Source organism: Ursus maritimus, unplaced genomic scaffold (genome assembly GCF_017311325.1).
Source record: "Ursus maritimus isolate PB19 unplaced genomic scaffold, ASM1731132v1 scaffold_7, whole genome shotgun sequence".
Classification (NCBI taxonomy): domain Eukaryota; kingdom Metazoa; phylum Chordata; class Mammalia; order Carnivora; family Ursidae; genus Ursus; species Ursus maritimus.
The window spans coordinates 32,963,813-33,019,605 of record NW_024426885.1 but is presented as its reverse complement, the minus strand read 5'-3'; the positions used below and the strand labels follow the sequence as shown (position 1 = coordinate 33,019,605).

At 42.3% G+C, this 55,793-nt stretch overlaps 1 protein-coding gene across 1 annotated transcript; it reads left to right on the top strand.

Moving 5' to 3' along the window:
• Nucleotides 1–6,282: 6,282 nt before the first annotated feature.
• Nucleotides 6,283–54,695, top strand: PDE6C (phosphodiesterase 6C). The gene is made up of 22 exons (XM_008696253.2): nt 6,283–6,717; nt 12,968–13,120; nt 13,225–13,314; nt 14,176–14,316; nt 15,529–15,603; nt 16,600–16,664; nt 16,765–16,831; nt 21,250–21,297; nt 25,529–25,678; nt 26,259–26,402; nt 27,696–27,764; nt 32,498–32,644; nt 32,884–32,991; nt 33,381–33,490; nt 38,599–38,686; nt 45,030–45,130; nt 47,101–47,208; nt 47,297–47,360; nt 49,758–49,832; nt 49,945–50,028; nt 50,399–50,555; nt 52,418–54,695. The coding sequence occupies exons 1-22, from the start codon at nt 6,283–6,285 to the stop codon at nt 52,477–52,479; spliced, it is 2,541 nt and encodes an 846-aa protein (XP_008694475.2). The 3' UTR covers nt 52,480–54,695.
• The last annotated feature ends 1,098 nt before the right edge of the window (nt 54,696–55,793 follow it).

The following is a 55,793-nucleotide window of genomic DNA, read 5'->3' as shown; positions in this document are numbered from 1 at the left end:
TTTATTTAAAAAGATTTGGCCACAGGTCATTGTTTCTAAAATATAATTTCTCGGGGGGCGCCTGAGTGACTCAATTGGTTAAGCATTTGCCTTCAGCTCAGGTCATGATCCTAGAGTACTGGGATCGAACCCCACGTTTGGCTCCCTGCTTCTCCCTCTCCCTCTGCCTCTTCTCCCGATCATGCTCTCTCTCTCGCTCACTCACTCTCTCTCAAATAAATAAATAAATAATCTTAAAAATATATAATTTCTCAGAATTTAACACTTGTAGTAGAGGTGGCTAACTAGTCTTCCACCAAAAAATTCGCACTCCTCTTTCGTGGTGTAGAGTTTTGGGAAGAGAATTTTCTGCCAGAGGGCACCTCCCCACTCCCTGTAGCTCTATAAAGCCACAGGCCTAAGGCCGGTGGATGGAATGTGGACAAAAGTGCTGTGTGTCTCTCCCAGACAGGACTTGTAAAAGCTGCCCGTCCAATTAGCCTTGCTGTCCCTCTTCTCTCATCTGCCAGCTGGTGGAGCCTCCATCCACCTGGGACCCCACCAGCAACTAACTTTCTGTGAATGAAAAGTAAACTTCCACTGGATGAAGCTGCTGTGATTTTGAGGGGGCTACCTGTAACAGAAGCCAGTGCAGCCTTAACAAATACGGCAGCAAGCGAGTCCGCGGCTCCTGGGAAAGAGGGAAAGATGTGTTAATAATTGAGAGAAGAGCTATGGCAAGAACTTTATGTCCTTGCCCTCATAAAAATGAAACGTTTCAAACCAGCTCCATTTTGTGCAAGCTGACATCGACATCCACACCCTGACAGAGAGGCCAAAGAAAATGGAAAACAAGGAAATGGGTAGCATTTATCTTCTGACTACATTTAAAAGATGCCAAAATAATTGGTGGGAAAATGAAAAGATTATTCAGCCAACTTTTTCAGGTACAAAGAGTCAAACTAATATTTTCAGTAAGGTTTCTTTCAGTGGCTACAAAGCCATCAGTCAGGGTCTTCAATTTAGGGGAAAATCCCGTGGATCCCACCAAGGGAGTTATTTCTGAGACATTGGGTCACACCCAACAATTAGGTGTGCGCAGAGGTTCCTGTGAGCAGATATGAAGGTGAAAGAGCCCACTTGCACTTGGCTGCCGGGATGTGCCTGAAACCCCTACCTTTAGGGGGTGCCTTTGGGTGATGAGTAATGGTAGGAACAGAGAATCTGGCGAAGATGGAGCCGAAGAGTAAATTCAGCATAATGATCTGGCGTGCCCGCGGCTAATGCAAGACCTTGTTGGATTTGCGTTGGTGCCTCAACCTCAGGCGCTGTGGTTTGGCCATTATATAAGCATTGCCTCCTGCAGAAACGGTTAACTGCAGTGGAAAATGTTAGCAATGATAGAGCTAGGTGTTACACGTGTTTATTAGTAGGGTAGACTATTGAAAAATGTAAACTTGCTAAGCAGAAAGTGTAAGGAAGAGAAACCATTCTTTGGTACATCTGTGGTACATCTGGCTTTTTTAAAAAGATTTATTTCTTTGAGAGACAGAGAGTGCACAAGGGGAGGGGGAGAGGGAGAGAGAAACCCAGGCAGACTCTGTGCTGAGCCCAGAGCCCAGAGCCTGGAGCGTGACATGGGGCACAATCTCACAACCCTGAGACTGTGACCTGAGCCGAAACTAGGAGTGGGACACTCAACTGATTGTACCACCCAGGTGCCCCTCTGTAGGCTTTTAAGAAAAGTTCCTGGAATTTTTATTTAACTTTTTAAAAAATTGGTGTTTAATAACATTTTCTGATATGTATGTATTTTTTCTGATATATATATGTATATATATATATAGACATATATATATATATATGTATGTATTTTTTCTGATATATATATTTAATTCCTTAAAGGAAATGTCTTTGTATATTCCCCTAGAGCAGCTAGTATGATGTTTTGTGTACCTCATATGTACCCTTTTTCATATAATCCTATTTAAACTGGCAGTTTTGGGGTAGGTCACTATTACTAGCTGTGTGACCTTGAGCTAGTTACTTAATTTCTCTGTGCTTTGCTTTCTTGCCTGTAAAGTAAAGACAATAATAGTACCCACACCTCATTGGGTTATTGCAAGAATTAAATGAGATAATATGTGTAAGTGTCTTAGAAGAGTACCTGGCACAGATTATACATTATAATGTTAGCTATTCTTATGATCACTAATTTTATTATCAATACCTTGTGGCTTATATTTCTAAAAATATTCTGAGTAAATGGAATGGAGTTTTCACATTGACCTGGTTATTGTTTCAGAGTTGTTTTATCTAAATAAATGATAATCAATGTCTGCAATATTTTAGAAATGCTGACATAAAAATTAAACAGCGAAGTTCAATAAAGTCAATACATGTAGTATTAGAAATTCATTCTAAGTGGTCTGTTGGGGTAATTTTAAAAAATATATTATTCTTTTCTTACATTTGTTTTTTTTCAGTGCCTCGGACTGACCAGCCAGTAAGAGACACAAAGGTCTTGTGAGCACAGGCCAGAGATTCTGCAAGGACTCCTCCCAGGAGGAAGGGCAGTGGAGACAAAGGGACTCAGTCAAAGACAAAAGAGAAGGAGAGAGAGATTTGTATCCATGCTCCAAGGCAGACTTCCAATATTTCTCTTTAAAAAAAACTCTGTCTTTATAAAATGTCATGCAGTAGGCAAAGTAGTCACCAGTGATCCCTCTGTCTTGCTTGCTTTCTCTAACAAATCAATTGCCTACTCCTGTCAATTTTGCCTAGAATTAGGTCTCACATTTGCCCCTTCTTTTTTCATTCCCAAGCGACTTCACCTGTAGCCTATGAAAATAACCTAAAAAACTTTATGAATGCATGAATTTATTACATAAATGATGTATGTTCATTGTAGATACTTGAGAAAAATCAGATAAGCAAAAAAGAAGAAAAAAATTAATGCATTGAATCCCATCACTTTGGAATAATCACTGTTACCATGTTGGTACACACACCTCCATGTATGTGTATATACGCGGAATTGTATTGCAAAACTATCTTACCATTTACTGCATATCATAAATATTTCTTCATATTAATAAAAGGACCTTTACAGTAGGATTATTAATAAATATAGTTCGCTATTCTGTGGATAAAACGCTACTTATTTACTCAACCTCCTATTGTTGAAAATCTAGGCTATTTCTGCTCTTTTACTTTAATAATTGTACTTTTGATGAACACCCTGGTAACTGCATTAATCACCTACAGTCTTAATTATTTCTGCAAGATAAATTCATAAAAGCAGAATTGCAGGGTCAAAGCCTATACACAGTTTTAGGGTATTTGATATTGAACCAAATGCAATATAGCCTCTTAATCTGTACCCCTATGTCCAGTATTTATTTTCTCCAATTCATCTTTCTAAGCACTACCAGGTAAATTTTGTAGAAAAGGACCCTTATAATGTTTTTTCCTTCCCCCAAAATTTTCCAGGGTTCAAAATCCTCAGCCTAGCTTCTGATGCTCCTGTAATCTGAGCCCAACCCACCTTTTCAGAGTCATCGCTCACTCTTCCTCCTGTTACTCTACACCCCATGCTATTGCTTCTACTGTTACTACCACCTGGAACGCACTGGATTCCCCCCCACCACCATCTCTACCCATTCTAGATATGATCACTTTTCTGAACTCTCATAGCTCTGTGTATGTAGCTCCCTTTCGGCATTTATCATATTCTGTTCCACGCTTCATGGCTCTTCATGTACTGCTCTCATCTCCCTTCTCCACAAGTGCTTGTGAAACTGGAACCAAGACTTATGCCTCCCTGGCATCCCCGGAGGACAAGTGTCATAGTCAGGACTGACTGGGCTGTGCTGTAGTAACAGACCACCCTCATCTCTGAGAGGCTAAAAACAAGAAAGGTTTCTTTCTCACTCATGCTACATGTCCATCTCAGGTCAGCAGGAGGCTCTGTTCCAGGACATCCTCACTTGAAATCAGGAGACCCCTCTATCTGGAACAGGTGTGGCAGAGGGGAGAATGGAGAGCCCAGGGTCTTATGCTGGCAATTAATCGTTCTTACCTGGAAGAGCCATTTATGACCACAACCCAGAGGCGAAGTCCATCACGTGACCTTACCAGAGGAGGACGGCAGAAAAGAAGAATCTTCCCCTGTAAGTAGGAAGAGAAGAGAATCAGATGAGGGGGAACATGAAGTCTTTACCACAGAAGCTAATATGGCAGCTTGTTTATAATGGACAATCAATAGGCATGTGTTGAAAAATGAGCAAATCACGAATCTAGAAGTAGTTATAAAAACAAAAGAATGGCGACAATAATAGAGCATGCTTCATTTTTAAATTAATTTTCATTTTGATAAGTAGAGGAATGATAATATCTATGGATATTTTGTCTTTCCTATTAAGTATATACCTGCATATGGAATACAGATACGTGTTTTTTTTCTCTCTCTGTGTAGGAGGGAAGCGTGGATTTGGGGAACGGTGAGCACACAACATACTTTTTGTAGAGGCTGGAGCTGTGCCATGGTCACACAAAATAGCTGGGTAGGAAGTGTCCCAAACTGTGTTGGAATGTGATGGTCCCATGGGAGGGGTGACTGGGCTGACTCAACTCCTTTCTCTCAAGAGATAAGTCTCTGCATTATTCTAATTATAACGAGATGCTAATAGGATGTTATGCAGTTAATAGTACTCTGAGGAGGAGCCTCCTGAGACTACACTGAGCGAGAGAGGAAGGCACAAGAAAGGGTATGTACGTGGCAGGGCTCTTGAGGTGGCAAGTGGACTCAACCACATAAGCAGCTCAGCAGACGCTGATTTGAGTTCAGTTCCCCTGGGAAAACCGTGTTCCGACCAAGAACCTCTTGTTTGCTGACCTAGAACCTGCAACCGCCTCGGATCTCTTTTTCTTTTCTGGTAAGACTATCATCACTCTATCAAGGTACGCTTTACGCTTAGCAAAGCAAATGAAACCCACAGGATTGCTGTCTCTGAGGTGGACTTAAATGTGGGTCTAACAGGAACTTTTAGAGGCCCTGTAACGTGTGTTCATTCGAGAGAATCTGCCACAAAGTTTCCAGTTTTATTGAAATGCTTAGAAGTCCTTCACGAAGTTTGAAATCAGCATTTAAATATTCAAGGAAATTGGTTCATGAAATGTGTTGTTTGACTTATTAGTTGTATAATAGTGTTTAAATATTTGGGAACGTGTGCTTAATTGATGTAAAAGCTTAATAAACTAAACATTAAACACAACTAAGTAGCAGTAAGTGTTTTTCCACGTCTAACCTCCCCCCCGAGACGTTAGAGATCCTAGCAACAAACAAGACAGGTTTTATCCACTAGATTTAACAGACTGTATCTTGGAGCAAAAATACGTGAGGCTGGCCATTACTATTCAAAACAAAATCCAAACTAAAATGCGCGGCAGGAAGGCCCAGTTAGCAGGTGCATGGGCCACCTTTTACAATCATGTCTTTTGATGAGGATTATTGTTTACGTTGTGGCTTGATTAGGCTTGGATCACAGGCAAATGTTTTGCCATGTTCACCTTTCTAGAACAAAATTAAGGTTTGTTCCTTTAAAACATTCCTGAGGTCAAGCTTTTAAATGAGGAGAATTGAGAGGCGAAGGCTTTAGAAAAAGTAGGCCAGGCAACTTGGATAAATGTAGGACTTTTAAGAGAAGGAAAGATTAATATTTCATTTTACGTTGCATTGACCTTAAACCCTTCCATCTCCCCCAAATGTTCATTAAAGTTGCCATATAAATAAGCAGACACTCCCAAGGGCTAATAGTTTCACTTCATATAGCTATCACGAAAAAACGAGTCAAAATGTCAATTGATGCTAATGTCTTGTCATTAATGGGTACACCGATGATTCTCCTTGCTGTGGATGGCAGCCCATGTTCAGTGATTTTTTCTGGAATAGTCACCTCGACTTGCCACTTGCCTGGCTGATCTAAGATGTTCTGAGGATTCTCTGAGGACTTATGAGCTAAGAATGTTTAGGGATTTCATGTCCTGAAGAACTCTTTAATCCTGTGCTCCCTGAATCCTGCTCTAAGCCAGACCTTCTGTCACAGCCCAAGAGTTACCGGCAGTTTTTTTGAAAGCTCTGTTAAGCAACCATCCTGCTCCATCGTTGAGGGATCCTGTGAGGTGCCAGGTAGGGTTTTCTCAGTGACTGCGGCCAGGATGTAGTTCCTTCTGGGCACTCCATCCCAGGTGGTGCTCTGAGGGTCTCCCTTCCTGAACCAGAGCAGCGAAGCAAGCCACACCATGGGTGAGATCAACCAAGAGGCCGTGGAGAAATACCTGGAGGACCACCCTGAGTTTGCCAAGGAGTACTTCGCCAAGAGGCTGGGGGAGGCCCCAGGGCCCAGCGGGACGCTGTCGCCAGCCGAGGAGTGGGCCGTGTGTGCCGAGCTGCTGCTGGCCGTGCAGGAGGAGGCGGCCAGTGCCGAGCCCACGGTGCACCGGGCCCTGCAGAAGCTGGCGCAGCTGCTGCAGGCCGACCGCTGCAGCCTCTTTGCCTGTCGGGCCCGCAATGGCACGCCCGAGGTGGCCTCCAGGCTGCTCGACATCACCCCCACCTCCAGGTTTGAGGACAGCCTGGTGGTCCCCGACAGAGAAGTTGTGTTTCCATTGGACATTGGGATAGTGGGTTGGGTTGCTCACACGAAGAAAGCCGCTAATGTCCCAGATGTGCGAAAGGTAGGTGGCTTTATGACAGTGGGGCTGACCGGATGTCTTGGCAGGGTCGTGGAAGAGCCAGTGAGAAAGAGAGCTGGGAGCCAGGGGCCAGGCTGCGGCATCGGTTTGGCAATAACTTGTGGAGTAGGGGGGAGAGTATCCCCTAGGCCGAGGGCTGCCAGATTTAGCAAATTAAAAATATAAGATGCTCAGTTCAAGTTGGATTTGAGCTAAACAATGAGTAAGTTTTTAGTGTGTGTCCCTTATAATGTTTGGCATTTTATCGGGCAAACTTGGTGTATCCCACACCTGCTCCCTTATGCATCCTCCCCGCTCTGGGAACTTTCCTTCTGAACAGCATGGCAAAGCGTCCCACACTGGTGAGAGCAGCAAGGTGCCTGATGCTGAGACTTGTGAGCTGCTCCCCACACCTGTCACTCACAACCCTTTGAGGTCACTCAGTTCTCTAGGATAGACTGGCTCATAAATGGATTCTTTCACTTACAGACCAAATGTGCAGAAAGAACGAATAATAAAGTTCTTTGAAAGTTCAGATGTTCACATTTGGATTGTGAAAAATGTAAATTCGGCTGATAAGTGCAATCAACCATCCCAACCCCCCATAATTCAGCTCTGTCAAGAATCAACTCCAATTGCACAGTGTGCTGCTGAGATTAACAGCGTACCGCACAAACACAAGGTGTGTTATACGCTTTTAAAAACAACAATAAAAAAAATCACTCTTCTTAGCACCACAAGGCTTGTTCATTGAAAAAAAATTATAAAATATAAATAAACAAGAAGGAGGAAATGTAAACCCCTCATAATTGCTCTGCTCATCAATAACCACAGGTACCAGCCTGGGGTTCTCCCGCTAACTTTTTTCCTACACGCATGTCCCTGACTATGGTTTGCTGTTAACCAAAAGGGGAGCAGCAGCTTACGATGGAATGGGGTTGATGGGGAGTGGTCCCTGAAATGCTTTCTGCTCTCCATGCCAAGGTTTACTGGCCACTCGTGAATGGGGGCAGCTGGCGGCAGGAGGCTAATCCCCTACATGCCTCCGGAAGCTGATTACAGGAGGAGGGCCACACAGATCCAGAAGGCACAGAAGTCATCAAACATTAGCAACACTCTGCAAACAAGCCCAGCACAACCCTCCGGTGCAAGGGTTGTTATCCGGCACCCCAGAGTCCTCAGTCCTTTCTGATCCCTGCCTTCAGGGAGCTCAAGCTAGTTTCAGGTAGCTTCTGTCACTGACTGCCGCTGCTCCCATGACTAGACTGATTTGTCCCCTTAAGGCAAAATTCCCCAGACACCAATTAGGGGGCGATGCCCACATACCCTGAGGTTTTCTCACGGGAGTACGCTTCTTGCCAGTCCCTGAGCAAGGCCATCTCTAAAATTACTAGGACTTCACACTTAAGAAAGTGACATGCAAGGTTTTTTTTGAAAAAAAAATGTTTAAAGAGATGGGTAAAATGATTTCTGTTATCCTGCATTATCAATGAGCCCAGTTCGCATTTTGAACAGAGAACGATAGCAGAGAGCTGCTGGAAAGAGCCGGTGGCCTTGATGTGTTGCTGTCCATGGTGAGCGTCACTGTGTGGACAGAGCAGTAAATGGAGAAGGGCAGGGGGCCACATTTTCCCCTTGCCTTTTTTCCTAAGGACTCCTGGCTGTTACGGGTGGGATGGAGAAGTGTTAAGTTGAAGACAGACACCGTCCTCAGCTCAGAGGAGAGACAAGGGCCTCATTTGCTTTCCATTTCTACTGCTTCAAAGCATTTTTTCTTATGGAGAGATGAGTGGTACTTTTCAACTCCAAATGCACATTGAAATCGAATCCAGAGCATTTAAAAAAATACGATCTGAGACTCAATAGACCAATACACCAGACTCTCAGGGGTTGGAATGCAGGCAATAGTATTTTGTACTGTATGGTGACTAACATAATATAATAAAAAAATATTATTAAAAAATAAATAAAATAAAAAAATAAAATAAAAAGCTCCCCAGGTGATTCTAAAATGCAGTCAATATTGAAAACCACTGGTGTGTTGGGTGAGCAGATGCAGCAGGAAAAATTGGATTTCAGAGCAACCAGGGGCTCCTCCGGGAGTCTTGAGCTGACTGTTCCCTTGGGCAGACAGGAAGCTGAGGTCACAGGGGCTGCACCTCTCCTAGAGTCCAGAGTATGGTCAGTGAGTGAGAAGGGGCGGGACTAGACAGGGTGTCCTCGCTTGGTGTCCAGCACTCTTTCCACCCTCCACCTACCTCCATATCCCTGCAATTTTGCCAGACTTGAATCACTATGGTAAAATCTGCAAAGAGGAAGAAGATGGAAACCGATATTTTAATGAAATTTCTACTAATTCTTATCTTCTCATTGTATTTGACAATTTATAAAGCATTTTCACAATCTTAATCTCATTTGATTCTGGCAAAAACCCTGTGAGGAAGGAGGGACCATATTTTTATTTCCATCCAAAATGGAAGAATCTTGTCAAGGTCAGTCAGGCAGGATGTGGTGGGTCTAGGACCATAACTTGGATCTTCTGAGGCCTCCCCCTCTTTTACCACACCACTGACCACATGTGGCTTCTCTCTGGTTGGCAATGTGGGCACAGGAGGAGTTCTCGAACCTAGACAAAGAGGTAGAGCCAGATGTCCCTGACCTTGGGGGTCCATGAAGGTGACAGCAGGGAAGCCACATGGTGTATGGTGAGACCTCTGGCAGCAGAGAGACCTCAGCGCAGATGTGGGTTTGAGACTAGGTAACTGTGTGATAGATTGCATTTCTGCACCTGAGACATGGAGGCAAATAAATATACAGATTAAATGAGCATAAAGAGCCTGACTCCTAGTAGGTGCTCAGTAAATGACAACTATGATAACATATTTATGCCAAGGGGTGTTTGGGGGCTGGGTGTAGGCGGCCAAAAAAAAGGGTCACTGATTGTCACCTGTTTTTAAAACAGGGAAACTTTTAATAACAGGAAACTGAGAGATATCCTCCTCAGGTTAATTATTTATTTCTATTGGGAAAACTGCTGATTAACTCTATGGGTGGTTCTTGTTCTAACTGTGGTTTCAAAGAAAGCCATGGGAGAAATCCTACATTTTCAATAATTAACAGAGTGCCTCTAGCTCCCGTTCCTCTCTCCTCTGTCTTCCTTCCCTTCTGTCTTTCTGACTCCTGGTGTCAAAGGACCAAGTGGTCCTTAATCAGAATCTAACAATGCTGAGACTGGATGAGGGACCCGGTCAGTCTGTTGCTGTACGCAGTGTTCTCCAGATGTCTCCAGTGGCTTCTTTGCAGGACTACCCAGGGGAGTTTGTGAATCTGAGAACTATAGGAATTGCTCAAGCAAACTTCACTAGGGATTGTTTGAGCTAGTGAACCAGAAAGCCGCACCTCACCTACCCTGTCATCTGATGGATGGTTTTATGTAGGGCTTTCAGATACAACAATAAGCAAGCATTACATTTTGAAACGTATATCATTTTCTCAAAACAGCCAAATGAACTTAGGGATATTTCCTTGTGTTTAGAATCTAGAATAAAATAGCCTTAAGATTTGAAGCTGCTGAGTGAAATGTGTTTGCAAAGAAACACACCTGCCTGACCATCCTGTGTGTGTGCATCTGATTTGGTATTTTGATTACCCATGTAGTGGCCAAGATTGCTGTATCAATGAAGGTGATCACAACCCATAATGGGTAACAGATTAGCAGGAAAATGGAATGCAAGCTGGCTTGGGCAAGCAGTGGATGAAGAGAAAGAACTTAAAGTTTGGAGACATCCTGGCCTGAGAGGGAAGATGTTACCAGAGGCAGAGAGGATGGGAGATCACGTGGTTAGGAAAGAAATGTGGCTCTTGAAGGCGGGATGGGGGGAGGGGGTGGGGAGTGGGGGAGGGGCAGACACTGGCCCTAAGGCAAACGTGTGCTTCCGGGCCTAGGAGGCCTACAACCACCAAGAGCATCTAGTTTCTTCAGTGGTTAGGATTGGTTATAAAAGCTAGGGTTAGAAGCAGAATGGTCATTGCAAAAGAGAACTACTTCTCATCCAGGAAGGCCCAATAAACTCGCAGGTGTCTCTTCCCAGGAATTTTTGAGCACCTACCATGTGTCAGATGCTCTTCTAAGTGCTCTACCCATACTACATTAATCTCTGTGTCGGGGACTCTAGACAGTCCATAATATCAGCACTCCTATTTCCACAAAGTCTAAGTAGCACCAGGATCACACAGCTGGTGAACCAGGGTCTGGTTTCAGCCGGAGAACTCTGACTCCAGAGCCTTCTTCAACATTAGGTAATGCGGCCTCCTAAGCAAATAGTTTGTGTGGGTCCACGCTGGGAAAGGTAGAAAAGAGATCTGGGATAAGGGGCTGCGTCTGACTCCCTTAGCCTCTCACCGTTCCTAAGGGATCCTCCAGAGAAGTGATTCACCCCTAGAGTACAGATTCCTGGGGAAGACAGATCCTACTCTAGGAGGTCAGGATTCGGTGGGTCTGCTGGGAGGTCTGCAAATCTGCATTGGTCTGCGGGGGTTTGTGAGGCACAGCCCAGGTCTGCCGCTCTGAGCTGAGCTGAGTTCTATTGGCCAAGGAGCCCTGCTCCCTGGGTGAGATTCTGGCCCGGAAGTCGAACACCAGAGGACTCCCACATTTTTAATTTTGGAAACTGAACAGAGTCCAGCTTTCAGGGGTTTGTGCTAATCTCAGAAGCACCATCAACACAAGGAAATGAAAATAATACAACCTATGAGAGGAAAACCCTGTTAACTTTGGCCAGTGAGTCTCAGAATCAGGCTGAAAATTTAGTTCCTACCGAAGGAGACTCAGTTCAAAGACGAGATAGCATGAACCATAGAAGGCTGCGTCTACACCCATCTGGAGTGGGCGATCCTCTAGCTTACAGCTAATAAGAACCGCTGTCCTTGACCCTCTGAAGCTCTTCCATTTAGGGACCTTGCCACACTCATCATTCTGCTCTAACCATGGAAGGTTAGGGTATTAGAATCATCTCTCACATCTACTGCAAGAGGCTTGTGTCTGGGAAGATCCACTTCCTCTCTCCTATGGAGAGAGAGAGAGAGAAACATGTATGAAAGACGTTAGCTTGGTAGAACGTTAAGAACTGATAAGCATCTTATCAGTGAGGATGCTCTCACAGTGGAAGTAAGATTTCCAATGTTTCATGAAAGTAATCTGTGTAAATAAAAACTGCATGCACATGTGGATTCAGCAAAAGAGATTCCACCTCGGGGAATCCATCATATAAAAATGAAAGCCAGCATGGTTAGCAGAGCATTGCTTTCAGTGGGGAAAACTATAAGCAGACTAAATGGAGAATGGTTGAGCTGGCCATGGGCTCCCATGCCACAGTATTGTGCAGGAATCTAGAGGCTGAGTTCACACCCATATGCACGGGTCTGGAGGGAAGTCCATAAAGTATTGTTATATGATGAAAGTATTGTGTGAATTAGAAAATAAAATTTTATAAAAAAGGAAAAACTTTCATCCAGAATTAGAGAAAGGCATATAAGGAGACATACCAGGGTGCCCAGGTGGCTCAGTCCATTAAGCGTCTCTTAGTTTTGGCTCAGGTCATGATCTCAGGGTCCTGGGATGGAGCCTTGGGTTGCTCCCTGATCAGCAGGGAGTCTGCTTGTCCCCCCCTCTCTGCCCCTCCCCCATGCTCTCTCTCTCTCAAATAAATAAATAAATAAGCAAATACATCTCTAAAAAAGAAGGGGGAGAAAGGAGACATACCAAGCTGTTAACACTGGTTCCCTCAAGTAAGCGAGATTAGAAGGAGTTTGAGGAGTCATTAATTTTTTCTTCATGTTATGATGTACCAGTTGTCTGGTTTCATGCACATTTTACTCCCATAATTAGAAAGAAGAGCTCCGTGGCCTACACCTGTAATCCCAGCTCTGTGCTCTCCCAGCACACCTTCTGTCCATTGTAACCCCGTCTCTTCTTAGCATGTCACTTTCCTCTTGGCCGTGACATCACCTCTTTTCTCCTGGCCCTACCTCAGCCTCGCCTAGATAGGCCATAGCTCAGGTGGGAGATGCTCGTCCTGAAACCGGTGAGTTCATTCTGTGCAACTGTAAGATGGGGGTGTGGGCGGGACCGCTGTCCTGGGGCCCTGGTTATCTGTCCAAACAGTTTGGACCGGAGAGAATGGTCTGTTGCCATTCCTAGACCTACAACCGTGGTTCTGTGCTGCTTTGGCAAACGTGTGAATATGTCTTTCAGAACAGCCATTTTTCTGACTTCATGGACAAACAAACTGGGTATGTCACAAAGAACCTGCTGGCAACTCCGATCGTGATGGGCAAGGAGGTTCTTGCCGTGGTTATGGCAGTTAACAAAGTAAACGCATCTGAATTTTCCAAACAGGATGAGGAGGTAATGCTGACCCTGGGCATCTAGTCGGAGCCTCAGGAAATTTATTTGTGGTTTAATGGAGAGAAAGATATCTTAGCTAATTTGTTTTTCTCTGCTTCCTATAGGTCTTTTGCAAATACCTCAACTTTGTTTCTGTCATCCTAAAGCTTCATCATACCAACTACCTGTACAGTATTGAATCCCGAAGAAGCCAGGTAATGGGAAGGTGACATTCATCACTCCATGCTTTCCTGTTCTGACAAAGGGACCCAGAGGCAACAAGCCCAGGCCCCTCCTATCACTCTCGGGGGAGTAAGCCACATGGAGCTGATTCTCAGACTTTAGTCCTTCTGTCTTCTCACGGTCTGCCCCTGCCTCCCACCCCCACATCCCTGCTCCTCCATCTGTGGGTACAACTGGCTTGCCTCGTCCTTGTCCTGGGTAGCCATGGTTTCTTCTGTGAGATAATTATAGTGCCTACCCTTCACGGTGGTTGTGACTATCAAATGATCCTTCCATGAATTCATCCACACAAAGCTCTTCGCAGCTCCTGGTACATATCGAAGCTATTAATTTGAGGAGCAAATCACTCTTCTGAAGTCTGTTGTCTCCTTGAGCCAGGGGGATAAGGAACAACATTGGTAACCAGGGTACCTCAGGCTGGGCCACTCTCTGGACGTCAGTTTCTTCATCTGTATAATGGTGGGAGAGGGGTGAGGATGGAGGGCTTCCAAAGTTCCCTCCTATCCAACTGTCCAGATAAGGTTACCTCTGAGTAGCTCAGGACGGGTGGAAGGAGGCATATGCTGTCTCCCCAGCAGGGGAGCAGCGGGAGCCAGCCCACCAATACTGGACCCTCTGCCCAGGGACTGTCTCTGCTTCCAGTGTGTGGTCACTTGCCCTTTTACATGGGGACCAGTCATGGCATACCATTTTCAGAGACCTTCACCCTTGCACAGGTCTACTCTTCATCCCACTCAGAGAATCTGAGTAACTCCTACTTTCTTTTGGCTAATGCTGTACCTCTTCACCGTGTGTTTTGTTCTGAGTGTTTTCTTTTTAATCCCTCCTTTCAGATCCTCATGTGGTCAGCCAACAAAGTATTTGAAGAGCTCACAGATGTGGAGCGCCAGTTTCACAAAGCACTCTACACAGTTAGAACATACCTGAATTGTGAGCGATACTCCATCGGACTGCTGGACATGACCAAGGAGAAGGTCCTCGTCACTCCATACATTCTGTCTCCCCTCAAATCATCTATACAACACCCATCACATGAAATATAATCCGTTAAAAAATGGATACTATTCACACACAATATATAATGTTCATTTTTCATCTTATTTCATTAATTTGGTTGGAGCTCTCTCAGCTCAACATAAGTAATGAATACGATATCATTTGTATATCTTCTTCTCCATGTAAATGGAAGTTATTTTTTCAGAGTAACTGTTCTAGGTGGATAAACACAGGACCAGGTGTCAGGAGAGCTGGGCTTTGATCCTGGCTCTGGGACTTGGTGGTTGAGTGTGTTGATTAGGGTGCTTTTGGCTGCAAGGAACATAATACCCAGTAAGTAACAGCAAAACAAGAAGTCACAAGGTCGGGCAGTTCTAAGGCTGGTTCCTTCAGACCTCAGTACAGTCATCAAGGTGCAAGGGGCTTGCTGTTTTCTCCTGGCCTGGTCTCTGCCATCTGCAGCAAGTTGGCGAGGTCTCCTCTTGGGGGTGGCAAGATGGCACTTGCAGCTCAAGGCATGGCACGCAGGATGGAACTGGGAGGCACTTCCTGCAAATGTCACTTCCATTGCCTTTCATCCAAGGGATGCCCTTCCCCAGAAGCACCTCCGCAGACTTCTCCTCCTTCTCTGCTGTCCAGGACTGGCCACGTGCCTGCCCTCAAACTAATCCCAGGCACCTCGTATAGGCCACTCAGGGGCTGTGCAGGCCTTCTGCCCTGAGAAAATGACCACTTGATACCTAAATAAAATTGGGGTCTGTTAGAGAGGAAGAGGGGAGAATAGATGTTGGGTAAGGCAGCCCACACTGTTGGCCACTCTGCGTGCCCTTGGTCAAGCCTCTTAACCTACTTAGATTTAGTTTAATTATGTATAAAAGAGTTGCTAGCTATTGAGTCCTTTTACCTATGTGTCAAGGTAGGTGCTCTGTCTGTATTGTTCATTTAATCCTCACAACCACCCTATAGTATAAATTCTACTATTATCCCTGTTTCACAGATGAAAAAGGCAAAGTGACTTGTTCACAGTCTCAAGTTCATAAGCAGTGTTGCTGGGAATTATAGGTCTTTTTCAGCTCTAAAATTCCAGAATTCTAAATTAACATAAAATATGCAAAGCCATGAAACTCATAGAAGATATAGTAGGTCACGGAACAGTTTGTTTGATGATGATTAAATATAATTGCTTCCAGGAATTCTATGATGAATGGCCAATCAAGCTTGGAGAAGTCGAGCCTTATAAAGGTCCGAAGACCCCGGATGGCAGAGTAAGTGCAAACCTCTTCCTCAATGATGCATGTGCATGGTAGAGAGTGCCAAAACCAGAAACGAAAGAGCATCAGCCTGAGACACCCTGGATTCTAGTCCTCTAAGTTTCTGGAAGACCTCGGAGTAGTAGAAAGAGCACTGGACAGGGAGTTTGAGGTTCAAGTCTCAGCTCTGCCCAAGCCAGCTGGATGGCCCTTGCCTAAACTCAGTGTTTAACCTCTCAATTTCCTTTTCTGTATAGCTGGGCTTGGTGAATCAGTAGTTCTCAAGAGGGAGGGACACATCAGAGCCACCTGCCTAACTTTTTGAGCACCCTGTGCCCAGGCCTTCCTTCAAACCAGCTACATTGGAAACTCCAGGGATGGGTCGGATTAGATTTACTTTCCCCCTTGACAGCAAGCTTCAGAGGGCAGGAACAATGTCTCACCACCGTATTCCCAGCACACAGGAAAGCGAGGGTACTGGGATGGAATGTGTCCAGGCCTCAGGTTCTTCATCTGCCCAAAGAAGTAGAGAGACTAGTTCTCAAGTCCCTCCCAGCTTTGACGAAGTACCCGCTAAATGCCTTTCCGAGGCACCTGTTCCGATCAGCCAGTGCTGGGAGGTGGGAAGTGGTCATTGCACAGTGGGGAAGGGAACACATTGACCGAGGCTGAGAAATTACATGCTTTGTTCTACTACGGTTATCAGCCAGGTGTTTCTGGACAATAGAAAGGGATCAATTAAAAGTAAAACAAGATTCCTTTGAAAACTGTCTGGATAAATTCAACTTTTAAAATTTAGCTCAACAAGCTTGTTCATGTAGATAACCAGCCACTGTGTTTCTAGTCGTACTGCCAGCTTGCAATCAGGACATGAGTAATTTGGTGGTAGTTACGCAGAGCAAGGTGGTTAGGAAATAAGATACAATTAAATGAGCTTTAAAGTGTACGTTCACTGATGAAAAATGTTTTCTTCGGGAAATAAGATTGTTCTCATAATCTCTTTCCTCTTAGGAAGTCATCTTTTATAAAATCATCGATTACATTTTACATGGAAAAGAAGAGATCAAAGTGATTCCGTGAGTACTGTCCTGAGGCAGCAGGAGTTGCCATTTTGTTTTTGCGCATGTTGCATTTCTCTGCATGGCAATGATTCTCTTTTTTCTAATCTTCCTCAAGGACACCTCCCGCAGACCACTGGACTCTCGTTAGTGGGTTGCCAACATACGTTGCTGAAAATGGATTTGTAAGTTACCGAACACATTCAAATCTTGAATAGTACTGGATGAAACTCTTATTAGCTATGGGATGGGGATAGTTGTGAAGGTAAAATGCAGGGGTAAGAATGACATGGCTGGACAGGACGTGGGAGAGAGAAATCGTGGTAGTTGAAAGAAGGTTAACTATAGACTTCCAAGCTCTACGCAAAAATATTTAGCCAACATGAGAAAGATCCATCCGTTCCCCCCAACTCCTTATTCAGTCATCGTGCAAATTTCAGATGTCCTTTGAAAGTCTGTGACTATGATTCATGCTGGGTTTAATTTGATCTCAAGTCTAGTTACCTTGGTCAAGACTTTTAAAGCATGAGAAATTACTGACAAATGACAAAAATGTGTGAATGGAGAACTTTGCCACTGATAGCCATGCAAAATGAGTGAGTTGATAAAGGAAGTGAGGAGTTATGTCCTGGTAAGGGTAGGGTGAGGTGGACAGAGAGCAGTCCAGGTCTGGTGAAGAGAGGTCAGGTGTGTGTAGACAAAAAACAAGAGCTCGCTGGGAGGTCCCATAGGTCTCCAGGCCAGAGAACTAGAGTCACCACAGCTTTCACACTCCACCTCTATCATACTTTCTCACCCTCTGCCATCCTCTCCTTCCTTCTCATGGCGGATTTCTCTCTCTTGTTGGGCTTCTTTACCATCTGTGTCATCTTTTGGCATCAAGATTCCTCCCTGCAAGAGAGTTCAATGCTTCCAACATTTCTCTATGTTGGCATTTTCCTATCTTCCCCTTTACAAATCCAAGTTTCTGTAATGTATTTATAGCACTTATTTGCATATTTGGTTTTTCTTTAGTATTGGCCTTGTGTTTTTGGCAGTGTTCATTCATCTTCATTACTTAGTAAATGGGCATATAAATTATAGTGACTAATAGAGTCACTCAAGGGTCAGAGGGAGGGGGAAACAAAACCTAGGTTAGCTCCTGTGTTCCTTTACTATCACAAATTGGTCCCTGCTTAGTGTGAAAATTGCTGGGTTTGGAATGGGAGCAGTGTAAGGAAAATTCTGGATGTGGCTGCGGGATCTTCATACGTCAGGCAGCTTTACTTTGGGTTTTCCAGGAGGCCTCAACTCTGGGCTCACTGGTCAGAGGACCAGGGGGCCTCAAACAGGTGACATGATCCCTTTTTCTAGTCTAGAGACATGTCAAAGGGGAAGAAAAGAAAAAGAAGAGAAAAAAACAAGCTTATTTCTTTTAAGATAAACAGCACTATGTACTAACAAATATCATGTTTTTAAAACTGATCCAAAATAATGGAAGTGTTTTTTTAAATGTTGTTCCTGACTTAGTAGTAATGACCATAACATTCCAATTCATTCCTGAGTCCACAGATACCACAACTTTTCAGCCACAGTACATCACCAGATTGTTTGACCATTGGCCCCCATCCTTGGTTTCCTGGCAGGCCACCTACTAGACCCCTGTTTGGAGCTTTTCTCAAATTCGATATGGCCAAAGCTGCCGTGGCCAGTGTGGAGGGATTTATGACCCGACTTTTAAGTACCTATTCTCTCCTAGGCTGTTTCCTGGGGAAACAGGTCTTCCCCCCAAAATCAATTTGGACAAAGCAAAGGTGTCAAAAGCCAATTCATTGGATGGCTAATCCGCCAACTCATCAACTTGCCATGTAAATAGCTTGCCAAGGGATGGATTCCCGAAGCAGGGGAGGATTTTCCCCAGGTTTTGGTTCTAGCACAGATGCCCCGCATAGGCTGCACTGCTGCCTTTCACATCTCAGCTCCTGCCCCGGGCCCCAGCCCTGCTCTGTTGGTAGCCCAGGACTGGTGGCAAACTCTTGTGAATCTAGTTTAAGGTATTTCTCACTAAAGTGCTCATTAGGCAAATTGGCATTCCCAAAGTGGGAACTGATTTTCAGAGAGTTGAGCTTGAGCCATTTCCTGGGACTCCATAGTTAGGGCGAACATACATCCCAGTTTGCCTGGGCCAGCTTCCATGTACACCGTTGTGCTGGAGTTATTAACAGCCCTCCCTTTCACGCCCAAAGGCGTCACCCTATACGACGTACTTACAAGAGGCAGGACTTACTAAAAATATATTTTGTGTTTAGCACAGGATTTTCTCAAATTTAACATTATTGACATTTGGGGTCAGACGATTCTTTGTGGGGTGGGGGATGGGGCGACTATGCCACACATTGTAGGATGTTCAACAGCATCACTGCTCTCTACCCACCAGAGGCTGCACACCACCTGCCTGGGAACCCCTAGTCTAAGGGATAGTATCAACCATTTCAGCAGACTCAGCCAGCAATGCATTCCCAGGGACCTGCTGTAATATGAGGGGCACTCTGGCGAAGAGGGCAAGAGGCTATGACTCAAGAGCCCTGGGTGCCTTGACTCAGTCCTGCCTTGGGCAAATCCCTTGGCAAATCCTTGACCTTGGGCAAATCCCCTGACCTCTCTGGGTGTTAACACTCACATTTGTAAAATAAGATTATTGACCTAATTATTTAATAAATGGGGCCTGCGAGGATTTCTGAATTATTTTCTAGATAAAAATGATCTGCAATTTTAATCATAATTATTTGTGCACCTATCAAGTGTTGAAACTTCTCCTTTTAGCTTTTTAAAATATTTCCCTCCATCTTTTCCTGGGTTGGAGAGAGAGAGTAAAGGCATGCATTAGGGCGAGCTGTCACATAAGTCCCTAACCTGGACTTCTCTGGGCTCAGGAGACACGTGCACAGAGTTCTCATTGAGCAAGTACATCCCAGTTCTGAATAGGACACAACAGGCACCATGTTAATGATTTCTCAGATATTAAAAATGAGAATTAGGCACATTTGTAGAATTGGAGGCATTAAATACAGGATTAAGCCAAGCAGGAATCATGAAGACGTTGAACTGTGAGAGAGAGAAAGAGAGAGAAGCGAGGATTTCTGAATACTGAGATAAAACCTTGGCCTCTAGGACCTTGACCCATCTGTACACATTCTTCAGAGGCCTTAAAAGTATGGATGGAAACCGACGCTGTTGGTAGAAATGTCAGAAAAGAGGACTAAGCTACTTTTTGCTTCTTTAAAACACACCTGAAGGACATTCAACCACGAATTCATGTAATTTGTTCAGATTAGATCATAAAATTAATGGGCGGCACACAATTCCTTCGATTCTTCGGCTGTGTATGCTAACAAAAATTTTGAAAGCCTCGCACTGTTGCTTTATAAGAGTAGCACAAAAATAGCTAACGTGGCTCAACCACCGTGGGTTGTGAGCACTAACCCTGGGCCGGAGGGGCTGCGAGCGGAGGCAGCAGGTGCAGAAGGCTGCCGATCCCCGCTCACCAGAGTGTTAGAGTTTCAGGGATTTTATGAGCAAGTTATTAAAATGTCAGCAGCCTGACATCCCCCATGATGGGAGTATTGGTGCCATGGAAATGGGCAGATCTTACAAATAAGGGCCTTCCCCGCCCCTCGCCAGGAGAGCTGGTAACGCCAGCACCTTCGCTCAGACTCCACATCGAGCTGCCTCCCATGATTTTGAACAAAGTCTCTTAACCTCTTTGAGCTTCTGTTTCCTCAGCTTTAAAAGAAGAAGCTCAAGCTTAATGATTAAAGTTCCTTCCAACTTTAAAATGTTATGATTTTAAGTATCTACTATAATTTTGGTGGAAAGAAAGATACAGCATTTTATTAAGACCCATTTGTGGATATGATCTGACATACAGATAATCAAAAATTACCAAAAATGGAATGATTTCTTGTCCTTATGGATGAGAGCAATAGCTTCTGAACTTAGTACTTCAAGTGAATTTAGTAATCTCAAAGTGACTACTTACGTTGGTGTACCTAAATCTACCTGGCTGCTTCTTCCTGCCCCTATGCCACCTTCTTGCAAATCAGATCCCACATCCGAAAAAAAGAGGAAGAAAGAACGAAAGAAAGGAGAGAGAAAGAAAAGAAAGAAAAAAAGAAAGCAAGAAAAATAAAGAAAAAAGAAAAGAAACAGAGAGAGACAGAGGAAGGGAAGAGGGGAGGGAGGGAGGGAGGGAGGGGAACAGAGCCCTCCCAGCATCACTGCCACACCTGCCCCAGCAGCACAGTCTTCGGCTCAGCTTCCTCCTCTCCTTGGTCTGAACAGCGAGTTGTTTTGAATTTGGAAGAAGAATCTTTAGAGGCTGGGAGTAGGAAAGAGCAAAGATTGTGCTAAATGTCATGCAATGACTTAATTAACAGAAGAGAACCTCAATGTGTGGTTAACAAATTTGGTCCAGGCAAGGTTCCGTGTGAATAACTTGCCTGCGAGCCATGGAGAGCTGCGGAGGAAACCCTCACTTCCGATGCATTCTTTCTTATGTCTGCTTTGTGGGTTCATGTTTCCACCACGTGATATTTTAGGACTTTCATGTCCTCTTGCTTTACAGATATGTAACATGCTGAATGCTCCTGCAGATGAATACTTCACATTTCAGGTAACTTTGCCCTCAGCCAGGCCTTGCCCATCAGCGCTGCCTGCCCACCCCCCACCCCCACCCTCGCCCCCAGTAGCAGATTTTTCAGGGAAGGGAAAACAGGTGAGGGAAGGAGGGGGGTGAGAGAAGGAGACAGGGTGTTTGTCATCCCAGCATTTGGGGTGGGGGGGTCCCTGCCACTTTTCCATTCTCTCCCACTCCTGGTCATCCAGGGCTTAAAACAGCGCCTGGCACATCACAGGCTCAGTAAGTGTTCTTTGCATGAGTGATCAGCTGTATACATACTACCACCTGGATTCAGCCGTTTGGTATTGGAAAAGAAAAATTACTGGGTCCTTGGGGGCCTCTCCTGATGTCAGACTCTTGGTTTTATCTTTCCTCCTGCAACATCCAGGGATCCCTCTCCCTATCTGTCCCCTCTGCGTCCCCTCCCCCCCCCGCACCTGACTGCTGGGGAGAAACTGGCATGTGTCTCTGCAGCCTCTCCTTTTCTGCCTTCTGGCCTGTTTTGTGTCCTGTTTTAACCAACATCCAATTAGAATCCTGGTTCCGGTCAGGAATAGAGACAGCCCTCCCCGCGAGGGCCACTGGAGCCTGGCTTCCTGTCTCACCCAGACACACACACAGCCCCATGTCCGCCTGATGGAGAAGCGGGCCTCCTGTGGCCTGAGGGCTGTATGAGCAGCAGCAGTCTCAAGCCGCAAGCAAGCCTAGGCGCACTTGCTTAGTTTCCTGGAAGGTTTCCCTCCCATCTCCCTGCTCATCCCTCTGCTCACCCACATGGAAAACACACAAACACCATATGGCACCTTTGCTCCAACTCCCCACTCCTTGCAGCCAGAGCCTCATCGTGACCATGCCCTGCTGGCCCTGACCCTGACCTTTTATGGCAGTTGTGTGCTGGGAAAGAAGGCACAGGGAGAAAAGTAGGGGGACAAGCACTTTCTGAAGTGTCTGCCCTTCAGCAGCTGTTGTCTGACTGGGGAGGGAAGGGAGCTGACCCAGGAGACCTGGGGCTGTGCTCTGAGGTTTGAGGACAGCCACAGGTGGCTCCAGTGGCCCTGGCTGCCAGGAGGCTGCGGACCTGCCTGGGGTAAACCTCCAGCCCATAGGAATTTCCCAGCTCTCCAAGAAACACCAGTGTGGTGCCCGTGAACATGTGCTTCTTGGGTCTCTGATGGTGGGAGGGATGACCGTGAAACAGCTGCTGGGCTGGGAAATCCACTGTCATCTAAGCACAGGGCTACTTCTGGTGGGCCGCTCCCAGTCTCGGGCTGAGCCCGGCAGGGATACTGAGGCAGGTGCATCGCTGGGAGACACCAGCTCCTCCTGCCGCAACATTGGCCCCAGGAATCCCCAATAGCCTGCGAACTCTGACAATGGCATTGTGGTCTAAGATACTGCCCAACACTCTCCACCCTTAGCCCCTCTGTCCTTAGCCCGGGTCAGGCCTGAATCCTGATGGTGTTCTCAGCCTCCTCAGGCCCCCTCCCAGCTTCCTCACAGACACCACCCCTGGGGATCAGTCCACAGAGCAGACTCAGGGTAGGGTGGCCCCCCTCCCCCGGCCTCCACCTCTCTCTCGGCCTTCCCACTTTCTCTCCACCTGCTCGTGCCCCACCTCTATTCTTATTAGTCCCTTTTGTACCTGGGAAGTTTAATGGAAAAACCACCTATCAGGTCAGAGCAAACCTGCAAAGGCAATGGTTCTCAAACTATGTTCCTCAGGGGGCCTGGTGTATTAGCTTTCTATTGCTGCCGTAACAAATTACCACTCATGCACAACTGTATTATCTTACAGTTCTGGAGTCAGATGTCCGAGATGGGTCACACTGGGCTAAAGTCAAGGTGTTGGCAGGACTGTGTTCCTTTCTAGAGGCCCTAGGGGAGAACCCATCTCCTCTTCTTTTTTAGCTTCTAGAAGCTACCTGCATTCCTTGGCTCATGGCTCCCTGACATCTTCAAAGCCAGCAATGACATCACCCTGACCTTGCTTCTGTTGTCTTCTTCACTAATTCTCACTCTCTCTTTTCTACTTATAAGGATCCTTACAATTACATTGGATCTCCCTGGAAAATTCAGGATAATTTCCCTATCTTAAGGGCAGCTGGTGAGCAACTTGAATTCCATCTGCCACTTCAATGCCCCTTTGCTGTGTAAAGCAACATATCCACAGGCTCTAGGATTTGGATGTAGACAACTTCAGGGTAACTCCTTGAAGCGGATGAAGGGGTTCTTCCTTTACATCAATTAAAGTGATCTTTAATTCACAGGGGGAAAAAATACATACAGTTTTTGTCCTATTAATGTTTCTTAAATCTTAAGTTCCTTCTACCACTTTTTTGTCAACGACCTCTAACTAACTTAGTGATAGCAAAACACATGAACATGAACAGGCAACAAATGAATATTTACCGATGGGGCGCCTGGTGGCTCAGTCGTTAAGCGTCTGCCTTCGGCTCAGGGCGTGATGCCAGAGTCCTGGGAGCCTGCTTCTTCCTCTCCCACTCCCCCTGCCTGTGTTTCCTCTCTCGCTGGCTCTCTCTGTCAAATAAATAAATAAAATCTTTAAAAAAAATGAATATTTACCGAAAACTAAGAAATAGTCACTAAAGCTTGTTTTGGAAGCTTTTAAAAATATACAGGTGCTTATGGCTGTGAAGCTATTTTGCACACAGGTAATATATTTTCTGCAATTGATTTTGTCCCTAGTCCATGTGGCAGTATACGTATAGAAACATTTCACAGTATTTTCTGAGGATAAAGACTTTGAGAACCACTGTGTGCTGATTTTTTCCCAAAGCTTTGAGATCAGGGACACATAAGTTGAGGTTTGGTTTCTCTGCTTTTCACTCCCAAGTATAAAAATGAACCCTCCAACTAATAAACAGCTGTTTCCTGAGCACCTGTCCCACGCCCCACACTGTCCCATCACTTGTGCGAAGCTCAACAGTGTGTGAGACGCTCTTTGGCAAGATTAGACTATAGCCTCACAAACAAAAATCAACAACTCCAAAGCATTTGGAAATTATCTAGCTGCTAACTTGTGTGCTCTAGGCTCTAAGTGCTGATAGAATTCTGAAAGAGAGACATTTCTTATGGGTGAGAAAGGTGAGAGAAGGCTTCACAGGAGAGGCAAGACAGCCTGGGCCTCTGAGGCTCGGCTAACGAGCAGGAAGCAGAAGAAGGAACAGTATGGTGCACTGAGCACGTGGCTACCTCTGCCTTGCTCAGACCGTGCGGGTGCCACACCACGGACCTCAGATGTCAGAGGGTATCAGGATGACCTGGAGAGCTTATTTAAGATGCACACCCCAAAATTATGAAACAAGCTTAAACAAAAAAGTCTGTTGCACATTGTCCTTGGGCCACACTTTAAGAAACTGTCCTAGACTTCTGTGTCTGCATCCTCCACTAGAATGTTACCATCTGGAGGTTAGGGCCTGTGGTTTTTTTTCCTCTTTGTAGTCCCAGCAACTAGCCCAGGCACATCCCAGGGACTCGACAGACGTTCACTAAGTGGAGCAGCACCCCAGAACAGAAGCCTGTTTCGAGGGACCGGCCAGGAAAACAGAAACCACACTAAGTATTTCAACAGAGAGAATTTAATATGAGGAATTAGCTCAACAGGTGTTGGGGGACAGAAAAAGTGAGTAGGGAGCACTGTGGTAACATAGAGGTAAGTGCTGGGGGGGCAATGAGAAGAGGTTAGGGTTGTGACAATGCAGATGCTTGGTTCTAGGACACTTAATCACATGTGCTAGAATATTTTTATGGCTATATATTCTTAGTCACGTTCTGACACAGTGTGGAATTGTGCATCTGACGGAGAGATTAGATTATTCTTTCTTTAAAGGTAGCCTACGTTGGGGGGAAGGTGGTGAGAGGGTAGCTCATGGAAGACTTGGGGTGCTGTGTTAATTCTGTATCTCAATTCTGGGGGGTGCACATAGCTACACGTGTGATGAATTTGCACAGAAACACACACACACACGCATGCATGCACAGATAAGTACACATGCATGTAGTGAAATCTGAGGGAGATCCATGGATTGTATCAATCTCTATTTCCTGGATTTGAAGTGCACTACGGTTACACAAGCTGTTCCCACTGGGGAAACTGGATGAAGGGTGCGTACTACTTCTCTGTACGTTTCTTCTGCAACATCCATCTATAGTTATTTCAAAATTAAAAGTCAAAACGTAATCTGAATGTCCTTATTGTTTGTAGAAAGGACCTGTAGATGAAACTGGTTGGGTCATTAAAAATGTCTTATCCCTGCCTATTGTCAACAAGAAAGAAGATATTGTGGGAGTAGCTACATTTTATAACAGGAAAGATGGAAAACCTTTTGATGAGTATGATGAACACATTACTGAGGTAAGTGCAATTATAAAATAATGGAGGTAAATGAGATTCGTGAAACAATGGAGGCGGCGTAATTATTTGTTACTCTGGAGGGATATTGTTGAAGGGCAATTAAGGCATGAGTCACACATGGTTGTGGTCAATATGTGCCCATTGTGTCATTTCCGTTTCCTGACGTCTGTAGACTGCAACATTTTCTTCCCAAGATTGAACTTTGGCTTAATCAAAATTCTTCACAATATGAGGAAACCAGAAAGAAGGTTTCTATCTCCTTTCCCCACCCCTTCATTCCTTGTCATTCTTGCTGTCACCACCAATCCTCTGAGTTTCAGGCTGTGCTTTGTTCTACTGGTTATTTGTAAGTTCTCTCCTCTAATAAAGTATTTATGGTGCGTGGTGCATTTTGAAAAGCAAGGCTTTAGCCAGTTTTATTGTTTGGAGCTGATTATTAGTATATTTTTTCTTAGTTTGAAATAAGAAGGTGGGCTGTTGATGGTGGGAAGGTGATTGATGGATAGAAAAGAATGCAGATGGTTGCCTCCTAATCAATTTTTCAATTGTAGAGAATTGAATCACATTTTATCCATTTCAGACTCTCACACAATTTCTTGGATGGTCTCTTTTAAATACTGATACCTATGATAAAATGAATAAACTAGAAAACAGAAAGGACATAGCTCAGGAAATGCTCATGAGCCAGACCAAAGCCACTCCTGATGAAATCAAGTCTATTCTGGTAAGTGGAGAATTCAGTTCTGTGGACATTAGGTGGCATCTAAGCATAGCTTCTGGAATTTGCTTAATTACCTAGAGGTCTGACAAATGAGAATAGGTTTAGTCCTGGGCTAAGGAGGAGGAGACAAAGAAGGCAGTTTTGGGGAGGACCTGGGTGGCCCAGAAGACCCGGAGACTTATTAGACTTCTTGGCTGCTTGGTTGGAATAGCACTCTGCTTAAAAAATTTAAAAAAAAAATTTTTTTAAACAGCTCCTGGATCAGTAGGAGCTAGAGGAGTGACATCTAGATTCAAGTGTGTTAGTAAGGAAAAAATATTTCCAGGAAGGGAAATGTACCAGGCAGCTATTGCCACATAATGCCGCATAACAACTATAACATCTCAATGGTATACAACAATGAACATCTGTCTCTTACTCAGGCATTGGTGGGTTGGCCAGGCTTCAACTGATTCTTAGTTGGGCTTGGCTCTAAGCTGTGAGTTTGGTTTGCTCTATGCATGTATCATCCTTCTTGACAAGCAGCTATCTGAGAAGTATTCTTCTCATGGTGATGTCAGATGTGCAAGAGAGTAAGCCCAAGTGTGCAAGCGCATTTCACGTCTTCACTAGCGTCACATACATTAAAAGTCTCATTGACCAGATGTGGCCAAGACCAATATCATGGATGATGGGGAAGCAAGTAGATATTTACTAACAATGTTCTAATCACCACCACATGAAGGGAAAATATCACACACCCACTATCTATTCCTTTTATTTCCCTAGTTTTCAGAGTGTGTGTGTAGGTGTAGTTTTCTTGGGGTGTTTGGTGTTTTTTTTTTTTTTTCCTTTCTTTTTTCTGGTTTTGGTTTTCCTGAGTGGTTTGAAGGTTAAGAGAAATTTTATTTGACAGTTTGTGATGTTAAAAATGAGAAAATCTGGGGAGGGTGAAGGGAAATTGCTATAAACTCATAGAAAAATAAACGAAAAAATAGAAAAACTCATAGAAAAACAAATTTTTCTCTCTTTCTTGCCTACATACAAACAACTCACATTTCTCTCTCTGTCTCCCTCTATGACAGTCACTGTTATGTTTCACATTTTTGGGAATAAAGAAATCAATTATATTAGGGTTTTTTTGGGGGGGGAGTAAATTCTTCATAATAATGCTATAGGTCTTCTTTGTATCTAGAATACTTCTTTGCATAGAACTCATTACAGCATATTTTAAAATCATTTAAACCAATTTTAAGAGTAGAGGAGTCAGAAATTTACTTTATGGGAATTTCACACCTCGATTGCTTTACATTTTAGAAAATTAAAGAGAAGTTAAATATAGATGTAATTGAAGACTGTGAAGAAAAACAACTTGTCACAATTTTGGTAAGTGTTTTACTTCTATCCTTAACACCTTTTAAATAAAATATATTAGGATACATGTTCTCATTTCTCAAGTAAGTGTTGAATTTCCTCTTCTCTGGCACCTTTAAAGGCTAAAAAGAAAAGAGATTTCTTATAAAGAGTGATCTTCTGGTTCTCTGCGTTTCTTTCTCCTTGTCTCCTACAGTCCAATCCACAAAGATAATTTAGAATCAGAAACCAGACTTCCACGTAAGGGAACGCAGGCACAGACTCTAAGGATATCACGGCCTCATTTATTTTAATAGTTTTGGATTGCACCATGATCACCCCAGAAGACACGACAAAAACTGCGGTAGAACATAGACCCTCCAAGGCACAACTGTCCTCTGCCAGTTCTGGCTCCTTCCTTCTGGAACTTGGAATGCTACACTTTCCTACTGTTGTCATTAGGCTACCCCTATCATTTCAAGTAGAAATAACTTCTCTTCTGGTTATTAATCCTATATTTGGTGCTAGGTAGTTTTGCCCTATGCTTCTTTGCCAGAGACATCTTTGCTGAAGCATTTCAGGGCAAACATTTTCGCCGCATAACTTATTGGTTTGTAAGGCAATTTTGCTGTAAAAGATAAAAAATAACTGGTTAAGTCTCCTTTATTCATTGATGAATCAGCTGCCTTCCGCAGAGTTAATCTATTGAAGCTAGTTGTCACTTTGGTTTCATTTCTCCATTGATAAAACTCTCATTCTTATGTAAACCTCAGCTAGCGCTCCTAGTGGTCTATGCAGTGACAAGTAGACGAGGTGGGGTCTTAAAATAGTGGATGATGACAACTCAGTATACAGACCTGCTAGAAAGTACGGTGATAAACCTCGCTGGAAGTGTGGACTAGAGTGTGGAGTCAGACTGCATGCCAGACGACCCAGGACATGGGAGCACACCAGTTCCAGCGCCCGAGGCTCAGTTACAAACGCATTAGCCTTACGGCATTCGCGTTTCTTCCACGTTTCCCATGGAACTTTGGAACGTCTATCAGCAGACGTGGGACAATCTGCCAGGAACAAACAATGGTGTGGAAGGCTTTCACAACACAATACGAAGCCCTGTTACAAATACGCATCCTAGCACTTGGAAACTGATGCCCCTCTTAATGAAGGAAGAAATTTTAGTGAAAAAAGAAAGTGTGATGCCAAAGGAGGAGATAAATCAACAAGTAAATATATTTATATTACTCTGAATGAAAGACTTCAAAGACAAGTGCACAGAATAAAATCAGTTATTTGCACCGTGTTGCTATGAATCTACCCTTTTCAAATATTTTTTATTTTGCAGTAAAGTGTCTTTCATTTTGTTATTCACTTTTTTGTGTGTTTTATCACATTCTTTTTTATTTTTTTAAGTAGGCTCCATGCCCAGCATGGGGCCCAACACAGGGCTTGAACTCATGACCCTGAAATCAAGACCTGAGCTGAGATCAGAGTAGGATGCTTAACGTAAGCCTCCCAGGCACCCCTCATTACACCCTTTTTAATGAATGTCTCTCTCTTATTTTTTGTGATTTTATTTTTTACAACAAAAATTGCCTTGTAGCCAATTAGTTATGTGGCAAAAATATTTGCAATGAAAACCTTTGCAGTGAAAATGCAAACATGGTAAGTGGAGATCATAATTTTTGGAGAACCTCTCCAAAATATGTGATTGTTTTTTGAGTTCCTAAGTTTAATGCAGTAATGATTTGGGACGAGCCTGGAGCAGATATTATATTCAAACAGGCTGTTACTTTGTCAAGCTACTGGTTCTTTGCCCATTTTATTGCTTCTCCAGCGTCAGGTCCTTTGTCCACTTAACTGGAGACCTCGTGAATTTCTACAGTGTCATGGACACCAATGGCAGTTTTGTTTTACAAGGAGGACTGAGGCAGCCTGTGCTGACGCAGGTTAAGGAGGTGAGGCAAGTCCTCCCTACCTTCCCTCCTTTCTGAGACATTTCAGGAGGCCCTGCGGCTCATGATTACCACACCGGAGATCCGGAGAGGACTTCCCACAGAAGGACCTCGGTCAGTTGTCCTTAATTCCGTGTTGTTCTTTCAGTCGGTAGTTTCCAAGGCGCACTCTACCATCCAGAGCGCAAAAGGTAGCCCAGCCGGTCTGATCTGGCTCAAGAAGCCCTGTTCATTAAGGAGATAAAATACAGGCAATGACACGGCCCCGCATGGACGAGTTCCCCAAGTGTGAGCACCAAAGGCCCAGGGGAGGCCAAGGGCCTGCTTCTACTCATGGACCATGGTAGAACGCAAGATGGGAGCTGTGCCAAGGAGGCTTGATGGGACAGGATTTGTCTGGGCAGAAGTTGAAGATGGGGGCTTGGGGACGGCAGGAGGGCAGAAGGGGAAGCAAGACAGTACAGACCAGGACATGGAGACACAAAAGAGCACGTGGTCTTCGGGAAACAGAGGCCAGCTGCTGTGAGTAGAGGGGAGGAGCCCTGAGGCCTGGCTGGCAGGCGGCAAGACCAGGACGGCCCGGCTCACGGGGACCTGGGAAGAGGCCTGCTCATGTGCCCAGGGGATCCTTCTGGGCGCAGTTGGAGCAAGCCAGCCTCGACAGGTGCCGTCAGAGCCACTTCATAGCCGAGTGGGTTGGCAGCTGCTCCCAACTGCCCTCATCGCAGCTTAGCTGTGTGGTTGCTGCGGAAAGGAGAAAACTGGCCTGTGGGTGCCCAGGGTTCCTATTTATCAGACCAACTAAAAGCCTTTATTTTTACCGACCCTCTGTACCACAGATTTTAAAATGGCTGCTCTTCAAAACCTATAATTTTGGTACTAAACTACTCTTTAATTGGTTTGCCTGTTACTGCAAATGGGGCCTGGGAGTCATACTTCTGAGAACTTCTTTGATTTCCTGCTAAAATGCACATTTACACTTTGGTGTGACTGAGCCTTTAGTGCATTAAAATCATTTTCACATCTTATCTTCACTCTGCAAACTGCAGGGCTGAGACAACCTCCAGCAGGGAGTCTGTGTGGTGCGGGGTACTCCCCACCACAGCCCATTACCCTTCTGCCACTCTGATTTGTCAAAGATGTGCTTATTGTCTGTCTCTCCCCATGAGAATGCATGTTTCAGGGGCAGTGATAGGGTCTGCTTTATTCATCCATAATGCCTGCAACACAGATAGGAACTGATAAATGTCTGTTGAATGAATAAATGATAATGAGAGAAAAAGAAGAACCTACATGGACAAGGAACCTGGGAGGGTCTGGAGAGAGAAAGGTGACAAGAAGGAGTAGCAAAGGACATAGGCGGGTCCTATGAGAAATGGAGAAAGGGGTTTTGTGAACTGAATCTCCATTAATTCTCTGTGATGCAGGCAGATGAATAGGCATTGCTTTTCAATTAACACAGCAAAGACAAAAGTGTTAGTATTGTTATTCCCATTTCACGGATGAGAACATTGAGGCTTGTTCAGTCTGGAAGATGCAGCCAATCTGAACCCAGAACTGAAGGCTAGTCTCTTGGCTCCAAACCATTGTTTTGCAGGTGAAAAAATCATCTCTGCCTAAAGTGACCAGTCTGAGACTGGCACGGTGAGAAGGAATCACAAGAGGACTCAGGGAGCCCTGGGGAGGGGAGAGAAGGAGAGGGGGAGGGACCAGCCCAGACTCAGGGCTTAGGAGATGAGAAACCATAATTTTGCTTAAAGCAGCCATCTACCATTGGGCATTGAAATTTGTGTAAAATAGAGCATGAACTATTCCCCCTGGGAAACCTTAAAGTTGCTGAGGGACATGACTTAGCACAGTGTGAAGGACTTGGGACAGGCTCAGTAAATACCCATTGGACCGAATTGCTCCTGTGTGCACATCTGGTGGACCCGCATAGGTCTTGCTAGCTTCTCCTCCTGGAGCTTTCTCTCCTCCCATGGGATGTTCTCCTCCCTGCCTTTTACCAAATCAGCTGAATCCACATCCTTCCAGAATCTCTCTTCCTCAAATTCCCCCTCCAGCCTGCCTTCAATTTCTGCCCCCAGCCCTGGGCCCTGGATGTTATGCTCTGTAAGTATTCTAAGCTCTTACCTTTCAATGATCTATATTTTAGAACCATTTCAAATAAGCTAAGGTCCCTAAGGACAAGATCCATATTTTCATCTCCCTGGCCATGTCAATCGTCATGTGCTGAGTTCACTGTTTTATCCACAGTCCTCAATCCTAACGAGGTGAGGGGTGAATGAGGTGTCATTCATTCCACGGACAATTCCCAAGCACCCCCTGGGCACAGGCCCTGCGGACGCTGGGAGCCACAGTGAATAAAACACGATCCCACGTGGTGGGGTCCACAGTCTACCAAGCGGGTAAAGAACATGATAGGAATGAATTAAGCGATCATTTACTATTCACCGAGTATTTCTGGAAGAGGAGAAAAGAGAAGTCAGGTACTGAAAATGGGTCAGGCTGCTGCAATGAAACATTTTCTTTAGCAGCAGAGAAAGAAAACAGCTCTTGGGGATGGATTCGGAATTGAATTCCATCACTCAGAAAGTTTCTTAATATAGCTGAGTGTCAGTGTCACCATCTGGAAACTGGGGACGGTGGTGCAGGCTTGCTGTGAGGATCAGCCCAGGGCCGGACACACAGAGGCCTGGGGCATCACATGTGGTGCCCTTTCATGGTAATTCTACTTTACGCCCCGTGTGGGATAGGGGAGAGCAGAGGGGGAAGAGGCATGTGATCCAAAGCAGTCCGTCCTTGTCTCCACAGAAAGAGGAGCTGCCAGACCCGCAGATGGTGGACCTGTACGAATTCCGTTTCAGCGACTTCCCCATCACAGAGCACGAACTGATCAAGTGCGGGCTGCGGCTGTTTTTTGAAATCAATGTGGTGGAGAAATTCAAAGTACCAGTCGAGGTCAAATAGCATTTAATTGAAAGTATTGTGTGATGCGGTTGCTGTCCTTGCCTGTATTTCCTGTGGTTCAAAAGATTAACTTCCCTTTGGGTTTTCAATGATTATTCACTTTGTAAATATATCAGCTTAAACCCTGTAAACAGGGTCAACCTATCTTTTTAGATAAGATGGTCACAGACCTTCCAACCTTTAGAATTCGATTCCAAAGTCTGAGCGGTGCTGTCTTGTTTGGGCGGCAGGTTCTGACCAGGTGGATGTACACGGTGAGGAAAGGGTACCGCTCCATCACCTACCACAACTGGCGGCACGGCTTCAATGTGGGCCAGACCATGTTCACTCTGCTCATGGTAGGTACAGAGAGCGGCAAACTGCTGGAAACCCGCACACTTCCCTCACGCGCGTGATGACAAGGGGACATGGTCCATGGTTTTAGATCAGTAACTTTGGAATTCGTGGACACGATCCTCTAAACCCCAAACTCCCCTATAGATGATGCCAGGGAACTTGGGTATCCCTGGGCATGTGGCTGGATGAGCACTGTGGCATTCACATACTCACCTCCTTAAAGGAAACATCAGGTACTTGCTGGGTTTCGTAACTGCCGGGAATGAGCTGCAATACCCAGGAAGTACAGCCAGCTTGCTCTAAACACACAGCAGGTCATCTTCTCCTTTGCAGGCAGGCCTCAGTGCCCTTGCTCAGTGGTATATTCAATATATACATATCTATTTTTTAGACAGGAAGATTAAAGAAATACTATACAGATCTCGAAGCCTTCGCCATGCTCGCTGCTGCCTTCTGCCATGACATTGACCACAGAGGCACCAATAATTTGTATCAGATGAAGTAAGTGACACGTACTGGTGACGTTTGAAGGTGCCTCAGGAGAGAAGAGAACTTGTCTCTGTCTCCCTGGCAGCTCTTTTTCATCAGGTTTAGGAATCTCAGGGCCACGTTCTGTTCCTTCAGAACTTCAGCCCTCATGATAATGTCTGCTTTCTCCCTGGATGCTTGCAGCCCTGCAACCCCCTTCCCCCAAGGTTTTCATTTCCAGATGTGCCCTGCCTTATTCATAAATGCCTTTACTCCTCCTTTCTTCAACTTGGTTAGGCAGAGTATGGAATTCATATATGAAAGTGCACCGGCCTTGGGCTTACACGCATACACACCTGTGGAACACCCTCCCCGACCCCCCTCAAGCCAGAGGGCATTCCTTCCTGAGCTCACTCGCCTTCCTTCCCCTGGTTCCTCTGTGGCTCCTGAGCTCTCCTGCAGCTGGCTTGGCAAATTATCCTCACTGCTACCTTCCCCTCCTGCCCTGACCGAGGGCAACAAGGAGGGTGCAGGTTCTCAGTTCAGACAGATGTGGGTTCACTGGGTTCACAAGTTATTTACACTTTGTCAGCCTTGACTTCCTCATCTGGAAAGTAAGAATTGTAATAGTGGTACCTAACAAGTCAGGTCGTTGTAAAGATTAAATGAGATCATGCATATAAAGCATTTGGCTCATGGTAGCCTCTGGGAAATAATTATTATGATGTCACTGACACTCTTCAAAATTCATCAGCAATGCCCGTGGCCAGCTGAGCTCCTTGATCGTGGCTTTTAAGCTGCTCTGACTTAGACACACTGTGTCCTCATCTCTGATACACTACCTACCCCTCTCCAGAGGCACTAGGCAGTTTAGAGAGAACAAGCTTTGGAAGTCTTGGTTTGTGGGGTCCAACCACTTCCTGATTGGGGGAGCTTAGGGCAAGTCACTTGGTCTCTTTGAGATTCCGTTTGTGAACTATAGAAGGGGCGCAATATCTACCTCTGAAAGACTGTTGTGGGAATCAAATGAAATTACATTTATATGAAACTATATAGTAAGTGCTCAAGAAAGATCTACTCAATAAGAGAAAAACACCTTGTGAACGGTGACTTCTCACCTTCAGCAACTCTACCTATGGGTCTTTGTCTTGAAGAGAGATTGGCACTGTGGCTTTGGGCAAGGGATGGCTTCCTTGCCAGAGATTCTGGCCCACGTTGGCCATTCTGCACTCCTGCACCCAGGCTCCTGACAGTGGCTGGGTTCCCACTCTCTCCTCTGATCCCTGGTGCAGGAGGTACCTCAGCCCCAAAGCAGCTCACATTTATTGAGCACCTATCGTGTGTTGACCCACGCTAAGACCTTGGCACTCATCGTCTCCTTGAATCCTCGCAGCACTCCTGCATGGGAGCTACTATCACCTCCTTCTTTTACTGAGGAAGAAACAAGCTCAGAAAGGTGAAATCCAGCTTGCCAAATTGGATGTGGCATCTGGCCTCCAGGAAGGATGCAGCCACCTCTGAGTTCTCTGCTCTGGCTGGGCACGTGGGGTCTGTGTGTGTCCCCCTGTCCATCCATCAGTTAGGGGGCACACTGAACGTGTCCTGCCATTTCTCTCTGTAGACTAGACAGCAGGAATATGTGGCCATGGAAGGACTGGGACCCATGTATGGGTTTCCCCAGTGTAGGCAGGTACCTTAGCACGGGTGTCCTTGGTTCTGACATCTCTGCTATACCACCATGATCAAACACAGTCTTGCTGCACACTGTCCATCAGTAGTGATGCCCGCTGAGGCTCTTCACATCCCTATTGTTCTGGAAGAATTGCTCAGGAGTCCACAGAGATATGGAGACATGACATTGGCAAAAGCAGTCGATGAAAAGGTTGAATGAAACACAGTTATCATTCTTACATCAATGGTGACAAGTCAGGTTGCCGTGGAATGTGATGTGAAGCATCAGGGGACACACAGGACCCTGCTTCCTGGCTGGACCTTGTGCCTGTGATCTGATCAATTGTCTCCAAAATGTCCGGTCCCATTGGTTCTGGTTTCCACCCTCATCTGCTAGCTTTAGACTACCCTCCGACGGTACCTTAAAAACCTTGCCATTTTCAGATTCCCATTATTACCTCCAGTTCTCCTGTTCTCTTTGTTTCCTTCACTTTTCCAGCCAGTTGGTTTTTGCTTCACGTGTGTCTAAACTTACTAATTCCTTCGTTCCTTTCACCCCCTTTCCTCATTTAGTTTTTCAGCCCTCTTGTCTTTCTGCCTCTTTACTCCCCTCCATCTCGTCCCTGAAGAAATGCCATTATCGGGACAAAACTATGAGGAAAGTTAGAATGTATCTCATCCCCCATCCAATGCAGGCTTCTCCTTGACTGCCTTCCTCCCGATGTCCTTGAGTCCACATCTGGTTTTTCCCCTAATGGCCCACATGGCACACCGCTCTACTTTTAGATGATTCTGATGGTTGGATGTTCTTCATGACACCAAACTGAAATTGGTCTCCCAATCACATCTGTTTGTCCCATTCAGGTCTCTCTCTGGAGCTGCTAGAATATGTATAATTTCTCAACCACAGGCCATTCCTTCATATTAAAGAGAATTATCACTTCCCCCTCCTCCTTTCCTGGTTGAACACATCCAGCTGTTTAAACCATTTCATCTATAACAGTTTCCACACATGTCATTTTATCCGCTATTCTTCTGTGAATCCAGTCTAGTGTTTTTATGCCATTCTTTAAATGCAGGACTTAGGGTTTAACACAATAATCCAGACAGGATCTGAAGTGGTTTATATTTCATCTTAATTAAATTTCATCTTCTTCATTCTTCATTTCATTCTTAATTGAAATTGCCATTTGTCACATTCTGTCAGCCAATGGATTTGTTATTTTTTCCAGTTTTTAATCATTGGAAAATTAGTCATGATTTCCATTAATATTCATCCAAGTCACTGATAAAATTATGCATTAGGACAAGAGCGAAGGCAAAGTTTTGGGGCCCAGAGCTGGAAACCTACTCCCAGGGTTGAAGACAGTCAATTAAGTACACTCATTGGGCTCTGCTTCCCAGCTGTGTGAGTGTACACACTCCCTGTTCCAGCACCTACTGCAGATATCCTGAGGTGTCCTGTCAACTGCCTTGCTGAAATCCATACACAGGGGCTCCATGGCCTTCTGCTCCCACCAACCCTGTCACAGAAGGGTCCATAACGTTAACCTGGCCTCATGTTCTCCTTCTAAACCGTCTCTGGGATTTCCTAATGATTATTCTGTAAGTGCTCACAAACTCCGAAACAGTTTAAACTGTTTCAGAGATAAAGGTCAATCTTCTTGTTCTGTCATCTACAGATCATGTCATTTTCGGCTTCTTAAATTTTAGGATAAAATTTACTTGTATCCAGTCTTCAATCACCTCCTCCACCACCTCAAAATTCTCCAGGAAATACTGACAAAGTATTCGAGGGGAAGGCCTCGAAAATAAAAGGTAGAAAGAGGAAGTGATGGAGAGAGGCTGAGGCCAAAGGCCTACACAGGTAGTTTGAAGACTTTGTTATAGAAATATGGAACAAATAAATAATTTTAAGAAAGGAAGAAGTCAGACCTTCTTGTGTCTTTTTGAATACTGCCATTTTTGAGTCTAGGTCAGTTCTTGTGAGGGAAAGCCCTCAATTTGGATTTTCCCAGTGGTTTCCTGATGATTCAGGGTAAACATTTTTGGTGGGAATTCAACATGGGTGATGCCCTTCTCAGCACATCAGGAGGCCCATGATAACAATTTGTCCCATTATTTATGAGGTTTAGTTAAATTATTTATGGGTACTATGCAGGGATCTCTTTATGTAAAGGTACATTTTCTCCTTTGTATTAATAAGTAATCTGGGAGGTATTATTCTGACACTGGGTGTATCTCTAAATCCCCAGAAATCTTTCTTGACTGATGTTTTTAAACCTAAAGGAATTAAAGACACCATTCTTTTCTGACTGGGATTGAGCTTTAATTAATTTTTTTTAATCTCCAGCGCTGACACAGAAGAGGTATTTAAATATGTGCTAAAATTATGATCAATTATCATATTGCTCAGACATAGTCTGATTGTTCCCTAACTAGAGCATGTGGATTACCAGACTTGTTAGTGACCTGTTACTATCCCCTCTACTCCCTAAAGGTCTGTTCTTTCTCAAATGAGATGAAACTTCTCTACTAAAGCTGTCACCCCTAACTCTGACTTCTTCCTTTCTTAAAATTATTTATTCATTCCATATTTCTATAACAAAGTCTTCAAACTACCTGTGTAGGCCTCAGTCTCTCTCCATCACTTCCTCTTTCTACCTTTTCTTTTCAAGGGCTTCCCCTTCCACAAACAGAAAGATTTGAAGGAAGATTGGGCACCCAAGACTACAGTCCCCACTTACAGAAAGCTGTGACCTAACCATTAACAAATGGGAAGTTTAATTTAAAATGTATGTCCCTGTCTTGGAGGAGGAAAGAAATGATCACTTAATAATCATTTTTATTTTGGTTCCTAGAAATTCTTTTTTAAAAATTTATTTATTTATTTGAGAGAGAGAGAGAGTGAGAGAGAGCCTGAGAGTGGGGTCAGGGGCAGAGGGAGAAGCAGACTCCCCACTGAGCACGGAGCCCGACACGGGGCTCCATCCCAGGACCCTGGGATCATGACCTGAGCCAAAGGCAGATGTTTAACTGACTGAGCCACCCAGGCGCCCCAGTTCCTGGAAATTCTTTATAAACCCTTTCCACACAAATGATCTGTGGGCTTTCAAGAGGTTTGTTCCACATTCTGGGAGTCACAGGCCAGCGCCATAAGCTCCAGGGAACCTAAAGATTTTAAACTTAAAGATGCAGGGGATGAACCAAACTTCCTAATTTAAATAATTCAGTCATTTTATGCATTCAACAAATTAGGTTTTTTAAAGAATTTTTTTAAAGAGCGTATTCTTATGTTCCAAATCTAAAAAATTGGTCCCAATATGTTACTTTCAACCATTTCACAGGCATTAGAGGAGAGGGAGAAGGAAGAAATGGAAAACATCCTCAGAGAGTAAAGACTCTATACTGTATGGACTTACGTGTAACCTCTAAGTAGCTAAACACCTGGCATATCCTCTTCCTCCTAGATCCACGTCTCCATTAGCAAAGCTTCACGGATCTTCCATTTTGGAGAGGCACCACCTGGAGTACAGTAAGACTCTCCTGCAGGATGAGGTACGTGAGCCTTTCTCCAGAGCAGCTCAGAAGCTCTGGATCAAAGCACTAACTCTTGAGTTATGGCAGTTGGCAGTCAATAGCCTTATGGAAGCCAATTGCTAGAAATGGCTATTTTGTAAGAGTTTTGAACAACCAGGTTGGAAGGAGCTGAGATAGAAAAGCGCCATGGAAAGTCACAAAATCTCTGTGGGTCTGTGGAGAAAGAAGAAAAAGGTTATGGTGGATGTGAGAGGGCCCTGTGCATCCTAAGATACATATATACATATATATATATATGTATATATATATATATATAAATAAAGGGGAAAGGAGGCTACATAGCCAATGATTTTCTTATTCATGGGGCATGCCCAGTGAGGCTTTGTCTGTATCTTTGAGGAAGTCAAGTTTTGGTAGCAGAGCTAAGCATGAAATCAGGATATAAGACAGAAACAGACAACTGCCATTGGAGAGGCACTGGTAATGCTCTGAGATTCTAGAAGGAGACGTCACATTCAGGAGTGGGCAAGGCATAGGGGAGCAGAGTGGTGGGATCAGGGACAGCTCTGTGCAGGAAGTGGCTTGAACTTAGTCTCGAATTCACTTTGATTTGCACATGTCATGTACTACTAACATTCCATAGGAGGCTGTCATTCTTCTTCCTTTTATCAATTTTATTTAAGGGGTATATAGGCTTGTGGAAAAATTGTGGATATATAATCTAGTTATACTTTAAAAAAATCTCGTGAGAAAGTTCCAAGCCAAAACTGATTAAAATGATGGAGAGAAACACTTTTGTCATAGCAGAGAACTTGCTGAGAGTCACACGTGCTCAGTTGGGAGAAATAAGCCCTCTGGGGTGTGGAGCTTTTCTCAGTTTCTGTAATAATCCTTTATTAAAGGCTCAGGGAAGGAACATACAGAAATATGCTCAAGCCAGAGATAACACTAAATTCTCCCAAGTAATGTAAAGCCAAGTGGGGAAACTTATAAGGCAGAGTGACCAGGCAGAAAGGTGGAAAAAGGAAACAAAAAAACAAAAAAACCAAACTTGAGTGTTTTTAATAGCATATAATTGATGCTGCACCAAGACAGGGGGACCAAGACTGAGTGCATCAGATTTCACGGGGAGGGGGTACACAGGCTGTTAAAAACAGTTCCTGGGCTTCATTTTGCACTTACTGACAGAGCTTTCTGGGATTTGGGCCCAGGAATTTGCATTTAAAAAATTTTTTTTAAGATTTTATTTATTTGAGAGAAAGAGAGAGTGAGAGAGAGCATGAGCAGGGGGTTGCGGGGGGAGGAGCAGAAGGAGAGGGAGAAGCAGGCTCCCTGACAAGCAGGGAGCTGGATGCAGGACTCGATCCCAGGACCCCGGGATCATGACCTGAGCTGAAGGCAGATGCTTAACCGACTGAGCCACCCAGGCACCCCATGCATTTTTAATGAGAATGGTAACTCTGGTGTACAGCCAGAAATTCTCACTGCAGTAGGGTTATAACTTAAAAATGATGATATTAACTGTTCTATGAAAATTAAAAGGAGTGGAATTGGAAGTCATTCAGGAAGACAAGGGTAAATTGCTGTTACTAATTTGCTATGAGTCTTTTTTGGGACAATCTTGTATTTTTGAGTAAGAATTTTCTCTACTTTTTTATAATCAGTGCTGTCACTGAGTATGTGACACCACAAGCAGGGTGTGTTGAATATAATTTATTATTTAATTTTACATGTCCCCACTAAAGCAAAATACATTTTAAGAACTTCAGCCAAGGGGCGCCTGAGTGGCTCAGTCGGTTAAACGTCTGCCTTTGGCTTGGATCATGATCCCAGGGTTCTGGGATTGAGTCCCAGGTTGGGCTCCCTGCTTGGCCGGAGCCTGTTTCTTCCTCTGATTACCGCTCCCCTTGTTGTGCTCTCTCTCTCTCTGCCAAATAAATAAATAAAATCTTTAAAAAAAAAAAAAAAACAAACTTCAATCAAGTGTTTAAATGCTTAACATGGGTGGGGGCAGGGGTCCTTGTATTTCATATGGTTTTCTGGAATGTAAAGGTTTATAATAGACTTGTGGTTTTCCATCTTAATTTTTTTAATGTTATTTACTCTGGAGTCTGAAACTGGTTTTGATGGCTATATAGAGCCTTATTATTCTTTCTAAAAAGTCATACTGCATCTCAGTAATCCATACCACCTTGGCAAGGACCTGTCTACAATGCTATCCAACCTGTTAATTGCAGAACTACAAGACCTGTAAATAGAGTCGCTAGGCAATGCAATCTCAGAGCTTTTTATGAGCAGGCAAATGGAACGCTAAAAAAAATGAAATTTTTAGCCATCAGATGTTCTTTTTACACTTTTGGGAGACAATGTTGTTCTTTTATTTACTTTTTTTTGTAAAAAGAAAACATTTGCATTAAAAGTATTTAAATAAGAGAAATCCTCATGATTTATATAATGATTTTGACATTTTGTGGTCATTACTGAGACATTTTGTTTTGCATATTATGAAGCTTTGAATTAAAATGCCCTTATGTCCTAGAAGAGTGGGATTCACTGTTCTGAGGATTAAGAACCACCTGTATTCTAAACCAGACAGAAGTCCACTCTTTCACCTGAGTGAACAGGTGGAAAACTTGCTAGTCAAATTTGTAAGAGTATAAATTTTAATGCCATCATGTATTGTAGAAACGACAAAATGAATTTCTCAGCTTAACTAACAGAACCCTGTTACTATTTATCCAAAACGCTTCTTTACAGAGTTTATGATAATTCTATTTATGCTTTCTCATACCAACCCCATCCTAAACAAAGGAGTGAAGAAGCAATGAAATATCATGTGTATGGTCCCAGCGAGCCACGAACACGTTACCAATCTCTCCTAATGTGTGTTGCAGGCACCACACTGAAGGCTAGAACAGCCTGTACTTTCTCAGTCCTCACCTCACCTGAAAGCCCTACTCGGGATGAACTGGAGTCATTCTTACCTATTTTGGTGTACTACTCAGAATTGATATGTTTACTGCCATTTTGATAGTAGGCGAGAACAAACAGAGACTCTTTCTGTGGGCTAGTGGGAGCAGCTGAGCACACCGGGGCCCCGCTGGAGTCAGCTGGGAAATAGGCCTCCTCTCGTTCTCTGGTGCACCTGTTACCACCTCAGGTGTTCAGCGCGGTCCTCGGGAAAACAAATGGAATATTGCATATGTACATTTTTTAAATCAGTGACTTCATAGTGGTTGTAAAAATTACACTTGGCAATATAAAAACTCAAGGACAGGGAAACATTCAAAAACAAATATAAAAAAGTTATTTCAAATCTTATCACTCAAAAAATAGCTATTTCATTACCACCTGATGAACTTCATTGTGGCCACCCTGTGAGTATACAGGCAGGATGGAAACAATTTTAGAAAAGTGGGATCATAATATCCAAGCTTTTTTTTTTTTAAGGTCAGAGTTATGTTTTTAAAATCAGCTTTATTGACGTATGTGTACAATAAGCTGCATCCCTTCAATGTGTACAATGATATGAGTTTATATAATTTTATATACCTTGGAAACCACCACCACAATCAAGATATAGAACATTTCTATCACCCCAAACCATTCCTCATGCCCCTTTGCAATGCATGCCTCTCTGCTCCCAGCCCTAGAGAACCGCTGAAATGCTTTAAGTCACGATAAATTAATTGGATTTTTGTAGATTTTATATAAATGCAATTATACAAGTACTCTTTCATGCTGGCTTCTTTCACACAAAGCAATAATTTTGAGTGTGTCTGCATTGTATATACCAGTGATTCATTCCTTTTCATTGCTGACTAGTTTTCCATTTATCTTTATGTAATTTCATTTGAATTAAATGGAAGAAACATTTTGGAAATGGAAGGAATTGCAGAACTTTAGACACTGCATCTTTAAGCAAGAGATACTAGGTCTTAAAGCTAGTTCATTTGTATAATGAACAAAAGACTATGATAAATTGTGAAAAACTATAGCTCAGCATTTAGAATTTCGATATTTTTAGATTATATGTATTAACTTTATACTATTAACTCACTGCTATGAAACATGAAGCAATGAAAATACCTCTACTTCTTCCCACATCTTCACCTGTTTTGTAATGTGTTTATTATTAGTAGTATTTTTTTTACCATTATCAGTATTTATAAAATTCACATGTTGCTTGATAATTTCCACAATTGTTTATCCTTTTTTTAAAGTTTTTATTTAAATTCCAGTTAGTTCACATACAGTGAAATACTCGTTTCAGGTGTACAATTTAGTGATTCAACACTTACATACAACACAGGTGCTCATCAGGACAAGTGCACTCCTTAATCCCTATCCCCTATCTCCCCTGTGTCCCCACCCCTCTCCCCTCCGGTAACCATCAGATTGCTCTCTGTAGTTAAGAGTCTGTTTCTTGGTTTACCTCTCTTTTTCCCCCCATGATTGTTTGTTTTGTTTCTTAAATTCCACATACAAGTGAAATCATATGGTATTTGTCTTTCTCTGACTTTTTTCACTTAGCATAATACTTCCTAGCTCCAACACAATCATTTATTCTTAATTCTACTTTTAAATGGGCCCAATACTTACAATCAGTCCTTTCACTATGGCTTCTCCATTCCTGTGTATTTTATTTTGACTCACATCTTGATTGGCTAGATTTTTGTCAAGTGGTAGTTTTTCCAATTCTCACATCTTGATTGGCTAGATTTTTGTTAAATGGTAGTTTTTCCAAGAAAGGTTAATCTAAGTACATACTTAAGAATACCTGTTTGTTACATTTGTTTTTGAAGATCAGTTTGGCGGGATGTAAATTTCTTGCATCACGCTTTTTCTCAGAAATTGGAGGACATTGCTTCACTGTCTTTTGGCATTGCAGTGTTGCCGTGAAGAACTGTATATGGCCAGTCTTTTTGTTATTGGAGATTCCAAAATACAAAAATAAAAAAAAAAGGTTAGAGAAAAAGAAAATAGGAGTACTGGAAAAGTAGAACTAAGATGAAGCATAGTAAAGGTCCAAAATGTATACAGAGAGAGGTATAAGACATGGGCCCCAAATTTGGTCAAGAGCTTTCTGGACACTAATATAAAACAGAAGCAGGATCTTTCATATGAATCTATATCCACAGGTTATAAAGAAACCACTTAGAAGCTCTTCTTTTAAGATGCTTAGATATGAAAGAAAAGAGAAAATAAAAAAGAATATTGAATTAAGACAGGGTTTTTCAATTAGGAGACTTGTCCATGTTTTTAGAGGAAAGTGAAAATGAGCAAGAAGTGATGCCTGGGTGGCTGAGTCGGTTAAGCATCTGCCTTCTGCTCAGGTCATGATCCCAGGGTCCTGGGATCAAGGCAGGGAACCTGCTTGTCCCTCTCCCTCTGCCTGCTGCTCCCTCTGCTTGGGTTCTCTCTCTGTCAAATAAATAAATAAATAAAGTCTTTAAAAAGAAAATGAGTGAGAAAAAAAGGATGTGATTCAGGTCTATATATGTATTTCATAACTGTCAACTTCATTTGGCAAAACCACTATACATCTGTCCTTTGGCCTGTATGCCTAAATTGATCTATTTGGAATATAAGACCTTTTGCAAAATGATACATATTGTTACAGGAGTATTAACTAGGTGTAGTTTGTTGTTTAAAATAATGTAATCATTAAAATGACACATATTGGAATATGAGAGCTTTTAAAAACCACTCCCAAATTTACTCTCATTTTCTAGAACACCATGAAGTTGATCCATATATGAGGAGATTATATTAGTCGGAAACTCTTTGAAGAAAGGTCTAGTTAAGTTTTTGTAAAATATAATTGCAAGAAAACATTTTAAGAGCAACTTGAGAGGATTTCATTATTTTTTTCCGATATATACATGAGTACTAGTGTAACTTATAGTTTCTGAAAGTTTTCCAGCAATTTCTATGATTACTCTAAAATTATCAGGTGGATAATTCAGCATATCTAACAATTGGATGTATCAGATATTCTTTATTAAAACTCCTCAATACCAGCAAAATTTAAATCTACTGTTATATTTATAAATGATCCTGGAGAAAACACTTTTATTTATTCCCCAAACTTGTACACTGATTACATAAATATTTGCTAATAAGATCTATTTTTATAGCTTAAATGACCTTACTCAAAGTAGAGGAGTAACTTAATCCAAGAGAGAAAGCTGAAAGCAAAAGAAGTGAGAAAGTCCTAGTTTTTCTTCTATACTAATTATCTTTATTTTGTTAGGCATGGTTTGGTTTGTTTGTTGAATCAAAGGCAAATTAACGATTGTACTTTATTGTAATTTTTTTAAAACTAACAGTCCCATTTATGTGAATTTTTATCTTACAGAGTTTAAATATCTTCCAAAACCTAAATAAACGCCAGTTTGAAACAGTTATTCATTTGTTTGAAGTTGCAATAATAGCAACTGACCTGGCTTTATATTTCAAGTAAGTACAGAACTCCCTTACACTCTGTGTGCTTCCGCCTTACATAAATGACCTGTGGCATTCAAGTTAAAAGGCATCTCTTCACACACACATTTATTCACTTCCCTTTGGGATCACCAGTAGAATACCCTCAAGGTACTAGACATCTGAAAACATATTTTAAAAAACTAACCCCCTAATGTCAGTTAGTTTGTTATGTGAAGAACTCTGAATTGAAGAATGTAGGCAGGGTTGGGGCACTGTCAGAAGTGATGCCACAAAGCCTTATGAAGCAATTTTTGTCCTGGTGGATGCATCATGGTCCAGGATCTGATATTTAGAGTTGCAGATCAGACATTTGATTCAGCTGGAGTCTGGGAGCTAAAAAATCTTGGCCCTACTGATGCACATTAACCAAACTTAGATAATTCTGAGTTACATACAGCAGAGCTCTAGCCTATTTATAATGATAATAACCAAGGAGACCAGACACTCCAAGCTTCTGCCCATTTTCTTGTCAGTGAACTATAAAGTTGTTGGTGAAAATGGATTAGAACAAGGTGAACTAGTTATAATATCTGAATCTTTAATGACGTCGATGGGTAGTATCAAATTGTGCCTCTCTGATCCTTCTTACTTAAAAATTTAGTTACTTAATAGTTCAAAGATGAAGACAGATACTTGGAATAATATAATTGACATCCAAATATCCATAACCCAGATCCAACAAATTTTGCCACACCCATCTGAGAGCTTTTCTTTTCTTTTTTTTTTATGGAAAAGTAATGCAATTGAGGTATCGCATCCCACTCCATGAAACCCCCTCCTTCTCCCTCACAGATACAATCATTCTGATGTTGATGTGTACTTGTCCTTTCCATCATGTTTTTATATTGTTAAGTGTATTTTAAAATTGTCCATAAATGGTATCCTACTGTACGTACTTTTCTACAACTTGCTTTTTCATGTAATATTATGTTTTAAAGATTAACTTTGGTGGTAAACGAAGATCCAGTTCATCAGTTTCAACTGTATATTCAGCCGTTCTTCTACATATGGGCATTTAGATCATTTCCAACTTTTCATTATTGTTTACAAAGCTGTATTGTATATCCTTGTATGCATGTGAGTTTCTCTAACGTACATACCTAGAAATGGGATCACTATAGGGTTTGCAAATCTTCAGTCTTAATACTACATTGCAAAACTGCACTTCTGAGTAGTTTTCCCAATTTAAAGTCCCACCAGCAGTGTGCAAGAGTTTTTTTTTTAAGATTTTATTTATTTATTTGACAGAGAGAGAGACAGCCAGCGAGAGAGGGAACACAGGCAGGGGGAGTGGGAGAGGAAGAAGCAGGCTCCCAGTGGAGGAGCCTGATGTGGGGCTCGATCCCAGGACTCCAGGATCACGCCCTGAGCCGAAGGCAGATGCTTAACCACTGTGCCACCCAGGCGCCCCGCAACAGTTCCTTTTATCCCATATCTGGACTACCCTTGATCTGGGCACACTTACATCTATTCACTTATTTATCTTGTCAATTTGAGTAGAGACGGTATCTTATTGTTGTTCAAATTTGTATTTTCTTTTTTACCAGTAAGGTTGAGCATCTTTTCATGTATTTTAGGTTCTAATTCTTTGTTGGTTTTATGCTTTTATCATCATTTTTTATCTCATCACAGCCTGTGGCCTTTATGTTTGTTTTTTCATGTTACTTTGTCACATGTTACTTTTAGTTTTAATGTATTCAATGTTTTAATGTAGTCAAACTTACCATTTTTTTTCCCTTTTGTGGCTTGTGGTTTTTCTGTCTTAAACCTTTTCTATGCCAAGATTAACAGCCATTCCTTGTTCTCTTCTCCCCTGACCCCTTAGATCCACTATGTAGACATCTGATGCAAAGTAGGAATGAAATCTGAAAAGCACATATTAAAGATACTTTTTATCTCTGGTCTTATATGCTAAAACTGTTGCACAGCTATATCTTTTTTAGGAAAAGAACAATGTTTCAAAAAATTGTTGATGCCTGTGAAAAAATGGAAACTGAAGAAGAGGCCATCAAATATGTAACCATTGATCCAACCAAAAAAGAGGTTATCATGTGAGTAGTCAGAATTTTATTCCTCTTTTGGTGAAAAACCCTTATTTTGTATATCTTTCTATTTTAACAATGGTTGTTTTCTCCCAAGGGCGATGATGATGACTGCATGTGACTTGTCAGCTATAACCAAACCCTGGGAGGTACAAAGTCAGGCGAGTACAGTTATGTGTTCTTTTCTGCCACATGCACAGGTGCTATCTAGATCCCATGTAAGAGCAAACATGAAGGTTCTGGCAATCTTGGAATTTTGTTATAGCTAGCAATTATGTGACTATATATTTTGTAAGCAATAATCCTTCATTACCTTGGAACAAACAATCGGTTTATATTTAAAAAGAAAAAAGAAACTTGAGAAGTTAAGACAAAAATAAAATGTTACCTGTTGGATTTCTGCTAATGAAGAATGGCAACTAGCTTTCAAGAGCGCAGAACTGTCAATAAGACAACAGGTCATTTCGTTAGGCCCCAGAACAAGGCAAAGAGAAGGGATCTTAGAAAGAAAATGCTTTTTGCAAAGAATTCCTTACCATTGAACAGACTGCAAAAAGTTTATATACAATTATTCAGGGAATGTCTCAGTTTTTAATATGGGCATTTAATAAAGGAGATAAATCGGCACAAGACAGAGATGAATCATTAGTGCGTTCCTCTATCAAGGGTGGTTTTCTCCTACAACCTCTTCTTCACTGTGTTGTCAGTAATTAAAAGGCACTGTCGATAGTGAGTTCATATTGAAGGTTGCCTTCCCCAGTTCTTTGCCAGCCTTGGGGAGTGAGAGTCGGGAGTCACTAGTTTACTACTTGATTTCTTACTAACTGGATGAAAGAAGCTTCTCCTTTTCCCTTGGTGACTTGTAGGAAAATCCTAGGCAGAAGAGAGGCCAGAATTCACTGGGTTCAACTATAATTGCGGGCTACATGAATAAAGATAGAATAACTGGAGCCATCAAATTCCAAACCAAACATTTGTGCTCCTTCCACCCTGCCGTGCCTGTTCTTCCTTTATTCTTTATCTGCATGATCACCCAGGCCAGAAACCTGGGGCCTCCTGTGAAGTTCACCTCCCTATTCCTGTCTGTCCTGCTGGCTACAGCCTCAGGTCAGACTTCTACCCTCTTTCATCATTGTGACGGTGGCAGGATCCTCCTCAGTGGTCCTCCCTTATCCTCAACTATCCAGCCCTCCTCAGAGCTGCTGCTGGGATTATTTATAAATAGAGCTCTGCTCAGCCACTCCTCCGCTTAAAAGCCTTCTAAACTCCCCACAGCCAGAGGTTTCCAAGCTTTCTTTTACAAAAGAAGTAAAGTCCGTCCTCCCCATTCCCCCACAACAAAAAGCTGTACAAAGATCACTTTATATGAAAGAAAAAAACAATGTTACCTTAGCTTAAATCGCTCTTGGCCCCTTCTTGCTTGGGCTGCTAGTGCTCTTTGGTGCAGGAATAAGAATCCAGGAATAAGAATCACTGGTCTAGAGAATCAAACTTCCCAGCAAATGACCTGTAACTACCTGTCTTTACACTCACCAGATTATTTCCTGCCACTCTCTTCCACTCACCGTCTCTCACTCTAAGCTCTGGATGCTCAATTTTATCTCTGCAGATAGTCTTCCCCTCCTCTTTATTTGAAAAACAACTGTTCATGCTTGATACAACATAAATGCAAGCTCCTTTATGAAATTCATCTTTACTTCCTTCCCCTTGATCCCCAGCACATCATCCTACTACTGTTACAGCCCTTATCCACATGGTTTACGTAACTGTCTCTACGAGACTGGAAGCATCTTAAAGAAAAAGGTTACATCTGATTCCTCTTGGCAAGCCTGGTTCATGCCAATATAAGGCAGCTAGCAGATGTTCATTAAACTTAATATTGGGTTTTTAAAAGCTATATAAATTTACCCTCAAATATCCTCACACTGTAATCAAGTAAAGTTGTGTTCTAATCTGTGTGCATGTGTCTATATGCAGATATGCTAGAAGCTAACAGGTAAGCAGGACAAGAGGAGATGTGTGGGAAGTTTCAGAGCTTGAAGCAAAATGTAACAGAATTAAACATCCTCCCATCTCCCCTTTTTATGCTTGAGAGGTGGCGGCAACAGCAAATAAGAGATAGGTATTCCCAGAATGTGCCTAGAATGCTGAAGTGGCAAGAGAAATTTCTCCTTCCCGTTTCAATATAATCTGTAGATGCCATCTTTTTAAAGTTTTTTTTAAGATTTGTTTATTTGAGAGAGAGAGTACGTGTGAGCAGGGGGAGGGCAGAAGAGAGGCAGAGAGAGAATCTCAAGCAGACTTCCTGCTAAGTGTGGAGCCCAACACTGCGCTCGATCCCACAACCCTGAGACCATGACCAGAGCCAAAATTGAGAATTGGACGCTTAACTGACTGGGCCACCCAGGCACCATCTTTCCAAAACCAAAAGGCACATGATGTGACAACACCTCAAGCATTAATATAAATGCTATCCTTAAATGTCACTCGTACTAATAAAATGCAAATTCTCTATGAATGAGCCAGTTTCATGGACCAAGTCTTATTCTTATTTGCAGGTGGCACTTCTAGTTGCAAATGAATTTTGGGAACAAGGAGATCTGGAGAGGACCGTGCTGCAGCAACAGCCTATTGTAAAGACCCTGACACAAAAATGCACTATTTATTACAAATTGATACAAATCAGTCTCTTTTGTTCACTGAGTCTTAGAAAACTATCCTTAAAGCATTTATTTCTCTTTCCAGCCTATGATGGACAGAAACAAAAAAGATGAACTACCCAAACTTCAAGTTGGATTTATTGATTTTGTCTGTACTTTTGTATATAAGGTACGTAAACAAATTGAATGAAATGTATAATCATCTGGAGATGAGGATTTTTCTTTCAAAGTGTTATCAAAATCAAAAGTCACCCACATGGAAAGCCATTAGGGGTATCCTTGTTTCTCCAAAGTAGCTTGAAGAATTACCCTAATCTCATTCAGGGGTGGAAGAAAAACTAGAACTCAGACATGAGCACATTGAACAGACCAGACCTACTTAGAAAACAGCACCCGTCTTCCCTGTTTCCACAGCATTAAGCTCATCCTAGCAGCTCTGAGCACTGTGACAACTCCTTATAGCTCCTTCTCTGCATATGAAAATCAACTGAAAATCAACTATACAATTTAAATAGTTTCTGACCTAAAATTCTCTCTAGGAGTTCTCACGCTTTCATAAAGAAATCACACCAATGCTGAATGGTCTTCAGAACAACAGAGTAGAATGGAAATCCCTAGCTGATGAGTATGATGCAAAGATGAAGGTGCTTGAAGAGGAGGCGAAAAAGCAGGAAGAAGGAAACATGACCACAAAAGGTTAGATGGAATCTGGTTTTCCTTGTTGTAAAGTAACCAGGAGTCAGGCTGAGCTTAATCTCACATGACAAAACCATAAGAAGTAAATGCAAATAGGAAGCTTGCTTTTCAAGTAATTATAATAAATCGATTAGTGCTTTTCAGATATCCACCCCCCCCCTCCCCGCAACAAGATCTTATGAGTAATTCCAGGAGGAATTGGCTGGTCCCGTTGAAGTCGGGGTTGGGGCTAGGCTTCTTCATCCACTCTAGTGTGTGGCTCCTGAGTACCTCTGCAGAATACTTAGATTTTAGAAATACAAAAGCCATAGAATCAGTGGGATCAGGGTTAGGTGAGAAAAAAATTTTAGTCCTAACATTATGTGTTAGCTGTTACTTTGGGTAACTTGCTTAACCTCTCTGAGCTCAATATTCTTCTCTATATAATGAGAAGATTTTACAGACCTCAAGCCTCTCTTCCAGACTTAAGGAAGCCCCACATGAAAGCAAAGCTGGCCAGCTGAATGGTATGACTTGACGGGTATTCCAAGACTGGCTGTGCCTCAAATATCCCCATATAGTGGTTTTTCCTCATGAAACTTCTACTCCTGAAGCCACTCTGTTGGGTTTAACATTATCTTCAGAAAGCCACTGTTAAGACGCTTAGGATCAACTATGAGTTTATTAGATGACTCAAATGTCATCTTGAAATGGAATGCTAATGTCATGACTTCCTATTTTGTCTTGAGGGTTCAGCACTTAAAAGGTTCTGTAATAAATTTTTATTGTTTAACCAAGAAATCATTTCTGTCTGGCAGAGCTTTGTAAAACAAACAAAAACACAACATTCCTTTTAGGTGGTTCTATTGTGTTTACTGGTATTTTTAAAAAATTCGTGGAGGGAAAAAGTATTTTGCTTAAAAGGTTAAGGATGTCCTTCAATAGAATAAAAATAGGAGTTTGACTTTTTGATATCCACTCACCAATGTATTTATTGGATGTATGTATTCATCAGAAGGATGCTTATGCTAACTCTGAAGATGGGAGGCTTCGGCTAAGCCAGGAAAAGAGGAGAGGTTGGGGAGGAAGGGAAGAACCAGAACATGCACAAAGGCCTTGAAGTGGAAATGAGCTTGAAGAATGGAAAAACTAGTGTAGCCGAGTCTAGAGAGCAAGCAGGGCCAAGTGCCGGATAAACCTGGTAAGGCGGTTTTGCAGGACACTGCTGCCTTAAAGGCCTTGCTTGAGGATCTGTCCTCTAGAGCAGCAAGGGGAAATCATTAAAGGGATTTAGATGGAAAAGCAATAACCTGATTTGCACTTCAAAAAGATAACAAAAGTGGTAAATTTTACTATGCAAGTGGAAAACAAAGGTATTTCTTAGTACAATTAAATTTAATCCTTATCTCAATTTTATGATGAACAGGGTATCAGGTTCTATAAGCGGCTCCTGACATTTTTTTAGTATTCAGTATATCGGATCTATATCTTCTATCTTTATTTGCATAAAATATTACTTCTGAACTTTCTTCCTGCTACCCTAAGAAGTCTCTGTGAACTAAAAACATTATTTTGTATCTTCAGGCAACAAGCTTTGTGCCTGGCACAAAGCAACAACTCAGATTTCCAGATTGTGCAGTTCAGTGGTTTGCTTGAGAAACAGATGTTAATTGTTAATTGGTTAATCATTTATAAGATTGTTTTTTTTAAATGGATCAACTCTGAACATGAATTTAAGTTTTTAAATGGTCAAACCCCCAGTACTAGTTACAAGTTAAAACAATTAACTAGCTATAAAGTTGATACTAACATCATGTGAGTATTAGAATAAAAACACTGTGTCTGCGGATTCCCCATGCTACTGCTTTTCTCCTTTTTACTAGCCACAGAAGATTCAGGAGGTGGCAGTGATGACAAAAAGTCCAAAACATGTCTCATGTTATAATCCGACGGTTGAAATTTCAAGTATCGTGTCTACTTTTGAAGACAAACAGAAGAAACAAAAGAGCTTCAGCAAACTTCATTCAGCACACCATCAACTTACAGAGTAAGAGGATCTTCAGATACACCACCCTTGTGACCACCAAAAGAAAATATATTGCTAGCCTGAAAACCCTGAGGGTAAAATAAAGTTCAACAAAAGTGCAAAATATAAGATGGAAATAAGTGCATTTTTGGTGCCAATTTGTTTTAAATTAAAAGTATATAATCCTGAAACCAGTCACCAATTCTTTTTTTAAAGTTCTTATTAATAGTATTCATTTACTAGGACTACCATAACAAAATACCAGACTGAGTGGCTTAAACCACAGAACTTTATTTTCTTACAGTTCTGGAGGCTAGAAGTCCAAGATCAAGGTGTTGGCAAGGTTGGTTTCTTATGAGGCTTCTCCCCTTGCTTGTAGATGGCCATCTTCTCTCCTTCTACCCTCACATAGTCTTCTGTCTTGTATGTCTGTGTCCTAATCTCCTCTTCTTATAAGGACATAATCATATTGGATTAGGGCCCATTCATATGATCTCATTTTACCCTAATTAACTCTTTAAATACCCTATCTCCAAATATAGTCATATTCTGAGGTACGGGGGGTTGAATTTCAACATGAATTGGGGGGAGGGGGGAGGATACAATTCAGCCCATAACATTAATAATCATGATTCATACCTCAAATTCCTTCCTGAACTAAAAATCTCTCATCTACACATCTTGAGAGTAAATACACTATAGAATTTATAATGTCTGTTAAGTACTATGCACAAAACAAGTAATAGGATGTCAAATGTTATCCCATCTGAAATGCTTATCATCTTTTCCTCTACTTTTTATCCTTGGTAATGGAAGGGTGAAGACCACACTGCTTTTGGCAGTTTACATGTCTTTGTCCAATCCCAACCCTCTCCTCAAGTCTGAACATAATTATTTTATGTATAACTAAGAATATTTTTAAGTATTTCCTTCTTCTCATTGAAAGAATAATCAGTTTATAAGACATTCTCTGGATAATCCTAATGTAAATTAAATCAGCTAATAAATGTTATGCATTATTAAGAAGCATGTGATTTGATTATGCAAGAATTTTACTATCAAAAGCAGTTTAGAGGAACTTCAACAGAGGTTATTAAAAAAAAAAAAAAAAGATTACTAGAACCATCTACCAGGCATTATAAATATTGTTTTGTCAGGAGAAACCAAGGACAATCAACTACTACCTGGGGCATGTTTGGACATCAAAGAAATTTAGGATTTCTTCCTTTACTTATCTACAATCATAAACCAAATAATAACAATTATGCCACAGATTCTGCCACAGATTTTCTTACCAAAAGGTATCTAAATTTTAATGAATCAAATTGACAAACTATGAACCTCATATGTTTTGTTATACAGAAGATGCTGTTCAATTTTAAGCAGCCAAGAAAAAAAAGTCACCATTTGTTGTATGTTTACAAGTAAACATTATAAGATTTGGAATCATAGGATTGTTACTTTCAGAATGTAAGGTCTGTGAGAGGAAAGATTTTTGTCTATTTTCATCTGTTTTGTCCCTAACTCTATCCTGGCACCTAGAAAGAGAGTAGTGCCTGGTACAAGGTAGGTTCTCAGTGAATATGAACGAATATTTTGAATAAATGTCGTAACAAACAGGTATACATGAAGAGTGCCTGTAAGTTAATAAAATATCTTTGGGGGGAAACCTCATTCAATATATACACACACATGAGTGTTGTCTATTAAGTCATCACTTTAAGTGATACATGTATACCTTATCTCCATTACTTAAAATACTTTTGAAACTCCACTCTTAGGATTATTTTAGAAACTGCCTAAGAAACTCTTCCTTTAGGGATGCCTGGGTGGCTCAGTCGGTTAAGTGTCTGCCTTCAGCTCAGGTCATGATCCCAGAAAGCCCCCACCTCAGCCCTGCTCAGCGGGGAATCTGTTTCTCCATCTGTCCCTCCCCCTGCTCATGTTCTTTCTAATACATAAATAAAATCTTAAAAAAAAAAAAAGAAAAACTTCCTTTAGCTTTATGCAATTTTGGACCCCAAATTATCAGCTCAAACAACTTCCAATCCTCGTTCACTAGAAAGCAAACTGAGGAGCACAGATATGTGTTCCATTGAAGGTCTGCAAAAATAGGAACTTTGCTTAAGAGCAAGTAGAAGAAAGCTTAACTTCATATCCCAAACAGTGGTCCACTGAACACTACTGACTGCACTATAGCCAAATATGAGACAGGTCTGTTGGAGAATTAATCTTTAAACTCATGATCTTGAGGCCTTTTCAAAGACTCCTTAAAAACAGGACTTCAATTATGTATGAATGGATTAAGTGTTGATTATATATAAATGATCTAAATTTACTAATAAACCTAATGTCCATTAACCATACTTGTAATACCAAATATATGGATCTATTTTAAAAGAGTCTAGTTTTTCTAGTTATCATTTAATTTTATAGGAATTTTATTTTCTGATCATCACTAAACTATGAATATATTTTTATAATAAACATGTTTTATATATATATATATTATATATATATTTTATATATATATATATACACACTAATATCGGTTTGCTGCTGGACATTTCAACACTTTTTCCTTAGAAACCAAGACTCCTTTTTATTTACTAAGTAGTGAGATTTAAAAAAAAATACAATTTCTTTAAGAAAGTAAGGGGATTTAAAAACAATGTTCAACATTAACAAACCAATACTGATTTATAGTTTTTCAGTTTAGAAATGACTGCATAATTATTTTCTAGATAGTTCCTTTGTAGCAACATCCAGCATAGTGCCTCATATATAATAGAAGCCTGATAAATATTTGAATTAATGAAGAACAACTATTTAATAAAAGGAAAGTCTCTGATACTAACCATTTAAAAATAAAACACTAAACTATTCTGCAATTTAAAGCCAATCATTCCATGTGTAAATGTCATTTTAAAAAGTATATCTTAACAAAATAACTGAAATGCTATGATTGTTTTCTACAGGTCCTCTCTTCACTAAATCATGCATCTTCTTATCCATCTCTTTGCTCTTTACAAAAATGGGTTAAAACCTTTTTAAAAAAATCAATAAATCCATTTGAAAATTTGATGAAAACTATGGACCCTCTCTCCCCATAAATACATAATCACAGAAGTTCACACACAGATTCTAGGAGTGCTTAGAACTCTGAGGGGTATGATCAGCAAACTAAGAAGTTACATTTTATAATATATCCTGGCATATAAGTATATCCATAT

Excerpts from the sequence above, each read along its gene's own strand:
- PDE6C (XM_008696253.2), top strand. The coding sequence starts at position 6,283 with ATGGGTGAGATCAACCAAGAGGCCGTGGAGAAATACCTGGAGGACCAC. Across the intron at positions 26,403-27,695 it reads ATGAAATCAAGTCTATTCTG|AAAATTAAAGAGAAGTTAAA; the intron begins GTAAGTGGAGAA and ends TTTACATTTTAG. Across the intron at positions 47,209-47,296 it reads ACCAAAAAAGAGGTTATCAT|GGCGATGATGATGACTGCAT; the intron begins GTGAGTAGTCAG and ends TTTTCTCCCAAG.